Source organism: Heterocephalus glaber, unplaced genomic scaffold (assembly GCF_053883595.1).
Source record: "Heterocephalus glaber isolate CG9 unplaced genomic scaffold, H.glaber_assembly_v1.0 deba00001610, whole genome shotgun sequence".
NCBI lineage: Eukaryota > Metazoa > Chordata > Mammalia > Rodentia > Bathyergidae > Heterocephalus > Heterocephalus glaber.
This window is the reverse complement of record NW_028258381.1, coordinates 10,147,770-10,219,858: the sequence shown is the minus strand read 5'-3', so window position 1 is coordinate 10,219,858 and position 72,089 is coordinate 10,147,770. Positions and strand designations below refer to the sequence as shown.

Here is a 72,089-nt window from a genome sequence, read left to right as displayed (position 1 = left end):
CAATTTTTAAATTTATTAATATGTAAAATTGTTTATAATTTCTTCTCATGATGTTCTGTTTCTAAGCATCTTTAGTGATGCCCTATTTTGTATTGATAAGATTAGCAAATTTTTACTTACAACAGGCTATGAGAATCAATTTTTGTCTTTGTTTTACCTATTACATGGTCTTCTCCCTTATGATTTTAAGTTTATTGTTATTATTTCTTTCCTTTTTTATTTTGGGTTTAACTTGCTGCTGTTAAATTCTAATCTTTTGAAATTTTGACACTTGCTTTTGTGAAAGGGTTATTTTGGGAAATGATTTTTGATAGTAGAAAAGACGCATGCACACTTCAAAAATGCCGACGTTTTTAATATTGTCTTCTATTTATTACTTCAAGTGTATATTATTTTTTCTTGTTCTTTTCTGAAAGAATACAGTTTGTTTTAATGATATTTTAATTGTTCATATTTATAGGTTATTGTGGTAATTTGATACTTGCTCACAATATGTAATGATCCAAACGGCAATTTAAGAGTATTTTCTGAATTTCCTCATATAGGTTTTGTGGATATTTTGTTGGATCTATGCTTTCCTATTTCTTTCTTGTGTGTGCTAATGCATTGTAACATTAAATTCCACTTGCTATGCGCTTTAACCTTTTTTTAGGGTTTTGGTTTTAAATATTTTTATTAATACATGTTTTCAGTGCATATGTTTATCTCACCTGTTTAACCTTCATTCATAATACAATCACGCCTTGCCTCATGACTGTTGGTGGTGGAGGTGGCCCATACTCTGAGAATTTCTATATAGAAAACTTGGCCACTGGAAAACAGTCCATTTTTATTTATTCCTTCCCAAATTATACTTTTTACTTCAATTTTTTTCCGGGTTCTGTAGTTTAAGTTATCTTACATGATTCCATTTGAATATTCTGAGTGATCCATCATACTTCTTTTTAAAATGTGCTTAATGGTCTGTGTAGTTTTCCATGTGTGATTTCGACTAATCCAGGCCATATTTAAATAATGTCACACACTTCACAGTGATGGCAAGCTTCTACATTTCACGTTCCCTTTGTCCTTCAGAGCAGTGGGATCATTTGTGTAGCTTACCTGCAAATTGTAGTCATCAGCACTTCAGTCCTATTATTATTTTGAACACTTAACTATGGATCATTTAAGAATAAGAAAAATATTTCATTTTACCACCATCCCTTCCTTCCTCCTGATCTTCATTTCATTATGTAGACCTGAGTCTTCAAATTAAATAATTCCCTTCTTTTGGAAGAATTTTGTTTAATGCTGTTGTTGCTCTACCAGTAAAAAGAAAACTCTTTTTTATGTTGTTTGTTTCTTTGAAAAACTTTTCATTTCTCCTGAATTTTTGAAGGGTAATTTCACTGACTATAAAATTCTCAGTTGATTAATTTTTGTTTGGTTTTGTTTTTTATTTTCAACTCTTTAAAAATATTTTTTTCGGTCTGGGGATTTAGCTCAGTGGTTTTGCCGCCTGCTGCTCAAGCTCAAGGACCCAAGTTCTATCTCTGGTACCAAAAAAATAAAAAATAAATAAATAAAATAAAAGATTTTTTTCCCACTTTCTTCTGGATTATGGAATTTCTGAAGAGGAAGCCCAATGGAATTGGCTTTGCTCCTCCTCTACATACACTAAGGTGTTTTTTCTTTCTGGTTCATTTCAAATTTTCACCTTGTGCCTCATTTTCTGCAGTTGGAATATAATGTGTATAGGTGTTGGCTTTTTGGTGCTTATCTTATGTGGCTCTCTCAGACCCTTGGTAAGTGTGATTTGGTATCTGTCATTCATTTTTTAACATTGTCATCACATATTTATCATTTTTCTTTGTCTATTCTATATTATTTCTCATATATTAGACCTATGCTCGTTGTCATAAGTTCATGATTAATCTCTTAAAATTTTAAAAACCATTTCCATTTCCCTTTGCTTTTTTATTTTATGCTTGCTTATTAGTTCCTCAGTCATGGGAACCAGTGAGCACACTGAAGACTTTCTTGATTTATCTTACAGAAACGTTTAGTTCGGTGTTTTCCTTTGACTCTACCTTAGAGTTTCTATCTCTGTGTACATAACCCATGGCTTTCAATATGTTTTCATTTTTATATAAAACCCACAGCATATTCATCAGTGATTTTCTTTTATTGCTTCTAGTACTATAATTCCAAAGGCTCTCTCTTCCATGAGTCTGGATGTAATGGTTGCTTTGTGTTTCCCCAATTGGGTTGGGTGCTCCATTTTAGCAGCCTCATTCTTTGTGGAGAAAAGTCAAATGTGCAGTATTTGGTAAGTGAGCTGAGTCAGGTAGATCTTTAATGTGAGGAACAGGAAGTCAAAGGGAAGAAAATAGACTATCCTGTTATGTGAAGGGGTGACTTCAAATTTTGGAGGCACAAAGTTGCTACACTCAGGCATCTATACAGAGCAAGGCAGTCTTGTATTTCCCTTCTGTTTCCTGGAGCTGCACTGTGAACTGAATAATTTTTTGAGAGATGAGTTGGAAAAGTCATGGAATTATTGTGTGGCTATTAACAGTGTCTAGGTATCTGGGGAGGAGAAGAGAAGGGAAAGTAGAAAGGATCAAGATGTAGTATATTTATGTACCAACTCCCCATGATGTATGTGTTTATTATGTATCACAAACATACACTAATTACAAAGGATATTTAAAAATTGATTCAGAAAAAAAAAACAAGCATTAAAAATTATTAGAAGTTGGGCTCGGATTTAGCTCAGTAGTTCTGCCACCTACCTCGAAAGTGCTAGGTCCAGAGTTGGATCCCCAGTAACCGCCCCTGCCCCCCCCAAAATAAAATCAATAGAAGTCATTCATTGGGCTAGGCACCTTTGAAGACTTAGGGCTATTCTCAGGGCCTTGACCCAGGTCTGTGGAAGTGTGTGAGTCTTCCTGCACACCGTGATGTCACCTGTCACCCAGAGACTCAAGCAGCAGTAGAAAGCCAGCTGGTGAAGCTGTCCCCACACAGAAGTAGTTCATATTCATAAAATAAAGTCTACGATTTTGCCAGCAATTCCCTCTCATTGAAGATACCGTACATGTTCACCAGCTAACCCTTGCTTTTCACAGGAGAACTGACAGAACAATGTGAGATCACATCTGAGATAACCTCTTGTTTTGTTTGAATATAAGATGCTGTCCCACTGGATTGGGAACTTGAATTGGACCCTTCTTGGCACTCATTCCTTTGAGTACGAGGTCATCACACTCACCAGAGCCATAACGTATTTCTTCCTCAAATTAGGAAACCCTTTAGGAATTTGCACTCAACACATGTTAAATCTTCTTGCAGGATGGCTCTGAGAGTCCTGCAACACTGACAGCAAACCGAGGCCACACAGAATTTCGCATATCTCTGGCCCCAGACTGTGCTTACTGCACACGAAGAAACACTCCAAAAAGGGAAAACTTCACTGCTCTCCATGTGTTCCTGTTGTTGTGTTAGATACTTTGCACACCACTTCTACCAATTTATTAGGAAGTCTTTTATTTTGTTTCATTATTTTATTTGTATTACTTCCAAAATAAACAAGATACATTAGTATTAATAACTTGATTCTACCAGTGGCTGTCCTCTTGCATCACCTTCTATTGCTCAGCAGTATTTTCTGTAGCTTTGTTCTCTTCTGAGGCAGAAGTTGCAGGATATCAATATTGAGTTGCAGAAGTGATATTGAGCAATTGTATCCCTTTAAATATTTTTAAACTAGTTCTTTCTGAATTTAAATGTAATTCCTTTTCAATAAGATGATTTATTTCATCCTATTCTTTAGCACCTATTTACCTACCCTTCATCTTTTTCTGCAAATTTTAGCCAACTGTTTATGCTTCCACCTGACCTCCTCACAGAACTACTAGGATCCTTGGGACACGATCCACTGACTTGTCCTGCTAGCCATGCTTACAGCCCTGATATCATGGATGACACTGAAGTGAGCACCGTATGACACAACTAAGGACAGGATTCTGTACAAATGTAATCTAATGGTGTCTCGCCACTGTTCTTGGCAAGACAAATTGATGAACTGAAACTAGGAATTCTCTCTGAAGTCTTTCTGGAACTGCTAATGGGTCAAGTGTGATCTGCTAGCTAAGGCCACTGCCATTCCCTGTGCTTGTGTGTTGAAAAGCAATCTGCAGATAGTTTTATTGGGTTCTACAAGGAGCTCTCGGTGCTCAGAGGGCAGAGCACAGACCCTGACTGGACTGCTGGTCTACTGCCTATCTGTATGGACTGGAGTTGCAAAGCCAGGGAGCAATGCATGCCCAGGTGACTTACCACAGGTGACAGGAGCGAGCGGGGAATGGAGATGTCCACTCCCTTGGCCCAGGTGAAGACTCCCAGGGAGATCACTGAACTTCAGGATGGAATCCACTGAGGGCAGAGGCTCATGCAGCATCGGCAGGAGCATCAACTTTCCCATGGGTCTTGCAGCCCTCAGACTTGCGCATGTGGAAGGGGAGGGAGGTGAAATGGCAGCAGGAGTTGCTTTGGGTGTGGTTTAGACAGATCTTGATGAGCGCCTGGAGCACTGTGGATCACTGAGATTTTGATGCAGTCACTGTTAAATTCGAATAATGTCAACTATTTATAAAATACAAATATTTTTGGCTGGGTAAGAATAAAAAATGTATGTTATATATCAAGTTATCTTATGCTTATTTTCATTGTGCTGAGAGCTAAATTTATTTTTAAAAAATCAGTTTGTGGTTAAATATATTTTCCTGATATATTATTTAAGACTAAACTCTTATACGTAAAATAATTAGATGTTATTTGGAGAACATTTAGCACAAATATCTATTGTGGTGTGAATCCTTTTCTTTCTTGACTCGGTAGGGATCTTTTTAATCATATTGTGTTATGATTATTAATGTATATTCATTGTACATATGAGTGGGCTTTCTGTGACAGTTCCATTTCATCACACACTGTGCTCAGGGGAAACCCTTCCCAGCTACCCTCTAACCTCCCCTCTGGCCCCCTCCCATAATTTGGTTTTTATACTTCCTTGTGAAGCCTCAGTTACTTTCAGGCCCCCTGTTTGGCTTCTACATATGACAGCCAATGTGTGATATTTGTACTTTTGTATGAGATTTGTTTCCCCTAACACTATGGACTCCAGCTCCATATGTTTCCCTACCTGTGACTGAGGTCTTAATAAGTGGCACCCTGATGGAGACAGCTAGATGGGAACTCAGAACACACAAAAATTGTCAGTCATTTTTAATTTTCAAAACCTGCTTTTTTTTCAACAAGGATACTGATGATTTCATCTGTACATCTATCTTCAGTGAACTGTGTATTTCTTTAACTCCTGGATACCTGTGAGGCTACACCCAGATTTTTATTGACTTGGCACAATGAAGTCATGCCCCTGAGTCAGGGATATCCGGGACAATAGCCAGTTTGTACCAGTTAGGCACTGGGGGCCCAGACCCTCTGTGTCCCGAGCTTGGAGATAGAGATGGGAAGGATGGAGGGAAGCCACACTGCAGAAGAACTTTGCTGGTGTCACAGCTGCTTATATTGACCATCAGCCCAGTAGTTCTCCCTCAGTGAGACTTGAGGCAGGAAATCCAGCAACAGCTCTCTACCCTGGAGCAAGGGCACAAAGCCTGCTTCTCTGCTACACAAGTATCCTACGAGTCCACTTTTCCCAGAGTCCCACAGACTTCATGAAGCCATTCCAGGGACAACAATGCACAGGGCTGTAGTCAGCAGGGGTCACGTCAGACTTGTGGTGGGAGCCAGCAGGGCACCACTGAAATACCCCAGAATTCAGCAACATTTAGTCAGTTCATAGATATACAAACACAGCATATTCTGAGAATTTACCAGAATTTCTCAATTTACCAGAGTAAATTCTGAGACCATGCGCTTTCTACTTCAACCTAGCACGGACACATTATTTGCCCAGAATCATCTGTGTTAAATATATTGAAGTCCTGTAAGTATTACAGGGTCCCACACCTTTCTTCTAGTTCTGAACTGGTGCTGGCATTTCCAGGCATGTGCTGTTAGCTATGTTCTGCTCTATCTTCCCGACTAGCCACACCCTTCTTCTGCAGTTTCATTACCAAGTCTCTGTCTACTCCAATGGCCATATGAACTGTTGACAGTAATTTTGTGGGCTCAAATATGAGATCTTCCTGCCTCAGTCTCCAAGAGCGCTGGGATTATAGGTGTGTGTCACCGCACTTTTCTTTGAAAATACATTTCTGTCTGTAGTCAACACCAAATTGCCAAGTGCCAAACTAGGGGTCTTAGGGAATCCTTTCTTGAATATAAGTAAATGTTCTTTTTACATATAAATACATCCCAAACTGCTTCTATCTGGTGCAGCATTTTGAGCTCTTCCTAATTATTATTAAAATACCAATTATTTATAAAAATAATATTTGTAACACTAGTTTTAAGTCAGGCAACTTTATTTTCTTTGTTTGTGTTACTGGGGCCTTTGCACTGAGCTACAACCCTGGACCTTTTTCTTATTTGTAATTGTGAGGCAGGGTTTTGCTTAGCTGTCTGGGCGGTCCTCACTTCAGCTGTCCAGAGGGTTGGGATTCCAGGTAGGAGCCACCAAGCCCAACTTGGGGCACCTTCTAAGTTCTCTATGAATGTGCTCCAAAGGTCTTCCCAGTATCAGCACTTAGCTATGGTCAAGCGGGGTTTCAGGCTGCATTTTTAGGTAGAAACAGTGAATCTCCTTCCTGTACACAGAGCAACTCGCGCTTATTCTGGGCACGATGGCGTCAGGAACAGAACCTTTTCATGGACCCTATTGGCTGGCAGCTCCCAGGGAAGGCCCGAGCCTGCTTCTGAAGCATTGAGGAAGAGAGGAAGGGATAATGTCTTTAGGAGGAAAAACGGGGAGGCAGGCGGTAAGAACTCCCTGTCCCATTGGCCAGGCCGTGTCTAGCTTGGTCACCAGTTGGGAGATAAGATCGGGAAAGGAGCAGCGAAGGGCTCCTTGCTTCTTTCTGTTTCATCCCCCAGATGCCTGTCTCCTTCTCCCACCTGGCGTTGATCCAGGGCTGCCCTGAAGGCCTGACAGGCGAGGGAACACCGATCGGTGACTCCAGTCAGGGCGTCCAGGTGGCCCAGGGAGCAGGGTTAGCGACGCAGGGGAGGCCGGGAGACAGGGCCCCGGGGCACTGGCCCAGGTTCTGACCATCGGCCCCACAGGGAGGCGTGCAGAGGACAGTGGCCGCCAGGACTCGGATTCCGTGGACACAGTGGACGCACCAGGCAGCGGACTGCTCTCAGCTCCTCTGCCTGAGAGATCCCCAGACCCGCAGACAAGAAATCAGTCCTCCCTGGAGCCCCGCCCTGACCCTCGGTGCTTGGCGGTAACGGGACTTTGTGGTTTAGGGGCACATGTGGGATAATATTGCACAACAGCAACAAAACACAACGGCCACTGAATGGCCTGTACCTCTTCCCGCGTGGCAGATCGGGGAGGAGGAGCCAGAGCCATGCGGCTGCGGACAGGAGAGCTCCTTCCTCTCCTCTGTAAGTACAGGCTGGTTGCAGTCTTCCCATTGGCCGCCAGGAAACCCAAGCTTAGTTCTTCTCCTACTGCGAAGAATACTGTGAGGAGTATTCCTGTGCAATTACATTTATGTGAGAGTTTGTATAACGCACAATTTTTAGGGCATAAAGATTAACTGATAGTCATATTTTATACTGATGTCTGATGAAGTTTCTCTAGAAAATTCCTGCAAAATTTCAGTCTCACAAGCCACAAAAAGGAGAATATTTTTCTTTCCTATCTTGCCAATAAAGGAAATGATCAATTTTGTATATGTTGGAAATACACTTTTTCTGATACTTTAATATATTTTAATTTTATTTATAATTACATAGATTAAATGAAGGTCTTCTAAATTTGAATATTATCTACGGTTATTGGGTTTAGCATCTTTTAAAAATCTCTCTCTCTCTCTCTCTCTCTCTCTCTCTCTCTCTCTGTAACCTGTAGATCCATAATGTTTTCTCCTCTTGGTAAAACTTTTCAGGTACTTTGTGGGTTTTTTTTCCTTTTTTTCTCTTCAGTTGAGATTTTTGAGCAAAAAAAAACCCCTATTCTTCTGTTTCAGTACCATAAATACTTAAATTTGGTGCTAGTTTGTTTTATTTTTGTTAGCTTTAATGTTGGGTTGTATATATACTTCACCTCTTTCACATAATCTTTCCACAATGGCTCCTTACTTCCTTTTGTTTATGGCATCCTGTGTAGGCGGTCACATGGTGGGCATATACACTTTTGGTTGACATAGAAGTGATATGGGAATTGTTTTCTCCAGACTTTTCCTAGCTACTCAATAATATAAATTGTACATATTATGCAAATTGGATGGGGATGTGATGTACTGCAGAAAATTAGATGCTTTCTAAATTTTGTTCCACAACATCTCTGCACTTGAATTTTTGTTTTGCAATCCTGCTCTGATCCCTTTGCAGTATCACACTGCACACTGTGATTTACTTGTGTGGAGCAGTTTCCTGTTGACAAATCTTACCTGTGGATGTGTGTGAGAATTTAAGAACTCTGTGCTAATTCTGGACATATTTCTGCACTCCTCTCTAAGCTGGTGTTTCTCTCTCTCTCTGTCTCTCACACATTTTTGGGTTTTGAGAGCTAGGAAGATATTCACATATAATTTCTTTCTTGAAAATTTCATTTCATACTTTTGAGAACTACACTTGCAAATTGAATATTGTTTTCCTGGGAGAATATTTTGGGCTAGAGTTCCTCTTCTCCAGCTTGCTCTGTAACCCTGCTCTCTCTTTATCCTCCTCCCTTGCTCTTTCATTTCTGGGCAGGGGGGATGTTGTATATATCACATTGCTTTTGTTTGCAAAATCAATTTGTTTCATGCTCATCAGATTGTTTGTAAATTTTCTTTCCCTGCACATTTCTCTGGATCCTAAAGTATCTGATACAGCTTAAATTTGTTTTTCTTCTCTTAGCAGGTTTTTTTCCCTTTCCTGAAGGAAGCATGCAATTTCCTATTGAAAATGCCTTAGAATGACACTACTGTTGTTTGCCTACTTTCCCTTGAATTGTGCTGAAAATAATTTCCGAGGATGTGTGTGCTTTTTGGTAAAGAGCGCCCTCCTTCATATTATTCTGAGGTGAACTTTCCTGGTTCCTAGGGGTCATTCTCCCTTATTATTCATCCCCAACTAAGAAAAATGTACTTTTTCTTTCTGTTCTTCTTACAGAAAATGCTGGGCTGTCTCATACTTCCACTCTGACATTTTCAGCTATGGCCACAGTTCCTGCTCTGCCCGTCTTAGGTAGAGGGGGTGGGCATCAGCTCAAGTCAGAACGTGTGGCTGACAGGAGCCTGCATCATGGGCAGATGCTCCCCAAGAGCCCAGGGGAATGGCAGGTCCTGGTCCATTCCCGTGCTGTCTGCAGTTACTTGTTAGCTTGTGGGCTTATTCAAGAAAGTCACAGCACAGCCAGAGACAGAAAGCAGTCTGTCCCAGGGCCACTGGATTTTGTTCTCTCTCTCTTTCTCTCTCTCTCCATATTATATATATCTATATATCTATATATATATCTATCTATATATAGATAGATTATAGAGAGAGACATGTATATGTACATGTGTGAATACATATAAATATACATGTATTTGTATACATGAAACAGTACTAAGATCATATTGATATTTGAAATTTAATTTATTTGAAAATATTTTTGTGTCTCCCTTTCTACAATGCTATAATTTCAACAATTTTGCTGCCATTTTCACTAGCAACATCTTTTATATAACATACAACCTGTACTCATCTCAATCCACTGGTGTTGATCCTTCTATAACCAAAAAAAGCCTAATAAGTAAAATTTAAAATTAATTCATTCATTCCTTCATTCACTGACTTTTCACTCATGGCAGGCACCCCGCTCCGAATACATGGCGAGAACTCTGGTCTGGAGGTATCACCAGTGAACCCTTGGGACGCCTGCCCGTGACGTGATGACTAACTGGGCTCCCTCCTGCAGTAGATCTGTCAAGGTGCTCACTTGTGTCCCCTTTCCTGTGAGGTGATTACCCCACAGTCACTCCATAGTTGGGCACCCTGTGGAGCTTCTGTCCCTGTCTAGAGGCTCACTCTGCAGTGGGATTGCAGTAGAGAAGACCATGGGCTGGGGTAAAGAATCAGCGCTGCATCCTCAGGACTCAAGAGTCTGCAGCCTGAGGTCAGCACACTGGGCAGGTGGGGCCCCAGCAGGTCCTCACTTATAGAGTGCAGCCTTCCTGCTATGTCTTTAATTCCTTTCTTTCTCTCCATTTTCCCTCAAGGCCAACATCCTATCAAATGGAAACCTCACCTTTAAGATCTCATTTCACTCAATTTCTTCCTGTATGTGTAATTCCAAATACCATCCCACTGGGGGTCAGGGCTTTCCGTAGGAACTTAGTAAGGGTGGGCTAGCAGGAGGGAGAGTTGTAATCCAGTCCACGTCAGACAGTCCAGTCCACTACAGACAAAGTCCAGCCAGATGGATTTGTTTTCTAGGCCACCCTACATTCATTTTCCCATCACCTTATAAACTGCATGCCTAATGATGAAACTGTCACTATTGTTCTAGAAACACACACATACACACACACGCACACACACACATCTCACAAAGGTCTAAAAGGAAAATTAAAAAATATATCTGTATGTCAATATCTATGTCTATATCTATTGGAAAAGCCTTATAAAATGGATGGCCTATAGACACAAAATTTCATTACAGTAAAAGTCACAATGAGACCAGAACAAAGAAGGTATGTTATGTGAAATTCCATTTCTTAAAATGTATAACTTTATTATCAAACATACACATTTACAAAAATTTAAAGTATTCAAAGAAAAACAATGCAAGGGAAAAAAACCTATAATAATATTCAAATATAGTGGAACTCAACCTAAGCAAAAGTGAAAAGTACTTAAACATTTTTCCATATAATTTTTAAAAAACATCTCAAGCATTAACAAGACATCAGAGGATGTGATTTGTTTTAGAAAGATTTTCAAAACTAATATTGAACAAATAGTGGTCTGGAAAAAAATTCTAATTAGCTAGTAGATTCCACATAGGCCAAATTTTTTAAAATTTAAATTTCAATACAGTCATATGACACGTGATGGAAATATAATCTGAGAAATATGTTATTAGGCAATTTCTTCCGTGTGTATAGCAAAGTACCACACAGAGTGCCAACTTCTAAGTGCAAACTGAAAAGGTACATGTCAATCATCTGTGATGGCCCCTTGATTTTACCCAAATACACAATTAAACACGAGATACATGAGGGTACCACTGGCGTAGCAGCACACTGTTTTACAGTAAAACCTTTTATATAAGTAGGATTATGTTCTAAAGGATGAAAAGCACAGCATGTTATGATAAGTACCTAAAACAGTAACAGTCATTTATCACACTATCGAGTACTGGGTACCTTACATAGTTGTATGTGCTTCTTCTGGAAACATACCCTTCTCTCCTTTGATCTCAGTGACTCTTCCTTCCCAACCCACTGATGAGCTCCAGCCTAGTCTCTATCTACATCTCTTCCTATAGTTTTAAACACAATCTATGTATGGATTCTTTCTAGATTCCAGCACGTAACTCTGATCTCTCCTCTTCCCCTCCTTCCACCTCTACCCCTTTAAGCCTTTTCTTTGTATTTCAAATTATCAATTATTTGTTTTAATCATTTTAATCCCTAATTACACTTTCAGTTTCTCACAGTAGAGAAACTATTTGGACACACGTGTGTCCTATTTATTTCACTTGAGAGGATGGCCTCAATATGCATTCATTTAGCCATAAATGTCTCTAGTTTCTGGCTCTTTATGGCTGAGTAGTATTCCATTTTATAAAAAAAAAAAACATCTTCTTTATTCAGTCTCCATTTGATGGGTACTTGGGCTGTTTCCAAGCTTTAGCTATTACAAAATGTGCGGCTATAAACATGGATGCACATATATCACTGTGGTATGATTCTTTTAATTCTTTTGGGAAGATACCCAGCAGGGGAATAGCTGGGTCGAATGGGACCTTTAAGCCTAGTTCTTTGAGCTATCTCCACACTGATTTCCACAGTGGTTGGACCAGTCTGCACTCCCACCAACAATGGATAAGGGTTCCATTCTCCCCACACCCCCACCAGCATTTGTTATTGGATGAATTATTTATAACAGTCATTCTTTCTGGGATGAAAGGGAAGCCCATCAGAATCACAGCAGATTTTTCAACATAAGCTCTCAAATCAAGGAGAGCCTGGAGTGAAGTATGTCAAGCCCTAAAAGAAAATAACTTCCAACCTAGACTCTTGTATCCTGCAAAATTATCTTTCAAAGTCAATGGGGAAATTAGATACATCCACAACAAAGAACACCTGAGAAATTTCATGAACACCAAACCAGCACTCTACACAATTCTAAGCAATATCCTAGAAAAAGACAATGAAGGTCTCCATGAGGCCCAATAGAGGAAAGCCACCAGGCAAGGTAAGAAGCTAAAGGGAAAGGGAGAATAAAAAAAGAAATAAAAGAGCCAACAAGAGTAAAATATCATGACAAGTATAAGTCACTATCTAGCAATTATAACTATCAATGTTAATGGTCTCAATTCACCAATCAAAAGAAATACTGACAGAATGGATTAAGAAGCAAAATCCAACAATATGCTGTATACAAGAAACACACCTAACTCAAAAAGAAATATATAGACTGAAAGTAAAAGGATGGAAAACAGTTCTCCATGGCACAGGAACCCAGAAAAAAGCAGGGGTAGCAATTTTATTTACAGATAAAGTATATTTCAAACCAAAACTAATTAAGAGAGACAAAGATGGTCACTACATCCTTGTGAAGCGAACAGTCCAAGAGGAAGAGATGACAAGATGAAAGGGAAGCAAGGCTTCCAAATTCATTCCTGGGAGCAAGTATTTGATTCCAAAACCAGGGAAAGACACAACCCAAAAAGAGAACTACAGGCCAATCTCCCTAATGAATACTGAAGCAAAAATCCTCAACAAGATACTGGCAAACAGAATACAAAGGGTCATCAAGAAGATCATACATGTGACCATATTAGATTTATCCCAGGGATGCAAGGATGGTTCAACATTTGTAAATCAATAATCAATAATAATAAATGTAATACACTATATTAACAGAGTCAAGGACAAAAATCATATGATCATCTCAATAGATGCAGAAAAGGCATTCTACAAAATCCAACACCCATTCATGATAAAAACCCTACAGAAAATTGGAATAGAAGGTCTTCATCTCAACTTGATTAAGGCTATCTATGAAAAGCCAGCAGCCAACATCATACTAAATGGTCAAAAACTGAAAACTTTCATGCTAAAATCAGGAACAAGACAAGGATGTCCACTATCACCACTCCTGTTCAGTATTGTCCTGGAAACATTAGCCATGGCAATTAGAAAAGAGAAATAAAAGGAATAAAAATAGGAAAGGAAGAAGTTAAACTATCATTATTTGCTGATGATATGATACTTTACATAGAAGACCCAAAATACTCTGCCAAAAGACTCCTAGACTTAATTGACAGATTCAGTAGACTAGCTGGATATAAGGTCAACACTCAAAAAACAATAGCCTTTTTACATATAAATAATAGACTCACTGAGAGAGAAATAAGGGAAACGATTCCTTTTACAATAGCATCCAAAAAAATGAAATATCTAGGAATCAATCTAACAAAGGAAGAAAAAGACCTCTATACTGAAAACTATAGCACTCTGAAAAAGGAGATTGAGGAGGATATAAGAAAATGGAAAGACATCCCTTGTTCCTGGATAGGAAGAACCAATATAGTGAATATGGTCATACTTCCAAAACGACTATATAGGTTAAATGCAATGCAGATTGAAATTCCAACAATATATTTCACAGAACTAGAGGAAACAATCCAAAAATTCATTTGGAACCAGAAGAGACCTAGAATAGCAAAAGAAATTCTAGGCAACAGAGACATGGCTGGGGGTATTACAATCCCCAATGTGAAACTATACTACAAAGCTACTGTGATAAAAACAGCATAGTACTGGCAAAGAAACAGACCCAAGGACAAGTGGAATAGATTAGAAGATGCAGAAACAACTTCAGACATACTCAGCCACCTCATTTTTGACAAAGGAGCCAACCATCCTCATTGGAGGAGAGATAGCCTATTTAATAAATGGTGTTAAAAAAACCTGGATTACAACCTGCCAAAGATTAAAACTAGACCCATATCTACCACCATGCACTAAACTAAGATCAAATTAAATCTTTTAATCTGGATTAAAGATCTAAATATTAAAACAGAAACACTAAACTTGCTGGAAGATAAGCTAGGTAGAACTCTTGAAGACATTGGCATAGGAAAAGACTTTATGAACAAAACCTCAGTAGCACAGGACCTAGCACAAGGAATCAACAACTAGAATCTCATCTTATTAAAAATCTTTTGCACTGCAAGTGAAACCACCAATAGAGCTAAAAGACAACCCAAAATGTGGGAAAATATTTTCAGCAGCTGTACCTTAGACAAAGGACTACTATCTAGAATATATAAAGAACTTTAAAAAATTAGACCACCCAGATTCAAAGACCCAGTTCAAAAATGGGCATCTGAAATGAATGGACTTTTCTCAGACAAGGAAGTAAAAGCAGCAAATAAACATATGAAAAAATGTTCAACATCACCAGTCATTCTAGAATTGCAGATGAAAACAACACTGAGATAGCACCTCACCTTTGAAATTCCATTTTTAAAGGTGAGAAAAGAGATGAGGAGGTATTATCTTGCAAGAAAAAGCTTGAAGTTTAAAAAAATAATTCTAATGATTTTTCTGAGATTACAGGGAAAATTCATAATCACTAAGTTCTTAAAATTATATGAAGACATTCAAAAGCTCATCAGGAGTGGATCAGTTTTTAGACACTGAAAAAAGGAGCAGGGTTCTGAAAAATTTGGAAGTGATGAACTTATTGCTTTGATACCATTGTACCATCTTGAGATTATTTTTTAAACTTAGGAGCATACTAATGAAAACTTAAACATTCACTGGAAAATGTTAATAGCCCAGTGATTTTTTAAAATTAACAGACACACATGTAAATACCAAATAGTTTCTCTGTTGTAAGAAACTGAAAGTGTAAATATGGACTAAAAGGCATAGTAGATAATGTGAAATAGGAAGAAAAGGGGCAAAGGGGAAGAGAAAGTGGGGGAGGTAAGGGAAAGGAAAGAAGGGAAAGGATTAAATAGGAGAGAAAGAAAAATGCAAACAAAATCTTTGTAAATAGGGAGGAGTGGAGGGGTTGACAGGAGGGCAGAGGAAGGGGGAAAAATAAGAACCAAGACATATCAGGTAAAGGTACAAATTTCCAATGATGAATGCCATTGTATTGTATTTCTAAAATGTACCAATAAAATTAATTTAAAAATCTCCAAAGTCAAAGCTGTTCTAAACATTCTTACATTCTTCTAAGAATGCACTTTAAATACAAACATAGTTTAAACATATGGCAACTGGTTCCATATGCACAATATCTCTGTACTTTACAATGGGTGATGTGGTGATTCTCCACAAAATGATATGTATGTCACCTTCTCCTAACTTATCCACTGGGAACTAAATTCTCAAGGATTTCTGTTCAGCCTGGTCATCCACTGATTGTTCTAGAAACAATACACTATAATTATGAATTTATTTTCTTAAAAAATGGAAGGCTTGATCACAGTAACACAGATACTGTGATTTGATCACTACATAAAGGAGCATTCTTACACCAGAATATCTCAAATCATCTTTGGAGAAACAGGTCCTATATAATCAAGGAAAGTTTAAAACAGTGAACCTTGAATTCAAGTTGAATGAATGAATGCTCATTTTTTTTAAAGAAATGGACAGAATATCTGTCTTAGCTACTTTATCATTGCTGGCTGACAAAATACCTGCCAGCCACAAGTTGAAGGAAGAAAGGTTTATTTTAGCTCACAGTTTGTAGAGGTTTCAGTCCATAGTTGGCCCCTTGGCAGAGAAGAAACAGTCCGTGGCATGGCAGGCAGGCAGTGGCCAAGTATCAAGCCTTCCTTTCCCTTTTTATTCCATTCAGGCTACAAGCCTGTTGGGTGGTGTCATTCACACACCCAGAACAGCATTAAACCAATCAGTTGACTGATCCATTTCTCACACCCATAATCCAGTATCACAGTCCCGTGATTTAGTCACTTCCTCACCTATGAGGCTTTGGGGTGACATCAAGATACAAGATCCATGGAGAGATGGGAAGAGACTTGAGGCTTAGGATGGGGAGAAGTCCCATAGGAGAGGGTACAGAATTGGTTCAAGAAGAGCAGGACTCTCATTAAGTGAAGAAACTTTACATGAATTAAAATCAATCAGGTTGAATCTCATTTTATTTTTCCTCTGGGCACTTAGCTGAGAAGCAGTTTTGAAACATGACCAAGAGCATAAAATTTCAAACCAGAGCAGTGTAGCTTCCCACGCCCCTTCCCCAACTGAAAGCTTTCTGAATGTCACTTAGCCATCTCCAGCACACTGTCTACAAGTGGGGACAGTGATAGCAGATAGTTCACTGCATCACTGGGAGTTTAATTAATGCCTTTGAAGCTCTTATCTTTCACCTGCTTCACATAGAGCAAAGGACTAAGAAATGTCAGTTATGAGCATCATTATACCTTGTGACTATTGCCATTGCATCTATTTTTAGCTAACTGAAGTCAAGGTTGTGAATCAGAGCTAATAGGCATTGTGATTATTCACGAGTCAGTTCAGACACTATGCAGAATCTGTTTTCACAAAAGCATTTTATGTTATATGGTTTCCTTCTTTGGTGTATGAATATACAATCTATGTGCTCTTTGGAACAATAACCTGAATTCGGTTTGCTGACATTTAATGTCTGGAAAAAGCTTAGCCTGGGTTGGGTTCCCACTTCCTGCTGCAAGTCAAATCCTCCCAGAAGCATCTGCTCTGGAAGACAGGAAGAAAGGTCCTCATCAGAGCCCGGACACCTGTCCCAGGCACTGCCTCCTCCTCTTGCAACGTTTGTCTTATGTAGCCCACATCAAGGACATATACACAGTTGGCTTTGTTCATCTCTGTTGAAAAATTTCCCCCTTTTGTCTTATATCAGAAGGTGTGCTGTATAAACTTTGCCTCTGAGGAAGCTTCAAACGTCACATTTCCTTTATAGCAAAGCTCCTTTTTTCTGGTTATATTTTTCACAAGTATAACCTGCCTTTAATCACTGCATGACGGTGACAAGATTTAGTATCACAGGATCTTATCATTCACAGGGACCTGTGAGGATACCCAGGTGAGCCCAATCCAGAAAATTCCTTGCAGTGCTCCTGGTGGGTGGCAGTGCAGGCTTTGAGTGCATCTCTGCAGAGGCAGGGCACACGATAACTCAGGAAGTAGCAGATTCTGTTGTTGGCCAGCCCCGAGAGTGTCCTACACTCAGCCACTGTGTGCTTCCCTACAGCTTTAACCCTGGTGGTAACTATCTCAGGGCTGAGGCCCCAATGCACTATGCACAGCAAAATCACCCAACAAGCTTTGCCAGACAGATTGGAAATGGAGTGGGCTCCCCTCCTTTCATATTCCCTTGTACTTAGCTATGGGTCCTTTCTGCTTTGTCACCCTCACACTTGGAAGCGGCTCAAGTTGAACATTCTGCCCATCTCCAGATGTACAGGAGTCTGTAAGAGTTCCAAAGACATGACCGCTAAATATCAATTTCTGTTCTTTCAAGCTCCATTGGTATTTATTATTATCACTTATTTCACTTATTTTCCAATTGCTTTACACATTTGTGAGTCAATTGTTAACTAACTTAGAACAAGTCTGTAGTTTCCTCACTTTAAAAGTAGAATAACATATTTGATTCCAACTTTACATAGAAGAAGACATAATTTAAATACTCAAGTGCTTAATATATCCCTGTATTCATCAAGGGGTCATTCAGAATCATATTAATATGTGCCCTTGGCCATATTAAAGCATGCACATGAACAAATACAAGAGGTGCTATTTGCAAGCTTTGGCATTCTGACGACTGTGCATAGTTGAGTTATCACAGCTCTGCACTGAATAATCAACTGTACCTGCTGCCCCAGCTGTGGGTTGGTTGACCATGTTCCAGACTATTTTTGTTGATTACTTTTTCTGTGCAAATTTAGCATGCAGAGAACCTGAAAGCAAACAAGAAAAAACAGTGCTGACTAGAATCCAAGCTCAAAGTCTGTGTTCTAGAGCTCATTTTGATGCACATCCAATAAACAAATCTTTGCACATTTAGTTTCCTTTAACATCATGATTTTATTAGGAACCAACAAGCATGCTCTTCTACAGTCAAGGTTAAATTAGAGCTGAAAGCACACTCAGTCCTTTTTGGATACAACTTTGATAAATAGGTTAATTTCTCACTGACTTCTATCAGCACTTGAGAAATATGGCTGTACTGCTGATGTATCTCAGCTGGCTAGCTAGATTCCAGTGTAGAATATATGTTTCCCTACAACAAAATTTGTGTAAGCGGCAGTTATACAATGTTGAATTCGACCCATGTAACTTCAAGTGTGAGAAAACTGACTCCAAGCTAAGTGCATTTATTTTGCAACAATATTTGGGGGATAAGAGTTCCATTAAATATGTAAATTAATAAGTTGTACTTGTTGATTTTAAACCAGAATTGAAGGGCAGTTTTAATAAAGCAATGTTAGCTATGTGGAAGACTTAGTTAATGTATCTGTTGATAAGATAACAGGAGTAAAATTTAAAAACCACAAAATTTCCTAATTAATACAATGAAATGGGATTTAACCATTTTGAGTCAATAAGTATACTTATCTCACATTGTGGTCCATAAGTTGTGAAGATGGATTTGCTAGCATTCCTTTCCATTAAAAAGGAATTTGGGGCTGTGCAAACACAGTTGGCATCGCGTAGCCAGCAATCTGCAGCTCCGTCTTGCTAGGTAAACTCTTCTGAGATCAGGGGCATTCTAGTAAGGATAAAGGAAGGCAAGTCAGGTGAATTCATGCTATGTTGCTTGCCTGGTATTTCAGAAAATGCAAAATTAAAGTGATGTGTGGTATTCATAGCTAGTCTCTACATTTCCATCCTACTGAATTTTAGAAGTGAATGAAAAATGTAGGGACTTCATGGTGAAGCAGTTTGGTAGTGCCCAGCGCTCCCTGAGATTCTGCATATGCCTCAGTGTGGTAGCCTCTAGGTATGAATTTCTTTGGGGAGTCACAATTCCTGTCCCAGGCCGGCTACCTTCAAAGGCAATCCAATAGGTGGATACAGGTGAAGCTGGGCTTGAGTGGACACCTGTAATCCTACCACCCTGGGAGACTGAGGCAGAACAATCTCAAGTTTGAGTTGAGCATGTGTGGCTTAGTAATATAGTGAGACCCACTCTCAAACATCAAGTAAAAAGAGACTGGGCTGGTGTGCAGCTCCATGTCAAGGCTCTGGGTTCAATCTTCTGCATCACCAACAAAAAGGCAAAAGTCATGCTGGACAAGCCCCACTGCTGTCCCAGTGGTGGAATTCACCCTGTACGTCCTCCCAGTGGGCTCACACCCTCCATGAGTTCAGGTGTCCACCCAGTCTCGCCCCTAACAAGCATCCTGCATGCTCATTTCCCTCTCAGATTTTGTGACTGGGAGATGTAAATCATGACAGTTGGTGGCCAAAGTGATCCAGATGAATGAGGAACGGAAGTGAGGTTTTGGAGCAGGACCACCTGGCATCCGGCTGGTGAGGGAGGCCCTGCGGTGGCAGGTGGAGCACAGAGAGTCCCTATGCGACTGCAGAATCATTTCCTAGCTGTGAGCTGCAGGGTTGTAGCCCTGGCAAGGCCCACATTAACAGGCCCAAACTGGCACTGGAGAAACCTGTGACAAAAGGTAACCAGAAGGATGGAGGACTCAGCGGTGACTGCCACGCTGGCGAGCCTGATTGACAATTAAAAACTAAGTGTGGAAACCAGAAGGCCTCACTGATTGCATATAAAGAGACTCTCATCTTCCGAAGCTGGAGGGCAGAGAAGGCTGATGGCCAGATGGGGCCTTAATAGTGAGATTAGCTGAGCATCAGAAAAGAACCAAGGCAGTTCTGCATGCCAGGCAGAGCCTGACTGAGGACAAGCGATGCTGACAAGCTGAACAAAGCGCCTGGGCTGACGCCCTGGTATTTGTCCTTGCCAGGTTCCCCTGTACACTCAGGTCTGGAACAGCAACCTGTGCCTCCCATGAGAAGACCAGAGAGCGTCCTGGTGAAACTGAGCACTGCCCTTGCTGGCCGGAGAGACCCTGGTCCACAGGATGACGGTCACCTAGTCCCAACTCCCTCGCACTCAGGCTACTGAGGAGTTCACTTACACCAGGGCCCAGCTGTCTGTCACCTGCAGCGGCTGTCACGGCGTCATGATGACATGCTCTGTCCACAGTACGGGCTCCAGCTGATTGACATCCTTGACCACGATGAGGCACCTCCGTCAGAAAGGCTGTGAGTCCTTTGCGTCAATAGGTCTCTCCCCAGGAAAGCAGAACACGTGATCCCAAAGCAACAGGGCCACGCAGGCTCGGCTCCCAGCCTTCGAACCCAGGGAAACAAGAGAGGGGTCTGCTTCCTATTTCTGCCGCTCTGGGCTCTCTAGATTTAAAGTGCATGTTTAGCAAAGAGGTAACTCCTGCCCCAGGGACATCGGCAGAAGTCTCTGAATGATAAACTGCAGGTACAGGGTGGGCACAGGCTCCCCATGCCAGCTAGCCAAGGAGGAGAAAGTCATCATGGAGGCAGCCCTGGCCATTGGGAAGAGACAGGCACCAAAGGAGGAGGGAAGAGGACACGTGGACAGCTATCTGTAGCTCTTAGCTCCTGCTCATCCGCTTCTGTTGTGAATGTGGTGACCAAGGGCTCTGACATCTTGGAGCAAATGAGCCACTGAGGCCAAGAGAGGTGTTGGAGGAAGGAGGAAGGAACCCGGACTGAACAGCAGAGGGGAAGATCAGGATAGTCTCTCATCCTCTTGGCTGTGGCTTTGCCAAATGATCTTCTGATATGGGACAGGAAGGAAGGGAGGGAGGGAGGCAGGGAGGAAGGAAGGAAGGAAGAGCCAAGAAGACAGAAAGAAAAGGACAAAAGAAAGAAGAAAAGACAAGACAAGAAAAGAAAAAAAGGTGAAGTTACAGACATCTGCTCTTGCAGGAAGTCTGTGCTAGATCCTGCTTCACAACTTCCTCTTGAGGGTCTGGCCCTGCTGAGGGTTATCATCCTCAGCTTTCCCCTTCCAGGAGTGGCCTGTGGCAAAGACACCTGCCCCTTGGTGCTGCTCGGGACTCCAGGAGGGCTCAGCACTGCACTCCTCTGGCCTCAGCCTCAGCTCCAGGCCCAGCAATGCAGCTCCCCCCTGCCCTGAGCTCCCCTGTGACCCAGAGAGGTGGCTGGGCCCAGGGGCCTGTTCTGTGAGCAGTGTGGACCCCCTTCCCCTCCTGAGGCGGGAGCCCAGAGCCTCCTACAGGAAGCCGGCCTGCTTCTGCTCCTCGGAGAGGAGTCTCCTCACTCTACACCTGTACCTGCTGGGAATACAGAAATGGTCCCTCCACCCTTGTCTTCAGTCCAAAGGGAGCAGGGTCACTGTTTCCATAGACCCTGTCTCTGATGGGATTCCCTAGACCTTCACGAATGTCGCTGTAATTCACTCTATTTCTCTTACTTTTTGGCATACTTAGAATTATTGCTTTGTATTTGCCTATGAAGTTTGCCTAGAGTTTGCTTAATATTACATACATTTTTTGACCATGAATTACATTTTCTTTTTAATTGTGCTGTTTTAAAAATATTAGACATTTTGGGCAACCCAATTTGTGTAAAGAATGCAAACTCTGTTATCATTCTGAAATAAAATAAAATGTTCATTCCTTACTTTCTCTCTCTTTTTGTTTTTTTTGAGGCAGGATCCCACTGTGTAGTTCAGGCTGGCCTTAAACTCCCAGCAATCCTCCTGCGTTTGCCTCCCAAGTGCAGGGATCACAGGCATGGGCCACCACTCTTGGTTTCAAATCCTGACTCTTGTTTTAGTGTTCAGATTGATTATTGTTTCTGCACCTTAAACTTTATTAAAATTGGCTTTATGCTTGGCTTGTGAACACCTATAAAGTTTCAAGTGTTTGCTTGGCCTTTCTAACTTTAGGGGCTGAAATTCTAAATTCCATTTTCTCTGAAATTGTATTGATACTTGCTTGAAGATTTTCTGGGCTGGGGCTCGAGTGGATTTTCTGTAAGCGGCACCCTGCTGTTGTCCTGCCTTCACAGTTGCTGTTGGTGCAAATAAGCACGAGGCCTGGCCTTGCTCCAGGACTGGAGGACATTGTGTGTGCACTTGCACACATGTGCCTGTCTCCTCAGGAACCCGTGTGGGTCCACACTGGGCTTCTGAGGCCTTCTGCATTGGGGCTGTTGTGCAAATACTGTTATATTCTTAAATATATTGCTCTTCTTTCCCTAATTCTAATGTTTTTTGATGTCTCCATAATTAATTCTTCATCTTAAACCAGGCAGGGCATAGCAATAGCTATATTTTTTTTTGTACCAGGGATCAAACTCAGGACCTTGCACTTGCAAGGCAGGCACGATGTCACTGAGCTAAATCTCCACCCAGCAATATTTATTTTAACTAGGATTCTTGTAACTGATCAAAACTTCTATTACAGCTCATGTCAAAGAGATAGTTTTTCATTTTTGTTTTGGTTTTGTTTTATTGTTTTTCTTTGATACTGTGTAGCAAGTCCTACAACAGTGTGTTCAGTCTTTTGTTTTAAACTCTCACTTGAAATACAGATTCTATACTACCTGCAGGGTTGAAGTCTTGTTCCATACAGCTGGAAGCTGAAGGCTGTCAGGAGCATTAGCAGAAGAAGGTTATCAGTTCAGGATATTTTGACCTTCTCTGAAACCTGGGAGGAATGACTAGGCTCTGAAAATCATGTTGGTTTTGGAGAAGCACCAAATATACGAACAAATTGGTGCCTAATGTAATTTACAGAGATTTTTTTTACTGAGTGTTTGCAAACTGCCTTATCTTTTCCTTTTTACCAGTCATAAGAACACATTTGAAAATACAAAGATATATATCTGAGAAATACCCTGAATCAAGAAAGATGGAAGCTGAGACCTGAATTTTACAAAGTGAAATAATAGATTGAAGAAAACCTTCCCCTTCTTCTTACTTGATTAGTCTTTACATTGGGTCCAGACATGCAATGCCTTTAGACTTTTCTCTGTTTCTGTCTCAAAAAAAGAAATACAACACACATGTGTGTGCACACACACACACACACACATGTTTACTTTTATTTTTTTGGTACCAGGGATCGAACTTGGGAGGCAGGCAGAGGAACCACTGAGCTAAGTCCCTGGCCCACACGTTTACTTTTGATGTGTACTTCCTGCTTCCTCAGAATACCTTTTATCAGTTTTCCCTTTCTTCTGCTTGACAGTTTATCTGTACATGGAATGTGGAGAGATGATAGAGTGAGAGATAAGTGGAAATATGCAATGCAAACATGAAATCAACAATAAAAGCAAGAAAGTAATGACTGTTGTGCTTTTCTTCACTAACTAGTTCACAAGACCAATGAACAGTCTAGCTGTATACCTTTAAAAGATTAAGCATGGCGTCAACAAACACTGGCAGAAAATTGTAGGAGGGAACAATTAATACTGTGCAAAATGAAGAAAGGAGAAGCATTATGAATAGGCTGGTGTTAGAGTTGGATGTCGAAGAATGTGATCAGGGTAGCACAGTAGTTCACTTGGATTAGTTCTTTAATCTTTCTGAGTACCTACTTGAATTGCCTTAGACACAGAAGGCAATACAGATCATAAAGAAATGTTTTACCTGTATTGGTGGAACCTGCACAGTGAGTGCGAAATAAACACTGCTGATGTAAATATGCAAATCCAACAAGGAAGAATTTTAAGAGGCCTGCAATGGAACACAGAGGCTGTGGAATAACACGGTGGGGAAGCTGACCTAGACTGAAATTGCAGAGAGGCCTCCATTGAAAGGTGAGATTGAGGCAAGATCTGATTGATGAGCAGCACTGCAATAGTGAAAGCGAAGGCAGCCCTGGTTGCAACTGAAGACCTTAAGGTGCAGAAATGGGGAGCCAAGAGGGGCCGTGCCTCACTCGACACGAATGGACGATTAAGGCAGGGATAGCAAGGGAAGAATTTGAATAGAACCAAAAATGTTCAACTGAACTTGTCTCTTCTTTGAAAAGCTCACTCTGTTCTAAGGAGAAAGAATGACAGGAAAGGACAAATATCCATCCAGACTTCTCTGAAGAAGCACTTGGCACCCTAGAGTGAGAAAATATGATGGTCTGCCCTAGAGGGACAGCGGTGTGAACAGAAAGACATCATCAAGGTGTCCTGAGGGCGAGTGGACCTGACAGGGCTCAGCATCAGCCAGAAGAATAGGGCAGGTGACGGCGGAGGAGGGGGGGGTCATCAATGGCATTGCACTCTCAGCTCCTTCCGGTGGGATGGTTATTGTCTTCCCTGCCATGGGCAAACCATTTTGAGAGGTATTGATCAGGAGGAGAGACACGGCTGGTGAGTATCATGAACTTGGTTTCTTATGTGTTGCTCGAAGGAAACCGTGGAAACTACAAGGGTGCATATGAGTAGCCCTAGCTTCTTCATCTCTAAAGAAGTCATCAGAGGATCCCGGGTGGACAGTGTTGAGCACAGAGCCACTGGCTGGCACTGAAGAGCCCAGGCGAGGAGTCCAGAGTGGAGAGCTTGAGCATCGGCATGACAGGACAAAGGAGGCAAACTTCCTGCCAAAAAGACAGGACTGAGCAGAGAAGCACATGAGAAGCAGAGATGTGCTGCTGCAGAATGGAAGCCAAGGAATATTCCAAACAAGGTCAGGTCAGTCAATGAAGACAAAATCCAACACCGGGAGCCTGGCTTGTTCTCATAGAATGGAGAGCACAGCAGCCTCGCTGTAGGTTCTGCCCAAGTTTCCGCTCACTCTGGCAGGACCCTAACAGTAATTGAACCCCAGTTAGATATTGGTACATAGCAGGAATTTGTCACTGCTATTTATTTACTCCTCACAATAATCCTGTGACCTGAGATTACTGTTTTTAATTTTATCCATTCTAAATCAAACCTCTGGACCTAACATTGCTAACTACATGAGCCAGGCAGAATTTTGTAACCTGCCAAGAGAGATCTGTCTCCATGGAAGATAAGGATGCTCCTGCTTCTGTTTTTCTATAAATGTGCTTGCTTGATAATCAGAACTTCTCCTTAGCAGCTGGTAAGACTGGATGACTTCAGGGTTGGATTATAGTTCAGTAGCACTGTGCTTGCCTAGCACATGTGAGGCCATGATTTTTTCTAAAGGATTGCTTATAAATCAGAGGAAATATGCTCATGCTGGCCACTGGTGAAATACTATAGTAATGTCGTTCCTCTCTATTGCTTTCTCTCTCTTTAAAAATAAAAAAGAGGAACTATCCAAGCTTTGACACATGTGTGTTGTGCATTGCATCTGAAGGGTGCAGAAAGCCAATGCAAAGTCTGTGGAACAGTGAATAAATATGACCATGCCAGATATGTAAAATCCTCCAAACAAAGTTCTTAATGACTATTGAAAAGTAAAATAAGTGATGGGGTTCTCAATCACATCATTAACTGACACAGAATTCTACTGAGCAATTTAATTCTTTGCAAAAGCTATCACTAGGAATGTTCCTTACGGATGTCATACAAACTGTAACACAAGTTTCATGCTTCTCCACTTGATTTTTATTTTGGGATGACTCTTGCTGAAATGTAGCCTAAGTTCTCATTGAGAACTAGCTCGTACCAGTCTGTTACAGGCACGATTCTCTCAGATGCACAGGCACCTGGTGTTTTTGAGGATGAGGGTGGTTAGTGAGAGGGACTCAGATATTTCTCTGCATCAGCCAAATAGTTCTTTCCCCACCAGCCCTTTTGGTCACTGCCTCTGCCAACTCTTCTTTCTAGTAACAGGAGATCGAAGTCCCTGCAACGTTCTATTATGACGTTCTTAACAGATTTTCAAGGACAGAGATAATGGAGAACCCGACCTTACTCATTTGTGCACAGGAGGATTTTGCTCTTCCCTTTTCTTGTGATTTGTCTTCTCAGTGTGTAGATTCACTAAAAAGGTCATTGAAGGTAAACAGCAATTGAAAAACAGTGGTAATATAACATTTGCATTATGGATGAGGTATAAGTAACATTTCCTCTGCACATTCTATCGAATTCAGCCAGGCAGATATTAGTGGAAATCTGTGTGCGGAGCCACTGTTGTAGTACAAAGTGAGAAAGTCATCATTCCCACCCAGTAAGTCCAGCCTAAGTGACAGTGAAATCCAGAAACAAAGGAGGGCAATGGGTGGGAGCCTGCTATTTCGCTTGTTCCATTTCAAAGTCTTGACTAACAAGAACAAAGCAACTGAATCAAATATGCACACTTTTAAGGTGATGATATAGAAGCTAGGCTTGTGATGCAAATATTTATCCAAGGTTACTGAAGCCATAGTCAGGAGAGCTGTGATTTAAGTTCAATTCTCCAGTTCCACTGTAAGTTCTCTTCCTCAAATTACCATCTTTGTCAGATCTTATGGTTTAGATCTAAAACATCCCCCCAAACTCTCATGTGTGGAAGGTGATGGATCACAGGGCACTATGCTCATCAGTGATTCCTCCTGGATGAGTTCATGGCTGATTGCATTGTTAGGAGGTGGGGCCTAGTTGGAGGTGGTTACTAGGGGTGACCTGGAAGGGTGAGTTCCTGTCCCCAGCTCCTCCCTTCCTTCTCTGCTTCCTGGATACCATGGGATGAGCAGCTCTCCTCCACCAGGCCCATCCACCATGGCATTTCTGCCTTGGAGCAGCTGACCATGGACTGAACCTGCTGAAACTGTGAGCCAGCAGGGCTCTCTGATCCTGTCTCTGCCTTGGAGCTAGCCAAGCATGCACTGAACCTGTGAGCCAAAATCAAGCTTTTGTCCTTTATGTTGTGGGTGTTGGGTATTGTTTCTAGTGGTGGGAAAGTAATTTAAGACACTAAGATAAGTAAAAGGCTGTCATGGCGGGTGAAAAACGTTCTGTTTTCATTTTTTATGAATAATGTAATGGCAGCAATAATGAATTCTGTCCTGCAGGAAATCTAAACTTGGTATTAGGGATTATCTTTTTCCATATTTGCATGTTCCCATAATCATCTTCACCACAGCCTGCTGCATTTCTCACATCTCATTTGTTGCTGCTCAGGGAATTATTGTCATATGATTCCCATATGCAGAGTGCCCTCTCATGTCCAACACTGAGATGCTGTGGGTTTGAACAGTAATTTAAATGGTGAGACTAGACTTCATGTGACTGTCGCAAAAGTATGAATTATTATTTTCCTGTGGGCCTCAACCTGACCTTGGCAACCAGCACAATCCATCAGCAGCTAGCACTTAACCAAGAGTGAAAAATAAGCAATGGGCGTATCATTAGGTCTGGGGTTTCATGGAGAGCAGCAAATGGAGAAATCAAACTAGGCTCCTGTGTTAAGAAAGAGCATAGCAAATGCTTCTGAAAGTCAAAGTCTGACTGTAAATGTTAAAAGAAAAGAGTTATAATTTGAAATATTTTCCAACAATGTGAAGCGATCTATAATAAAGAGAAAAATGTACTCTATCATAAGAAATAACATGTTATTTAAGACAGAAATATCTCCTTTGTATATAATATTTTTCATTAAAATATAACAAACATTAAATGCATAACTTTGATTTTTAAAATCTGCTGGGAATTTGTTCTTGTGTCTAAGATTAAAAATTAAATTATAGAATTTAACTTTCATTTTATATACATCCAAAATGACATTTTCACTCCAAATTTATCTTTCTGTATGTAAGATTGAGTAACTTGTATGATTATACAGACAGAGAAAGTGTACAAAAGTAAGAGTATGTGGGATGGCTGAAAATAATTTTACTGAATTTTGAAATATTTCCAAAATGCAGAAACTGCAAATATCAACTTTGGAAAGCATATACTCATTACAGGGATATTATCAATTTTTGTTGAATATCTTTTCTTCATAGTTTTAAAGATATGAATAATTTTGCCACATTTTAATAATAAAATGTACACTACTTTGACAAATATTTTTAATATTCACAAATTTATAACATATGGAACTCATCGACATGTAACTTTTCTGAAAATGATCATTTGAAGCTTTATCACTTAAATTGCCAAGCAAGACTCAATCACAGGAACATAAGAGTCATTTATTCTAGTTTCCCATGTTTGGGGTGTAGGTGTGAGTTACAGAAAGTGTATCTTGCACTATGGGAAGGTTATGATAGCAACAGGACGGTGGTCCTGATGTGGTGGTTGGTGTCTTGGTTAAGGTCAGTTTTCCAAGTATCTGAGTGACAAACTTCCACTTTTCCCCTTTCTATACTCTCTTTTGGAAATAGCGGTAAGCTCAGCCCACATTCAAGGGTAGGGAAATGGAAATAAGCCCATCTCCCAGAAGTATTTTCATATGTTATTTGAAATTCTTTCCTAAGGAAGACCTGCCATTTCACACTCACCAACTTATTTTTTAATAATTTATGTCACTATATGCTCAGAATGATTTTTTGAGTTATAATTCCATGCAGTTGTAATTTATTTACTTTAGATTGGCTTAGCTATGCACATAGAGACTTTTGTCAATTTGATTCATATTCTCTTGATGTGCACCATCTTTTTCTTAACATGCACTTGAAAATTTTTATTTCTGGGATTATTAGACATTCTAAGCATCTTATCATTTCCCTGATCCAGTGCTAGAATCAGCCAATTCACCAAGACACAGGATTCCCTTTTATAGCAGAATGAAATTTAGGAAGCAGGTCTGGGTGCCCAGGGAGATTATTGCCACATTTTATGCTCTAGATTTTTGATTTTAAGCAATTAAGCACACAGTAAAGTTTTTAACATTAAACAACCAATATGGAAGCTTATTACTTTGAGCTGAGACTGACTCATTTCTTATTTGTGAAATGTTGACAATGACTGTATCTTTCTCATGGCCTTGTTGTAATAAGGAGATTATGTAATCCAAGCACGTGGGAGTCAGTATTCCTAAAACCTTGTAGGCAACCCTTGTGCACTTGCTATTATTATCACAGATTCTAACATGGAGATATTTCACACACATTGCAGAATTCAGTTCGGTTATTGTTTCTTTCATCTGTTGTTTTACCCCAGAATAATATAAAAATTCATTGTCATATCTGGGAATTTCTCAAACTGTCTTTATAATTGCTTCACTTTAAATCTGTATACCATGAGACTGTACTTTAGGTGATAAAGTTTGGTGGATTTCATACACGTTGATGAATTTGTGAATTATTAAGTAAATATGGTTAATAGAGTTATCCTGGCTTTTCTCTCAATTTCTATTTTCTCAGTTGCTTTCAGTCTACTTCCTCAGGCACTGTCTTGAGACAACATTTTTCTTTTGCATGCTATTTATTTTATGTATCATATTTTCCTAGCAATTTTAAACTTTTGTGTTCATTTTGTAGTGATTTTCTTTGAAAAAATACCTTCTGTACACTTTGTCTACTCTTACTGCTTCTGTTTTCAAGTAAATTATTTTCATCATTTGCAATTTTTACAATTAAGACTTATTTCTGTACATGTTGGGTTTTGTATTTGTTATTTTTTTGGTTGTCATAAAATTCTTTTTTTCAATTAACTCTATTGGTACATTTTAGGTATATAATACAATGACATTCATCATTGGGAATTTGAACCTTTACATCATCTATCTTGGTTCTTATTTTTTTTCTTATTTCTCCCCATTCCCCTGGCCTCCCTTCAACCCCTCCACCACTCCCTTTTTACAAAGACTTTGTTTCCAGTTTTTTCTTTTCTCCTATTAATTCCATTCCCTTCTTTTTTAAAATAAACTTTACCTCATGTCATGCTTCCTATCAGAATAACAAGTTTCTTTTATTTTGCTTTTAAAAATTCTAGTGGGCTTGTGAATAGACCTTCTGTTTTTATTAAGCAGGTGATCTCACTACTTTTGACATATATTACTCATTTAACTTAACACAGCCTGAAGTTAATCGATAGCTCTATTTTCTCCAAACAAAGTGAGCCTCTTTGTAAATTTTAATGGCGCTCACTCCTATCATCTCTTGTGCAGCTTTTGCTTCGGCGTGTCTGGTAAGCTTGTAACTTGTAACATCATTTATAACTCTTATTTCAGTAACAACTTATTTATTGACTGTTAATTTCTCTCTTTACTTACCTTCTTAACTTCCAGTGTTTTTACAGGATTACAAAATTTCTTATTATTTCTATACTCATTTAAAATAGCACTTCGGGTAATGCTTTAGCGACATCTGGAATTCTAGGTTGAGAAGTTGGGTTTTTTTTTATTGTTTTACTGGAAATGTTTTGCTTTTCCTTTCCGTTGACATGAGCATCTTGGTAGTGGACAAGTTTGTAATGTCTCTTGGTTGTCATTCATGTGTAGCACACTGAGCCAGTTTCTGGTAGCGTTTTTTATTTGGGCACTGGAAACTGAACCTGGGACCATTTCACTAAGCTATATCCCTCCCCCTCCCCCACTTTTGTTAAAATTTTGAGACAGAAGTTTGCTATGTTACTAAGTTGCCCAGGATGAACTTGAGCTTGGTATTTTCCCTGGCTCAGCCAATCTGCTGGTAGACTTTTTAAAAAAGAATCATTTAATCAAAATTCAAAACACAAGCATATAACCCAATGATTTTCACATAATGTGCATTTTAATCTTCAGCATCTGGATGAAGAAGCCAAAGACCTGCTCACAGCATCCCCCTCCTTCAGCTTTCCCTCATTTCCTGTGGGCTGCCACGCTCCTGTTGCCTACAGGCAGAGATTTATTATGCTCTGTGCTGGTGCAGCATGAAGTGAAGCACACGGGATGCACTTACGCGTTGCTGTTTTTTGTCTGGCTTCTTCCACTTGTGACCGTGTTCGTGAGCACCTACAGTGTGCAATGACCAGGCTCCTACCATATTTCATTGTACACTATTCAGTTTCTGCTTTCATGGAGAGTATAAGTGGATTGACTATGATTTCAAAATAATACTGCTCCAAGTTAGACAAAAGGTAAATACTGTACAAGACGGGCATTTTTTTATCAGAGAAAGAGTGGAGATGCGTTGATGTCAACCTATGATATCCTGTGCAATTTGCCTGTTGTAAGGCAGAGTGAAGTTGAATTGGTTAATCCTGTAGGTTACTTCCTGAAGAAGGCTCTGTACATGGATGGGACTGGAGATGTCGGAAGGGCATTGTAAATACGATACCCATGTCTCTTCTCTCTGCAACACACACCACTATAAAGTCCTCCTGAGAAATTGTAAAAGGACTGAGTTATTATATTTTGACATTGTCATACTTTCATATTATTTTGTCGTTACTGTGTGGATGACAGGGCACAGTTAAATACTTGGAGGTGAGTATTGTTATCATCCTTGTACTGATGGGCTTGACTTAAAAGATCCTGGTAGCTCCTTATGTTTGGACTTTACTGAAAAGATACATGGAATTCAGACTAAGTAGAGCAAGTAGGGACCAAAATTTCATAGGTTCCCAATTTAAATGTGATCATCTTTGTCTTCAGCTGCCAGGTGGATGTGCAGGAAAGAACCCACTGGAGCAGCCGAAGCTTGTTCCCTGAGATCCCTGGTGGCTACTCCCTGATCATACATGGAAATGCACTGCTTTGTGATGGCTGTGTTTGCAGACCTCAGACTCCATGGGAGAGAAGTGGTGATTCATCAGTTAACATGGAAAGTACCGCGAACTCCAAACTTAACTTACGAAAGATTACTGCTATCACCTGGGGTTTGGACACTTTATGAACTGTCCACATCGTAAGTCTTGCAACTGAGATGCTGTTTACTCTCATCGGCTATCCTGTAAGCAAGCAGGAGACAGTCGCTTCATAGCCCCACTGACATTTATCAAATGCATTTAATTACATGCCCATTGTCCACTCTAGCCATCAGAAATTCCAGGCTTATTCAACATTTCTTTTAGTCTCCAGAGCCCAAAGTAGCAAGCACCACAATCTTTGTAAGACTTGATTGCTTCCTGCCTCAGGAACGGAATGGGTAGGTTAATGAAGAGGCGGCTGACATGGTACCAGGTGATTTGTGAGTGTGCGGACCCTTCCCCTCCTCTGTCTCTGAAACCTGGCTTCTTTGGGAAGAGCTTCTCTTCCATAAAGTGATCATCTCTTGTTTTCATATTTTCTGAGGAAAGAAAAACATATGGGCCTAGGAGAGCCTATCGGTCAAATGAATTGATGTGTGGAATGAATCTGCAGGGGCATCTTCCTTCAACTAAGCGCAGCCTGATGGCCAAACATAATCGCCTCAGAAGTGATGCATGATTTTCTAGCAGGTCCTTGCTTTCTAACAACATGTTGGAAAACACTCAAGACCTGAGTTCAAGTATTCAGAGTGAACATACCTTTGGAGTGGAGAAAGACCTCTCCCAAGTTTCTTCCATTTTTCTTTGCCAAGTCCTCGAATACCATTATTTCAAAATAATCCTTTATCATTTCATCATGTAAAATTGGTAAAAAGGCAGGGAGCATCACACTTATCCTGCTCCATGGAATGATTTTCAATGGTGTTGATACTTGAGCTCATTTCTAAAGATACTCATGTTATTCCTAAATTACATATATCTGTATTTGCAGAGAGAAACATATTCATGTACATATATATGTGTGTGTGTATAGATATGCATAAAGATATCTATAGATAGATTGATCAGACAGCAGGAAGAATGCATTTCTTCCTTAAATTATATTGTGATTCTTTTCAAATTTTACATTTTAATTTTTCTGAATCAGTAACAAGCTCCAATGGAGCTGAATGCTACTCATGTACTTTGGAAGTTGTGTGGTATTTTCTTTTTTCTTTTTTTTTTTTTTGGTACCGGGGATCAAACTTGGGTCTTTGCACTTGTGCAGCAGGTGGCTGAACCACTGAGCAAAATCCCTGGCCCAGTTGTGTGGTATTTCAAAAATGTCGTAAAGAAGAAAGTACAGGGCATTAGACCTAAGGAGAAAAGAGCAACAATAAAACATGTACAGACTAAGTAAAACTTTTTAAGAAATGCAAAAATAAAACTTGCAAAGATGAGAGGGAGGTCAAGGATTTGCAAACTCAGAGTTAAGAGGTACCGAAGAGAGCTTTGAGACTCTTTTAGGGGAATAAATCCATTTACGGGACAGAGAATCATGGGTTATTCACACACTGCTGAGTGGCTTTGTTCTTTTTTTTTGATTTTGGTAAAATAATTCTTTTCTTTATATTAGAGGTAAAGTACAAGCTACACAAAAAAGCTTAAATAGAGAAATATATGCCAAATACTAATAAGAGGAATAAATATATCTTAATTAATGCAGAGAAAACACAACTTATAATTTAAAGAAAAAAGAAACATAATTTACATTTACAAAACTTTTGGTTCTTGAAGCTTACAATATAGTCAATATCTTTAATACTTTTTAGGTTAGTTTTTCAAATCACACAGAGAAAAAACTAGAAAAATTTGGCAAACTGATAAGCTATCCATGAGGAATTGCTTTAATATCTCTTCAACATAGGTAAGAATGAGTTAGAGATTTCTGGTAGGAGAGATGAAGATTTTACAATTGTTAATGCACATTGTGATTCGACATGATTCATATTTGGGGGTTGGAAGCAGAGTCCTTGCACAGAGCTACCTCCCCAGAGATTTTTCCTTTAATTGTATTATTTTGAGACAGGATCTTGTTAAGTTGCTGAGTTGAGCAGCCACTTCGGATTTCATTGCTTTTGTTTTTAATACTTACAAAAGTGCATATCAAGTTTTAAAGTAAATAATAGACAAATTAAAATTTGAGATTGTGAAGTTTGGCACAAAAAGAAAATAAAGCTGAAGTCATTTATTAAAAAACGTAGAAATGAGACGATATCAACAACCTTAGAGGCCATTTTCACAATTGCAATGAAATGTGCACCGGTTTGAGAACTTTGTGTATTGCTACAAAATTTCCCAAATTGGGTAAATTATAAAGGACGTAAATTACCGCCTTTCCCTCCCGGGCCCTGGGAAATCCAAGGTCACCGGGCACACCTGCGAGGGCTCCTCCTCCACACACAGCCTGCCAGTCTGCACACACTCCTCAGAGGCATGAACTTGTGAAAAAAACACAGCCCGCATTAAACCAAACCCTGGAAACGAAAGCTGAATCGCCTTGTATTTCTAAACCTCTGGCAGACAGACACACCCAGCAGCGCAGCTCTGCTCAGCTCTGCGCGCTGTGCAAGTCCTCAGAAAGGCGGCGGCCTACCCGGAACCCCTGCCTGTCCTGTCTCCCCACTCTGTCCCGCGATGTCTCCCTGCTCAGCTCCTCAGGAAACAAAGTGGCTGCCGGCCATGGCGGGGCGTGTGGGAGTCTGCAGAGCTCCGGCGCTGAGATTTAAGAAACGCCACAGGCCTCTGTTTTTCCAAAATGAAGCCGAGTGTGGCCGTAGGTGAGAAGCCTAACCCTCCTCCTCTGCCTGTGGGTGCTGCCTGTGGGTGCCCACGGGGTCCTCTCCGACCGAGACTTCCGCAGAAGCGAGGCTGTCCACAGATGCACCTCAGGGCCCTTTCCGGGCCTTCAGCGGCCCTGCCAATTCCAGCTTTGTCTCCCTGGGGAAAGGAGGCGGTGGTGGAGGCGAGGGCCTCTTGTTTTCCCTTAGGGGTGGGGGTTGTGTTGGGGAGACCTGGGGTGGCAATATAACCCTTAGCCCCAGGCAGCTGCCCGGCTGTGCCCCATCTGAGGGCCTGGGGTGGCAGGGCCTCCTGGCTGGGGTCTCCTCAGTCAAGAGTGCCATCCCCAGGGCTTCCCTCTCTGCCCTGCCTTTCCTGCCTCTGTCTCTCAGGTTAGTGCCTTCGGGCCACGCTCTCCTCAGATGCAAGGAGCCCCCCAGTCCTCAGACTCAGGAAGAGGGCGTCCTTCCAGAATGCACTAGCTCATTTCTGTCCTCACGAAGGAGAATAATGTACTTTTTTCCAAAAGAAGAAAAGCTATCTGTTTTGATTAGTCATACTTGCCACATTAAACTTTCAATAGCTCCTCTTAAAAGACATTCTCCAAAGGGAAAGTGAGAATCTTGAGAGTTAGAAGAGAAATATTCCCAAATGTGTTATTTTTCTTTGCCTGGTTGAAATAGCTGATGAATGGTTATTTTTAAAAAGCAACTGGTGCAAATATACACCATGAATTTCATGGAAGTCTAGAGTTGATACATTCAATAGAAATAGCAAGGGTATAATGTGTTGAATAATGCAATACCCTTGAATTACTTTCATTTTCTGAATGATACATCCCATTTAATTAAGTCTGATTTTGAATTTTGTGGACTTCAAATGAGTTTTCAAAAATATCTTACTGCTTTACTGGTCCTTATTTGCAGTGCTATATTTTGTATCCTTTGTTCTTAAAGAATATATCAAATTTATTACCAAAAGCATGTGAAGAAAGGAAGAAACCTTTTTTCACTAAATCACTGTTAGTAGAGATCATTTTTAAAGCTAATGAATGCAGTGTTTTCCAAATAATGCTTATAGAAACAGCAAAGGAAAGAACAGTAAATATACTTCCAAGTGTAGGCATTGTTGAATGTAAATGCCATTCACTAGATAATCATAAAGATACCAGCTCTATATGTTTTTACACCAACAAGAATGATTCAGGGACTTGTCCCATGGGATGGATTGTAATTGCAAGAAAAGCCAGACAGATACTAGTAGGTTGTGTTGTTGAGAATGATATGTTTTCCAAAACGCTTGCAGTTAAAACAAAGAGTAGATTATACAGAGAGTCATTGCATGACCTTAAAATCTCACAGCTTCTTCTGGAATCACTTCTGATAGACCATGATGAAATCACTGCTCACCAAGACAGCATCCTCTGTTGAAACTTGGGGCTATGGTCATTAACAATGTTAATGAAAACACTGGCAGAAATTTGGGTCATCCTCTTAGTGGGATAATTCAAGTTGAATGATGCATCACAAGGTTGATTAATTATGGTGGGACTTAAAACATATATAACTTTCAAAGCACTACTTAATATTGCCTCTAAATTTAAGTGTTTGAAATACAAAAATGTTTCATTTTATAAAGGACTTCATGAGCATAGCACAATGCAATTTGGTATTGTAGCCCAAAGACCAGAGACCAAAGAGCAAAGAACGGTCTTTCCCTGTTGTTTACTAGGGTAATAGACTTGACTTGACCTGGATATTAATGAGATCCCCATCTATTTAGTAATGGATGCACCACACCCAGTGTTACTGTAACAGGGCAGCACTTTATAGACATACCTTACTAAGTGCTGTGAACAATGTCACATTATATATTATGGAGAAAAAAGGCAAGTTGAGGGAGAGTCAAGATTTAGCCTCAAATCATCCAGTCTTAGAAGGGTAACACGTCATTTCTCAGGTCTTACGTGAGCCTCATTCATCATGGGTAAAATTAAAATGAAAGTACTTTTATTAAAACATTAGCACCTTTATTAATAAGCATCTTTATTGAAATTTGCAACAAGAATAAATGAGATCACCTATAGAGTGGTAACTTAGGATGTATGTATCATGATACAAATTCTAACTTTTACTTTTTTTTTCTTTGTTTTTGGTATCCTGGATTGAACTTGGGTCCTTGCGCTTGCGGGACAGGTGGTGGAACCACTGAGCTAAATCCCCGGCCTAACTTTTACTTTTATACACTTTATATTCTAACTTTTAAAACATAATGTTCAAAATTAAGGCTGAAAACAATAAAGATTAATTACTTTGTTAATGGAACAATTTATTGCAAAGGGCCCCAGTACAATAAACCATGCTGATATTTGGACTCAACTATAATGGGATTTTTCACATCTGCTCTCTTCGGTTGCTTCTCAACCGAAGCAGATATTCAGTATGTAAACAACATGGAGCCAGCAAGAATTTAGAAATAAGCTTGATCTTTAAAATATAAAAGACAAAATGTGAGCTATATGTATTAAAGCAGAAAGGCATTCATAATTAACTTGAAGGGGCTGACTAGCTCTCAGCTCAGTGACATGGGAATGAAATCAACAGACTGCATGAATAGATATGGAAAGAAACACATTCTTTAGAAGGGACTTGGCCAACCCTGAAGGCACAGCGATGGGAGAGTCACAGGGGCTAGGTAGTCTAGAGACTCATGCTCTGCCCTACACAATGCAGTGTTGGGTGGTAGATGTCAAACCTAGGGCTGCAATCAGTCTGATGCACAGTGCCCCCATATGAGGGGTGGAATCAGATGTCAAAAGCCAAGTGGCGATGAACACCCAGGACCCTGGAGGCTGATGCTGTGAGTGGTACCCAGAGCACATCCCCACCAGCTGCCAGGCCCTCCTCAGACACTGCACACATCTGTTCTTCAATTGCAAAAGGAGATTGCAGTAGTGCCCGCATGAAGCTGTTTTTAGTATTCAAGGAAAGGACTTATTTAAGGTTTTCTTAACTCCACAGCAGACAGAAAATGAGTTCACAGTACAGGTGGTGTTCTCTCTCTCTCTGTCTCTCTCTATCTCTCTCTCTCATGTATCGAGCAACTTTTCAAAGTGTAACTAGCGTTCTTGTGTGGATCTGCCTTTAGAAAGACAATGTGATGACAAATGGATATTTATATTCTTTAATGAAAATTAGCAAACTGCAAGAAAATACAAATATTTTGATTTAACAAATCTGGTTAAAGTTACTTATTGTAGTAGTCACTTTCTTGTGGCTGGGACAAAATACCCAACCACAATTTAGAGAAGAGGTTTGTTTTGCCTTACAGTTTCAATGTATTCAGTCCATGGGCAGCTGGGTCCAGGGTAGAAATAGGGTTACAGAAAGGCCTGGGAGAAGAAAGCTATTAAATGCATAAATAAATACATGGCAGCTAGGAAGAAGAGGGAAGGGAGGACCTGGAGACAAGAATACTCTCCAGGTCACACCCCTGGTGACCTGCCCACTTTGAGCAGGTCCCTCCTCCACATGCGACTCTTGGATAACACTGTGGCTCTAAACCACAGCAATTATGGTGAAGTATTTAACCCGAGCACATAGATAGCTGCCTTGCAAATGCTGTCAATGATGCTTCATCTCAGTGTGTAGGAGACAATGAATGTATGTGCACATAAAACTAAAGTGTTCCATGAATGTCTTATTGAATAGATGGCTCTGATAGCTATAGTTATAAGTACAACAAAATGAGCGTGTACAACAGACCCCCAACTGCTACCTGGATTGTTTTCCTGATTCTGTGTAGGAATTGCCTTGCATGCAATGCTCCATGCAGAACTGTCTCTCTGTAGCCGACTTATCTGGGTCAGCAGCACACAAGTGAGATCATTCTGTGCATCCCTACGGCCCCCAGCAGCTCATACAATTCCTGTTCATACCAGGCTGTCCCCTTCCGAGTGCAAATAATCCTCACAAAGGCAGTGCATTGTTGGAGAATCGAGAGGCTGTCCCTATTTTGCAATCCAGAAAGAACTGCTCTCTAATGGCCTTCTAAAGTATGAGCCAGAGGGCTCTGACCACCCCCATTCTTGACATAGGTAACAAGATTAATACTACAGTTTAGGACTGGGGAGCTGTAGAAGAAATGATCATCTATTTTACACAGCTGAAACACCTTTATTTTTCTAGGAAATTTCTCCACATGGCACCAGTTCTGGAATGTGTTTGAAAGAAAAGGGAGTTTCGTGATTCCATTGTGATTCCAAAGAGCATTTTCATCTTCACTTGGCCACCATATTGGGAAATAGACCACTCATCAACTATATTTAAACATTTCTGGGTTCATTTATTCATTTGTAAAATGAGAGATTAAAAGATAAAAATTAAATTCCTTTTTATTAAAGAATCCAAGTGTTCTCTGACTGACCACGGAGAGGTGAAGATTTCTGCACACACCAACAGCACTGCCAGGCCTGTGGTTTCAGGCCCAGAAGGGTTCCCTCCGGCTGTGAACATTTTCCCTCCTCTGTGGCTCACTGAGGCGCAATGATTACAACTCGCAGGAGTTCAGACTTTTTACCTCATTCTATGAGTCACGGCAAGATAAACCTGTATCATGCAACAGTGGTCCATAAATAAGAGATATTGTTTAGCACAAATGTTCCAATTAGAGCTTAACTTTCCATTCTCTTATGCTATAACTTGAGTCCTAGTAGCTTGGGACATTTTCCTTGGGTAAGGTATTGTATTAAACCTTTTCTTAAAAGCAATCTCTTAGATCTAATGATAAATTTTTACTTTCTGAGGAGAATTGAATTAATTAATTAATATCAATGCTGAAGATTATTTGAAGAAAACAAGTGAATAGTTATGCAAGCTAATTTTGGCCTCAATATTACTTTTTTCTGAATACTGAACTTTTCTCAAAGTAACTGTTGGTGATTGGTTAATGGAATTGAAATGCAAGAGAAATAGTTTGCAATGGTTTAATATTCTAAAACTGAATTATCTTTTACTTGATAGGACTAGGATTTAAATTAAGGGGAAATTTTGTTCTCTCTTAGGAAGCTAATTTAAAGATCATGAGAAAAGTGGAAATAAAATAAATTAAGATGTGTTATGTACCTGTCTGTGTAAACTCCCCAAGATTAATGTAATCATTATGTATGGGAAAAAAGGACTAATAAGTATTTTACAAATTAAGAACAAAAAGCAAAAGAAAAAACAAAACAAAATAATAATCTTTTAAAATAAATAAACAGAAAAATATAGATATGTATATTCACATAACTGTACACATATATATCTAGATATATATTTATATATCTAAATACACATTTTATACACATATTTATACAGTATATTAGCAGAAAAATTCTTTATGAATTAGTATTTTTTCCACTGGTTTATTTAATTTCATCCAGTGACTATATCATAATTTTCATATTCAATCTATAATGGATGGATGTTTAGTTGGTTTGCAGTTTGGTGATACCTTTTTGATATCCTACTAAAACTCCCAGTTTCTCTAATTTTTGAAAGTACTTTTAATGCTTCCTTTTGGAGCTTGGGAGCTTGGAATCCGCAATTTATGTCAATTATTTTTCATGCATAAAGATGAGATTATAGCTGTTCTTCTTCTCTATGGATAGTAAATTCACCTAGAACCATTTATGAAAATACTTTCATTAAACTACCATGAAGTCTTTCTCTTAATCTAAGAAATCAAATATTTGTGAATTTATTTCTGTATCCATTTTATTCTATTCCTTTCATTCATCTTTCACTTTGTCTACTTTTTGCACCAATATCAAAGTACTTTGGTTTATTAAACCAACTAATTAAACTTAGGTATAATAAGTGTTGAGAAGTGGGGTTTCTGTATAGGCTTTTTACTTCCTCTATATTCCATTTCATACTGTAGGTCATTTGCATTTTCATATCTGATAAAAAGTTCATCAATTTACATACTCACTTGGATTGATTAGAAACTGCATTGGATCAATAGATCCATTTAAGGAGATGTTGCAATTCAATGCTGTTTTAATTTCATGAGTGTAAGTACCATTCCTTTATCCATTTTGGTCTTTAATTTTTCCAAGTGCTGTTTTGCAGTGTTAAGTGGAGGGGTTGTGAAAATTGTAAATTAGATTTATTCGTAAGTAGTTGCATTTTTTATGCTATTATACATATTGTTTTTAAGGATGCCATTTTACAGTTGTTTCCTGTTAACATAAATAAACTTTGTTTTTGTAAATTGACTCTTTTCCTAGTACACTTGTAAAATTACTCAGTATGTTTAAAAGTTTTACATTTGCATATTATTTTTGGTTTTCCAAACAGACAATAGTCTTATCTGTGAAAATATCTACCTTATTTTCCATTTCTTTCCTCTGTGTTTGTAACGGTGAGAATAATTTTTTCATTACTGATCCAACTTCTTTAAACTCTTTTTATTGATTACAAGTCAATGAGAAAATTAAGATTTTCAAGGAATTTGTCCATTTTGTCTAAATTTAAAATAAAGTTATTCATAATGTCATCTTCATCTTTTAACCACGTTTAATATTTGTAATGACTAAAAATCTTTTCTGATACTGATTACTAGTATTTTCTGTCTCATTACCTTCGGTATTACTGGAATTGGCTGAAGTTGACTTGTCTTAAAGAACCAAAGTAATTTATTGTTAGATTATTTTCCATTACATATCTTTTTCTTATTTCTTCCATTTTACTTGTTCTTTTTACATGTTTCTATGATCTTGGAGCTTCATTTGTTTTTCTTTTATTAGCTTTTAATATTTAATCTAAATTATTGATTTTTTAGGGCTTTTTCTGTTCTACTACTAACCCTTAAATAATATTCCTCCTGCAAAACATGACTGTAAGCAGATCTCAGAAATTTTAACTTTCCATTTTCATCTCTATTCAGCTAAACTACAACCTGTCATTGTGACACCCTGATTGGTTCAAGGGTTTTCGAGGGGCTTGTGGTTTATATTCCATACAGTGAGAAAATTTGGTTTCTCTTTGACATTGATCTCTATGTTAATTCCATAAAATCAAAAATATATGCTGTATGATTTTAATGCTTTTAGTGTAGCTGAGGTTTGCTTTCCTTCCCAGAATGTGATATATTTTCTCAAATTTTGCCAGCACACTAGAAAAAGAATATGTATTCTGCTTCTTTGTACCTATGATTCTCTAGTTAGGTAGAAAGTCAAGCTGCTGACACCTCTGTGACTGTTGGAATCCTGGTACCTTAACAATGTTTCTCTTTTTATCGTCAGTTACTATTATAGCAAAGGTTTCTATTTCTCCTTTAATTATATAACCTTTTCTTCTGTGTTTTTAGTTGTAGCATTAGGTGCATCCACGTTTAAAATAATCATATTATTCTATTGTTAAATTGATAATTTATTCATAATGAAATGTCCCACTTCATCATTAGTGATGAGTGCCTTAAAATATTCTTTTGTTTGATGTGTCCATGGTATATTTTCCTCTTTTTATTTTCAGCAGATCTAGTTAGTGTGGATTTTTGTGTAATAGAAAATTGTTGTTTTTTAAAATCCAATTTTACAACCATTGTCTTAAATTAGTCTTAATTTTCTGTATATTTAATGCAATTATAGTGTATATATCTATCATTTTCTTTTTATCTCATACTGTAACAATGTAACAATCTTATTTTCTAATATTTTCACATATCCTATTACTTGAAACTATATATATATATTTATTTATATATATATATATATAACAAAATACCATACTGTATATACCAAGGTATTTTCTACACTTTCAAATTATATCTAAGAATTCATGTTAACTGCTTTGCATGTCCAATTGAGAGCTGAAAGTATCACCATTAATTATTGCTGTCATTTTCTCATGAAATACTTTAAAAACCACATACACTCTTTAGCTTATTGAAAGAACTGCAACATATGCTGTAGAAATGAGCACTTTCTTTTCAAGTTCCATCTAAAATGCTTTGCTCTATTTGGCAATGAATGCTGCATCTGTCTCTTACTTCCAAAGAATTCCCTTTATTTGTCCCAGTGATTTGGCTTCTCTGAAATAGGGTCAGGTCCTTCAGGTGCTTCTAACTGCATTTGGCAGAATACGAAACATAGGAGCCAGGTGGATGGTACATACATAAAGGTTCACAAACCCAGAGGTAAAAGTTAATGGGAAAAAATGACACACTTGCTTTACAGAGTTTTGAATTTTAAGGTATATTCAAAGGATGAATCACTCCAAAATATAACAAAGAACAGTGCAGTACTGAACACATTTTTCATGAACTAAAGGCAAACCAAAGAATGACTTAGCTTCTACAAAAGATTATTCCTAGTGTTTAAAGTATGGAAAGTCAAATAAGGCACAGGCTCTATATAAGTTCACTGATTTTTTTTAACAATAGAATAAAGAAAAATGAATTTCTAAATTATTTTCCATCTTTTGTCATTGTTGCATTTTTTCCTCTAATGTTTACAACAATTGTATCAGGAAAATAATTAGAACTAACAAGAATAAAACTTTGGCTGTTAAAGGCTTTCTCAAAATTTACATAATTATATACAAAGCCATAAATGGAGAATGTTAGAATACTTGGTTACATGTGGGAAAATGTTTAAATTTTATTACCAAGTGATAAATATTGTTAATGAAATATGTATTCATAGTGGCTACACAAATACACATGCATACATATGGAAATGCACATGCATAAATACACATATGGAGATATAAGAGCAAGACTAGCTAATAATTGTTAAGCAAATAACGAGTAAGGAATTATACAGTTTTTGCAGTAATCTCATTTATCCTTCTCCTATGAAGAGCTACGTTTAGCTCTGACAGAAAAGAAAACTGACAATGAGAAGTTGAATAAGTTGTTCAAGTTGTGCAGGGGTTAAATACATAAATGGAATTTGAACAAAAGAAGAAACTTTAAAAACAATGCACTGGTTTTCTCCCTGTCTCGTGTCTGCCTCTTTCTCTCCATACCTTTAATTGGAATTTCTGTTCCATTTCTTACTTTATCTAGTGAAAACTGATGTGCATTTATGTTAGGATGTGTTCAAGACTATCCTATTATTCTTGGTAATTACCTATTATATCTGTTGTCATTATGTTTACCCTAGGTTTGGTTTTACTTTCACTGTGTTTATGTTCTTTGAGTGTATGGATTGGAGCCAGGTGTGGTGGTACAATCCTGTAACTCCAGCAGTCTGGGAAGTAGAGGAAGGAGGACTACAATTTCAAGTCCTACCTAGCAATTTAGAGAGCTCCTGCCTCAAAATTAAATTTATGTATGTACGTATGTATATATGTATGTACATATGTGCTGGAGAAGGCCCAGTATCCAATCTAGAGTATTGCAAACAAACAAAGAACTAATCAGTATAGAGCTGATTTTACCTAATCTTAGTTTGATCCATTGACATTTGTCTGACATGGTGCAAGTAGTAAGGATTTGTCATCTGTAAAGTTATTTTATTCAGTTTTTCTTTCATGGTTTTTCAATGTGTTGATGTGTTCATGTTTATATTAGTGATGTACAAGATGTTATCGGCTGGGGTGCAGTCTCCTTTTAAGAAACATAATTCAGATGCCCACCAGGAGCCAGTTTAGCTATGTGGGCACCTGCAACTACAGCCCCCCACCCCCACCTCTGGCCTCTTGGCTGTGCAGCTACCTGGTTCCACACTACAGAGGCACAGGGGGACATAAAGGCCATCGTCCTGAACTGCAGAAGTGAACAACAGAGAGAGGGCCTCTCTCAGGCTCCCTGATGAAAACTGAAGCCCACTGGAAAAGTGAAGAGAATCTCTGCAATAAAGGCTCACCAGACCACCATACTTGGTAAGCTGGAGAGATCATCACCTCCCATTGGAACCTGGACTATCTTCAGGAGGAAGGTAGCTGGAACCTGCAATAGAACCTGGCAGAGTTCAACCTTGCAGGAGAACAGGGAGCTCAACCTGGGACTCGCAGCCAGAAATCTGCCTGAATTGCATGGGTCTGCGACTGGCTTACTGAGACTCACTGACTTATAACTGCACACTGCTGCCCACGTTGTCTATTGTGACAGCAGAGACATACCCTGAAGGAGGTCCTTCATTTTTAACTTTTATTTGTTATTTTCAAAATTACCACTTTTTTTTGCTCTTAGTTTTGATTTTTTTCTTCCTTTTCTACTCTTTTAAAATTTTTATTTTTCTCTTTTTTCTTTCTGTTCTCTTTTCTTTCTCTCTTTCTCTCTCCCTCATTCCCTTGCTGTCCCACATTGTTCTTCATCTCCCTTTGTGTTCTTCTGGCCCTAATTTGTATTTCTTGTTTATTTTTCTTTTATTCTCTTTCTCCTTCTCTTGCCTATGCCCCCTGGCCTCAATGCTAACCTTCCCCTATCCTTCTACTTGCCTATTCCTCCCTCCCTAACTCCTTCTAACTCCCCATCCTGAAGGGTAAAGTTGCTATATTGAAGAGTTTATTCAGTATAAACATATATTGATTGGTCCTTGACCTTGATTTAATGCACACAGTTAAAGGTGATAGGTTAATCACCACAACAAATTATCATTTTCTAAAAGGTACTTGATGCTGTTGTGTTGGTAATTGTATCATTTGGGCTAAGGTGTTGTTATTGATCTAATCTGTTGTCCTTCCTGGTATAATGAAAATGAGATAGCCTCAGAACCATTAGAGACCCAAAACCTAGAGACCAGCTATATCTGGAAGACACTTCTTAGAAGCAATCATTCCATAAGGGTTTTAAATACATCAACAAAGATACTTACAATAAGCAGCTTCAAAGCATCAAACCAGGAAATAATCCAAGGACAGTACCAAAAACAAAAATGAGAAGACATTTAAGCAAGTCACAAACTCATACTTCCACCCCACAAAAGGCAAATTCTGGGGAAAACAGGATGGAAAGTCTGATAATGAACCACCAGGACAGCCTGAACTGACAGCACAGGAAGTAACAAAAGAGATGGATGAGGCTCTAGAAAAATTCAAAGCAGAAATAATCTCTCAGATAACTACAGAGATAGTGAGCAGAGTGAAAGACATGATTAGAGGCTCTAGAACAGAAACAGATAAAAACATAGATGAGCTCAGAGACATGCTGGAATTCATGAATGCCCAGCATAAGAAAGAAATGGAAACCATGATCACCCAACATAAGAAAGAAATGGAATCCATGAAACAGATTCAAACAGATATTCAGGAGATTAAAAACTCCATTGAAAGCATGCATTGCAGATTAAGGGAATCTGAAGATAGAATATCAGATATAGAAGACAGGATTGTGGTTAAGAATCATGAAAACAGAGATTCTTAAAAATAGTAAGGGGTCACAAGAAATCAACCCAGCAGCTGCTAGATGATGCAAGGAAGAATAACATAAGACTGATAAGAGTCCAAGAAAAAAACAGAGAAAGTACAATTGACATAAAAAAAAACTGTTCACAGAAGTAATAGTAGAAAACTTCCCAGACAGAGGTGGAGAATTGGGCATACAGACAAGTGAGGCATATAGATCTCCAACTAGCCATGATCAAAAAAAATCTACGCCTAGACAGATAATAGTCAAGATCCCAGAAACTCAACAGAAGAATAAAATCCTATAGGCAGTTAGAGAAAAGAAACAAATCACCTACAAAGGAAAGCCTATCAGAATCATGGCAGATTTTTCAACACAAACCCTCAAAGCAAGAAGAGCCTGGACTGAAGTATTTCAAACCCTGAAAGAAAATAACTTCCAACCTACACTGCTGTATCCTGTAAAATTATCTTTCAAAATCAATGAGGAAATTAGATACTTTCATGACAAAGAAATTTCATGAACACCAAACCAGCATTCCACACAATTCTAAGCAATATCCTAGAAAAAGAAAATGAAGGTTACAACTCCATGAGGTCCAACAGAGGGAAGTCACCAGGCAAGGTAAGAAACTAAAGGGAAAGGGAGAAAAAAATAAGAAATAAAAGATCCAACAATAGCTAAACCTCATGACAAGTATAAGTCAATATCTATCAATTATAACTATCAATTTTAATGGTCTCAATTCACCTATCAAAAGAAATAGACTGACAGAATGTATTAAGAAGCAAAATCCAACAATATTCTGTATACGAGAAACAGAACTAACTCAAAAAGAAATATATAGGCTGAAAGTAAAAGGATGGAAAACAATTCTCCATGACACAGGAACCCAGAAAAAAGCAGGGGTAGCAATTTTATTTGCAGACAAAGTAGGTTTCAAACCAATTAAGAGATAAAGATGGTCACTACATCCTTGTGAAGGGAACAGTCCAAGAGAAAGAGTTGACAGTCATAAATATATATGCACCAAATACGAACGCCCCCAGCTATACAAAAGAAATATTAATGGACATGAAAAACCAAATAAGAAAAATAATTCACTCATTTTGGCCAAATGTCTCTGTGAGGAATAGGTCTTTCATGCTACAATATGTGTGGACTGGTGGATGACATTACCTTCATGAGGAAGTAACTGTTAGTCATGAATTGATTACACAATAATTATTGTCTGTCTCTCTACCCATGCACCTCTATATCTGTCTGCCATCTCTGGTTGTCCACATAGCTCAGCACCTTGGCCGTTGCCATGTGTCCTAACACCTCTGGTTTTTGCACTGCCATGTCACAATACCTAGGTAGGACAAGATGTGTGAGATTTTCTGAAGTCACTTTAGTCTACTGAATTTTCCATGCTTTGAATTATAAGCAAAATAAGCTCTACTTCATATTAGCTGGAGAATAGGTGAAAAAGCTGAGAAAGCTGTCTTACAGAGGTCCTGGTTATCAAGGAGACATGGGAAATTGTTTACAACAAAAAAATGCTTGGAGCTTCTGCAGGTGAGTGAGATTATAAAATGAACATCTGAGAGTGGGAGAGTGCATTATAATATTAAATAAGAAGCATTTCACTTTTACTTGACACAATAGAGTCCCCAGGAGTTTTCTTCCCCAGGGGAGAAGAGGATCCCCCGCGGCTGGTGGCTGATTGAGCCCCGACTCAGGAACATGATGTGCTTTCTCCAGGGACTGACAGCTGGGGCTTTCTCCAATCCAATTGCCAGGTGCTGATAGCATTTAGATAAATTTCTCCCTAGACCCATCTTGGTTCAGCCTCTTATTTCATTTTTGACAAAACAGATGATGGAATTTGAAATCAGATGAACAAATTGATGTCCCAATTGATGCTTAACCTTTCCAAATATCAGGTCCTTCATTGTCAGTGGATTGCAGATTATGATTGTTACCATGATTTAAAAAGTGTAATTCATCGCATCATGAAAACCACACTGTTATTCATTGGATTGCTCTGATATTTTTTCTGTTTTTGTTTTTTTTTTATATGAAATTCCTTGTGTTTTACCAAACCCCTCCCACCTTGCCGTCTGCATTCCCTCATTTCTCCAGGAGTTTAAGCCATCTGGTTCTGAACGAAGGTCCTCCCGATCCCCTCCCTGTGAGGGCTTGTACTAATAAACAGTCACTGAAAAGACGTTTTAAAAGCTGCTGTTTGGCTACATGGATGCTTCTCTAAGTGAATTTCTGTTCTTTACACTAAGTTCTGCAAGTACCTGGCTTGTTGAAACATGCCACTGGGAAAAACAATCTGCTTTGCTAATGCTTTCAGCTCTTTGGAGGGTAACTTCTACGCTTTATCTGCATGGTTTACTTTGTATCTTATCGTCAGGAAGCAGAGAGAAATTCTGTCTCTATGTGCTGTGGCAATGCAGGCCTAGGGGAACTGGCAGAAGACTTATCCCACTAATGTAAACAAAAAGCTGTAATAGAGCATATCCGGATGGATACTACCATGAATGCCAAGGGATATGTGGTTAAAATCTGAATATGATCCTTTAAATACGGAAGTCATATTTTCTTCTCTCTCTCTCTCTCTCTGAATTTCTAATTTCCTATTTTTTTCAGTGAAAACATGAGAGAACCATGTTTGAAATGGACAATTGCATGTGACCATACAGGGAAAGGGCACCATTTTTGTTCATCTATGTTGAAAATTTCCACAGTAAATGTCTATGAAAAGCCCTCTGTCCTTATCTGGTAAATGAGTTTCTGTTTTTGTTGATAATTCACAAAGTTGCTTTCAGTATCACTAGCTTTTAAGCATCGATGAATGGGAAAATACCAGGCAACATGGAATTTTCCATTCCTTTCTTATTCCAAAGATTCCAGGGCTGAATCAAAGCTATGCACCTGTAATAAAGTACAGGAGCAAAAGACCTGGGCACAAGAAGGGAGCTCAGAGGTGAAATGCCTTCTGTTCCTCTGAACACAGAGCTCCTGGCTTTGCCGTGCACGTGGTGAGTGCTCTGCATGGACTGCAGAGGTCCTGGGGCCCAAACACCATGCTGGACTTTTGCTGATGCCAGGAGCTGGCTTCTGTTCCATCCCCCTGCATACTTATGACGGTCCAGAGCACTGCTGAGCACCATGAACTCCCCCGTGAGGAGACTAAAACAGAGACCCAGGCTAGGGTACTCACCCTCACCCTGCACCCTTAATAAGGGGTGAACTGAGGACAGGAGCACTTGCCTGGAGTTTCTCGCCTCCCCTGGCATAGGGGCATGGACCAACGAAGTCCTGAGTATGTGCATTTCCCAGGTGCCATTACTGTGGGCTAATTAGACAAAATGGTCCTCAAACAACCACTTTTGTGCATAATTTTAGCAGCGATTGAGGGCTGAGCTGGACACCTCCTGCTGCAGTCCCCTAAGGGCCCCACTGGGCCGGGCCAACCTAGACGGTCACCAGACAGTCTGCTGGCTCCAGCTGGACCCCTAGCGCAGGGAGGAGGTGAGTTGCTACCTAAGCTCTTCAAGATTTTAATTGGAAGAATTAAGCATGGCAGGTTGATTCTGCAACATCATAGGCACAGAATACTGTACTGGATACATTAGCATCAGCATCTATAACTTGTGAAATTATCAATAGATATTTATTAAAGGTCTATTTTATCTAAAAGAAAATTGAAGTTATACCAATTATAGCTTTTGTTCTTCAATTGATATAAAAATTTAGTTTATTTTTCAAGATTATCCACATGCTTAGGTAGGTAAGAATTGCTTGACATATTTGTATCCACGTCAGCTACATATACATGCTTAAATGTGTACATGTACGTATATCACACATCAATGTCAACTGATGACAACTCTGATAGAAGTCTTCATTTCACATTTACTATTATTGATGACTGATTATTAATTGGTGGTACTGGAAATGGAACCCAGGGCCTTTGCGCTGAGCTACATCACCACCAACAGTTTTGTTTTGTTTGAGTTTTATTTTTTTAAAATTTTTTTCCTTAAATTCTTTTATTGGTACATTTTAGGTATACAAAACGTTTACATTTATCATTGGGTGCTTGTACCTGTACATGATGTATCTTGGTTTTTATTTTTTCCCCATTACCTGTGTGCCTTTCACCCCCTCCACCCTTCCTTATTTACATGGACTTCATTTCCATTTTTTTCTTTGCTCATAATTTTTCCTTTCCCTTCTTTCCTTTCCCCTTCCCCTCCCACCACCCCTACCCCTTTGCACCTACTATCTAGACTACATAAAGAACTGAAAAAAATCAGACTCCCCCCCAAATTCAAAGACCCATTCAAAAATGGGCATCTGAAATGAAAAGACATTTCTCAGACAAAGAAGTAAAAGCAGCAAATAAATGTATGAAAAAATGTTCAACATCACTGCTCCTTTGAGAGATATAGATGAAAACAACACTGAGATTCCACCTCACCCCAGAAAGAATGGCTGCTATCAAGAAATCAACCAATAACAAATGCTGGCGGGGGTGTGGGGAGAAAGGAACCCTTCTCCGTTGCTGGTAGGAGTGCAGACTGGGGCAACCACTGTGGAAATCAGTATGGAGATACCTCAAAGAACTAGGACTAGAGGTCCCATTTGACCCCACTATTCCCCTGCTGGGTATCTTCCCAAAAGAATTAAAAGAATCATACCACAGTGATATATGTGCACCCATATTTATAGTGGCACAGTTTGCAATAACTAAAGCTTGGAAACAGCCCAAGTGCCCATCAACTGGAGACTGGATAAAGAAGATGTGTTTTTTTTTTTTTTCTTTTTATAGAATGGAGCACTACTCAGCCATAAAGAATGAGAAACTAGAGTCATTTATAGCTAAATGGATGCATATTGAGGCCATACTCTTAAGTGAAATAAATAGGACACACATGTGTAAATATTGAATAGCTTCTCTAGTGTGAGAAACTGAAAGTGTAAAAAAGGATTAAAAGGATTAATAATGAATAATTGATAATTTGAAATGTTTGGGTTTTATTTTGACACAGGTCTCAGGTCACGTTCACTCTGATGTGCCACATAGGATTATGTACCCTTTCCTTTGGAGTACTTTATGTCGTGGTTCTGCAACAATACCTTTTATTTTTCCTATTACATGAAGCAGAAACATCTTTCAAAAGGATCTTGATGTTGATGGAGTTGGCCAGGTTTTGATAACTTATATTAACCTTCACTATTAGTTTGACCAAAATGGGGAAATAAAAGAGTCCAGCACAACCAAATACACCAACACCTACAGCTTGTCAGTAGCATGTTGTGTGCCCAGTTTTGGAAAATACATGGTACCCTTTTCAGGCTAAAACTGGTAGGAAGTATGCTACCAAGAGGCTCGAATGCTTTCTTAACTGACTTCATGATTCAAACTATAGCCGGGAGACCAGTATTGAGAAGTGCCAATCAATACTTTAAATTTATTTGAAAATAGATATTTATGCTTAGTGAAATTAATATCTGCCTATGGTTAATCATGTGTAGAGAAGTGGCTCATTTCTACCACAGCCTGTCACATGAGGAGGCCAATCCTTTTATCCTGTTGTTCATTATTCCTGAATATTTTCCTCCACAGCTCTTTCCTGGAGTCAAACATCTGCACCTGGATTAATGTTTCTATTTCTCTGCTTGTTGAGATCTTCCTTGAACACAGTGCATACTGTCCTCCCTTTTTCGTCCACTATTGCTTGGTGGTGTGTGTTTGAATTCTTTGGCAAAACATCCTTATCTCATCTTCTCTCTCCACGTTAACTTCCTTGTGGCCCTGCTGAACTCAGCCTCTTCCTTGACACTAGAGGCGAGTCCCCAGCACCTTTACATGTTAGTGAATATTGACCAGGCTCAGTTCCAAATCAAGCTGAGTGCTAGGATTATTTTCTGTCTCGCAGTCCAAGCTATGAACCATGGGCCATCCAAAGGGGACTGATCCTGTTATAGAAGATAAATATAATATTTTTCTTCATTCTAGAAACCATTAATACTGATCTATGGATCATCTTGTGCCACAATTAGCTTTTTAATATTCTGAGTTAGCTTCTTGTCAGTACTATAACCATTTTCCATCACGGGGCTTACAACAATACACATTAACTCTTGAACAGTTCTGGATGTCGGAAGTCCAGTGTGGGTCTCACTAGGTCAAGATGTACATGTATCAACTCCACACAAGGAATGTAAACGCTATGTACCACAAACATGGACTAATAAAAATAAAATAAAACACAAAAATTGAGAAACATCAAGGTGTCACAGTGGTGTATTTCCCCCTGGAGACAACTGCGCAATTGTTTTCTTTGCCCTTAACAGCTACTAAAGATGAATTTCCAATTTCTTTTATTTTTCTTTGTTGTTAAAATTTATCCTCAATTCGGGTCTTCCAAACCCTAATTCATTTAGCCAGTTAAATCTTTTTTTCTCTCTAGAACCATCTTTCCTTTGCCTCTAAGATCTCAGAATATTATTGTTACAATAATCAGATATGCTCCATGGTGTAAGGTATGAACTCAGGGACTGAAGATTTTAAAAAGAAGTAAGCTTTGATTGAGCTGTATGAAATGATTACGAGTCCTATCAGAATCTTGTGATTCTCACAAAAGTTACATACTGAAATATGAATCTCTATGAGCAGGAAAGGATCTACTGAACAAACAGACTGCTCTTTGGAGAGCTTCCGGAGGGTCATCTAATTTGAAATTCTGCAGGGACCAAAATGTATTCTAGTGTCTAGTTTCAAGGAAGTCTTTGTTAGGTTGATCAGAGGGCACTGGATTAGTTTTTAACCTGTGCATTCATGAGTTTTCAAGAAACACTAAACTTGACAGCATTTAATCAAAGCTATCCTTGCCATATTCTTGGGAAAAGAATTAAAATTGGGATGGCATAGCTTTTGAGAACAGCATTTGATCAGCTCATTAATCTTATTAGTTGACTTGCCGCCTTTTCAGATCTGTGAGTTCTACCACACTACACAATAATTTAATTGAAAAATTGAAAACTCTTTATAAATTGCCAACTGCCCTTATGACATCTCCCAAAGAAATGGCTATTTTAAAGCTGAGTCCCAAACCCAGTGCAGATGCCTTCAGCCGCCTCCCTCTGAAATGGAAAAGCAAAGTCATTCCCCAGCCTCGGAAAAAAACATTCTGCTGTATAGGGTTACCTAAGTCCTTCTCCTGTCGGACAGAAATTGTAAATTCAATTTTGATAAGAGTTTCTGAGAGCTTTCTAAAGCATTCCTACACGGACTAGGGATTCCATTGAGATTTTTATAAAAATACACGAGAGAAAAGTAAAATGGATTTCTAAATTGTGAAAAAGGAATGAGTAGAAATGAGAGCCATCGTGCCTGCCTATAAATCTCTTTCAGTACTTTAAAGGCTGAGGTTTAACCTTATCTCTTCAGCTTGCTTGAAGCCAGGAATTGTACATTCCATTCACTGTTTGGAAGTGCTCTTAGAAAAAATCATGCAATGCTTCTCTCCTAAAACGCTGGCCTGCTGCTACAGAATATCCCCCCATGGCACATCACCTTTTTGTGACTAAGCAGTAGTGTACACCCACAGACATTTATAAGTTTACACCACAGCTCCAGTCTTCAGATATGAGGGAAAGACACAATTAGGATGTGAATTCTGTGTCGCCTTTTGTGTGCTTCTCCAGTCTGCGACTTTGCTGGTTTAGGAGCTAAATTCAGTTAAATACACTTTCCCGCCCCAACACGGGCTCACATTTATTTTCTCCCAGAAGCCTACTGCAAAGTCAGCTATGGTAAAGATGGAATTATCTTGTCAGAAATTGTAACATTAAATTACTCTAGGGAAGCATGCAGGTGCAAAATATGTTTTTTTTTTCATGCAAATTCTGGGTTTCTAATCCAAACACAACCCAATTGCACATCCACTGTGAAGACTAAAAATATCATTGATGCAGTCAGGATTCTGTGTGTGTGTGTGTGTGTGTGTATGTGTGTGTGTGTCCCTGGGTGAATATTTAAATTCAACTCTGCAAAGTGCATTGCTTTTGAATCAGAATAGAAATATCTAACTTTTCTAAATGTCCTAGATTTTGATAATTTACATGTTTGTTAACCATTTCAATAGTACATTTATTGTTGGTAAGACTACGTTTTCTGAAGTCAGAATAGGAAAGCCAAGCAATCATGTTTAGAAATAAAAACTGACAAATATTACCATGAGAATAATTACACAGAGAGCAGGTTATATTTTTCAGACATCACTGATTTATTTTTCAGCCCTTCTCTGTAATATGAGAACAATATTCTCAGTTCTTGTGAAATAGTAAAAAAACCACAAAATATAACTCACGGTAATATTATAAATGTCATTCACCATCAAACATCTCACCAGGAATATCAGGTTTCTTCCCATTCTATAGGATGCAAGAATATTCACTACTAACTGCATGAAAATTGCCTTCAGAAGCTCAAGATTTAGTGAAAAATGAGCATTTTGTCTGGGAGCATTGTCCACTCTGAGAGCAAGGGGCTGCTGGTGCAGGGAGTAAGTGTGTAAGCCTAGCGGGACCTGGGACGCATGACTGAGAACAGGGCAGCAGTTAGAGGAAGACACCGAAGCACTGACAGCTTCTGCCTCAAGGGACACCTCAAGCTCTCCTTCCAGGCAAAAGGAAGTTACAGAAGCAAGCAGCTATGTGTTTAAATGAGGTGTGTGTGTGTGCAACCAAAGGGTAAGGAAATATTACATTGAAACTTCTCCCAAACTCCCGTGATAGGAGGGTTTCATCAGAAAGACAAATCAATTCATAAACATGATACAAAAATCATTTGCAACAAAATGAAGGTGAGCATATTTCACTATATCAAAATTAAAAATTTTGATCATTGAAGTAACATTAAAGAAAGAGCAAAACAAATGAATTCAGAGAGAAGAGAAAACAGGGGCAGGGTGAGGCTGGGTGAAGCTGGAGAAAAGGCCTCAGGGCGACTCCCGGTTTGTGTGTGAGTGCCTTTGTGTGTGTTGAAGGCCAACCAAGTTAGAGGCACTGTGCCTAGATTAGAATGAAAGTGTCCAACCTTTTTAAATGCCCTAAGTTTCAAAGACTTACATACTAAGCATTCCTAAGAGCACATTTAAGGGAAATAAACTGGGGTTTTTGTCATGGTCTTTGCTTTTTTAGATTTTAGGTTCACATGAGCTTTATACATTTAAATAAATTAAAGGAAAATCAAATAAGTGGAAACAAGCATTACACATGGCAGGGTGAGAGGCTAGCATGAGAAAGGAACTGTGATTATTCCTACTTCCTGCCCCTGAAATACACAAACTGATACCGAAACATGTTGAGCCCACAGGAGTAAGTCATGATTCTGTTAATGCCAATGAGAGAGTAAACAGAACAATATATAAAAAAATTATTTAGAATAGCAGGACGAAATAAAGGGTTGAAAATTAAGAGAAATGGGAAAGAGAAAGAAGAGTTCTAGCGCATGTTTTATATATATTTAATAAGAAGTCAGGAAGGATAGGGATAAAGTGGGAGACAGAATTTAAAGGAAGAGTATTGGTAAATTTTTCAAAACTTGATAAAATGCATAATGATTAGATTGAGGAAACATGCCATGTCCTATGGAAGGTTAAATAACATAAATCCTCTGAGACAACCTGCAGAACATCAAAGACAAAGAGAAAATATACTGCAAGCGATGAAGAGGAAATATGAACAACCTTCAAAAGTTAAAGAAGCTAGGAAAACAAGAATAAAACAAGTTGAGAAACCATGTATGTCAGAGGAATGTTACCAAAACATCAAGATAAAAACTGATGATTAAGAACACTCAAACTTCTGCTCATAAATTTCCCTTTATTTGTTAAAATAAGTTAAAGATATCATTTCAGTGAACAGTTGTTTAGCCAGTTTTTCTCCAGCACACACTTGCTAAAGAACTGTGAATACAGGATCAGTTTTACAGAAAGCAAGCAAGAGGGGCTGTGAGAACCACTGACCAGCATTTGTCATGAGAACATTACAAATTTTATCAGTCTTGACTAGTTCTGCATCACGAATATATTAATATCATCGTCACACAATACGGAAAGTATTGGAAATAGAAACAAAAATTGTAAATTATGTTATATAGTTGGAAATAAAAAATTAAAAGAAAATACTAAATAATTCACTCTTTAAAGAAGAAATGTTAATGTTATATTTAAAATGGAGCAGCATTATGCAAAGTACTTAAAACTCATAAGATTAAAAAAAAAGACATTGTGTTGAGAGGATTTATGGTAAATCCTAGCACTCTGGGAGGGTATGGCAGAATGATCACAAGTTTGAGTCCAGGCCGGGCACCTTAGCAATTTAACAGGACCATCTCTCAAATTAAAAAATAAAATAGGCTCGGGATATAGCTCAATGTGAAGACCCTGGTTTCAATCCCCAGTACCATGAAGAAACAAACAATAATTATGACAAGGAATACGAAATAATAAAGAAGTATAAGCAAGTCATTCTACACACAAGTCATAAAGCAAAACAGCAATCTGGGTGACAGTATAAAGAAAAGTACATGTGCTTATCAGAGTAGAGTATGTGATTATACAAAGACATATAAATAAAAATAAGGGCACTTGGTTGGTTCAACAAAACTTCAAGCTCTTTTTTCGAAAAATTAATAGAAATAATAGAATAGCATTCACTGATGAAAAAACAAAAGAAAAATTTTAGAGATAGAAAAACATACCAGTAGATATTTAATTTTGGAAATTACATACAAGCAATCTAAATGAAAACTTACCACATACATTCATTTTCAAAATTTACTCAAAGACAACAGAAAAACATAAGCTAATAACTTGTTAATTTAGTAACCATTTACAAAATGTAAAAATAGATAAAACACCTGGTACAAATATGTGAAGTTTTCTTTTTACATTTTCAATAAATAGATAAAAAGTACTGTATTATTTCTTCTAGAAAACAGAAAAAGGAGAAAAATATTTTCCTAATAAATTTTATGGAAATGTTATTAGTATGAAACCAAAACTGTATGTGAAACAAGAAAAAGAAAGAAATTATTATCGACAGGATTTGTGACTTTCACTTTTGAGAAAAATGTAGTAAAGTCCACAAACAATAATTTAAATTTAAATAAGAGAAATTGTTGACTTTTTTTTCCTGAAAATAATAAATGTGCTCAACCACAGTAATTAATTAAACCACTTCTACAAATTAATTCCATGGTGACAGCAATAAAATCCCTAAATGACCACAGAGAAAAATCTTACAAAGTATGTCATCATATGAAGAAAGTTATAAAACACATAAAAATACATAATAGAATTTTTGAAAAGCATCAAATGGAGAACATTATTTATGGATAGATAGCCATGTGAGTAAAATTGTGTTTTTAAAAGATAATCTATAAATTCAATCTGGCTCTCATAAAAAACCCACAGATTTGTTTTTAAACTTGCCTAGCTGAGTTAAGGGGTCTCTTTTCAAAAATAACTTCAAAAAATAAAGAGGTATAGAAGTATTTCTCAATATCAAAGTTTTCTATAATGCTATAATAGAAATAATTTTTAATGAAAGTTAGAGAAAAATCAACAAAACAAGGAACACAATAATAAACTAACAAATGATGTTAGAATAATTTGTTAACCTTATATAAAAAACTTTATTATCTGAAATATTTATATAAACAATAACAAAATATGCACATACAAACAGTACTTAGACCCTAAGAATAAAATGGAAAATTAGAAAGCTTCAAGATAACACATGCTGTAAAAAGAAGATAATTTTATGAAAGTTACAAAACATGAAAATTCATAAAAACAGAACACTGTATTTAAATATAATAGTGAAAGCTCTTTTGTTCCCTTAAATATACTGTATATAAAATTTGTTTCAAAAATACATTTAAGGTATTTCAAAATAATTCATTTGCTGACAGAGGAGCAGAACTAAGTATCTTGTTATTTTCATATTATACATCATATCTTATTGTTTACTGTTATTTTCAGACTCTGACATGTTTTTGTATACACACATACACATACACTCCAATGTGCATCAGTGGAATATGTGTGAAAATGTGAAGAATTCAGAAATTAGAAAAAAAATGAGCAGACTTGCAATGGAGACTAAGAAAACAATACAAAGAATCAATGAATTGAAGAGTTGGTTCTTTGAAAGATTAAATAAAATTGACAAACCCTTAGCCAATCTTGTCAAAAAAAGGAAAAAAACACTAAAATGTATGGAATTTGGAAAGAAAAAGATGAAATCACAACATATCCTGTAGAAATCTAGTAAGGAATTCTGCTTATTGCATTTATTGGATGTGCTTTTCTTTTTCTAGAAGTCTGAAGTTTAAAGTCAGACTGTTTATTTGAGCCCACTCTGCTTTTCTGATATGAGAATTAACCTACATAAATTTCCTTCATAGAACTGCTTTCATTGCGTCCCATAAGTTGCGGTGTGTTGAATTGACATTATCATTTAATTGTGGAGACAGTCTGATTTCTTCTTTAATTTCAGCTGTGACCCATTGGCTGTTCAGGAGGGTGTTATTTAATTTCCATGTGTTTATGAAGTTCTTGTGGTTTCCCTTTGGCACTAACTTCCAATTTCATTGCCCTATGGTTATTAATATCCATGAGGCAGTGTTTTAAGCAACAGGTATATATGAAAAAAATTGACAAACACAAATGCATATATTTCTCATGATGGCATGTGATGAGCAGAACTTGAACAGTAGCCAAACACAGAAATAAGAATGAATGCTTAAGTTTCAAGTTTATATGCTGAGTCTCACCAATGCTTATGAAGTTGATACCTTGTATTTACAATTTTGATAAGAGAATGTATTACGTGAAGATAAAAATTAACTCTCATATCCTGTCAAAGACCATATACTTTTTCTCCTTTTTTAAGAAATCTTCATGACTCAGGTTATTATTTTGTGTTCCATTTTTTCTAAAATATAAGTTTTTGCTACTCAAACTTCTTCTACTTCAAACATTATGAGAACTTTGTTTTTCTCCTCTGCTTCTTTCTTCCTCTCCTCCTCCTCCTTCCTCTCTCTCCCCCCCCCCATGATAGAAGGGAGATAGAGATGTAGACACAGACACAGATATAAATATAAATGGACAGAGATACCTAAAAGGAATCACTTCCTTTGTTACTAGAGGCCCATTTCCCAACACATTTATCTGAGTTTGCATCAACTTTCTTCATATTACCTTTCAGGTCCTAAAATAGACCAAAACTTCTAAAAAGGGTCAAAAATAACAACAAATGATAGGAAAAACTGAACAGCAAAATAGAAAACCTGAAACCATTTAATCACTAGTCAAGAATAACAAATCATACGAGCAGAGCAGCTGTGAGTCGTAATTACAATTTTCAAGCCATAACTGTCACAAATATTGAAACTTTACACATATTCTTTATATAATGGAAGGAAAAAAGTAAGAACACAGTTTATATGTGTCAGAAATCAGTTTAATGTTCTGCTTTCCCTTTGTATGCTACAGTACTACTTGGAGGACCTGAATGTGGTGATTTGAAAACTTGGTGAAAGCGTTTCTTTTTCCTCTCTGTGTGAACAACAGTATGGTACCAAATGTACTCCGGGATTTTTCTGCTCCTATCTTTGAATTTGGTCACTGGAGCAGCATCTCTCCTGACGCTTTCCAAATGTTTTCCTCTCCTGAGACCATCGGTTAAGTGTTCACCTTCCCGAGTTCTCACTGAGTTTAGCAGTTTTTCCAGATTTTTTACTGAGGGTGTTAGGCAGGGTTATCCGTGACATGCAGTCTTTCTCTGCCAATTCCTATGACTGTTGCTTGGCTTCTGACTAGTAAGGAAGCACTTGCCAGGAGACAGACAGGATCCAGCACAGCTGGTTGGGGAGGAGGCAAGCGTGGTTCCAGGGTTGGCGGGGGACGTATCTGATGAGGCTGTACTGAGGCAGTGTTTGGAACGTGAGCCAGCTGTGACGCGGCTGATCAAGGCTGCTGGGCTGCACACAGCTACCGAGAATATGGAAATTACAGTTGAGAGGTGTACGATTATATGATACGGAGGCAGACAGTCCTGATACAATATATACCAAGAGAACCCTGGGATTTCTTACTGAGGGTGTTTTAGCATTTATTCTCTCTCATCAGTCTGAATTTTGAGAATTTTAAAATTAAAATATTCGTCAGATTTTTATTTGAAAATCTCTCCTCTTTTTCTTTATCTTTTTTCATTCTCTTTCTCCAAATACTGTTGAAATACTTGTGATGATACAACAAAGTTATTCGTTGTTGTGTAAAACAATAATGAAGAGATACACCCACTAGCACTACGGTAGTGGACTTGGGAGGAATTATGAGTTCCACAGGATCAGGAGGAACGGAAGGCACCGCTGCATAAGCATGAGGCACCTCCCAGCGCCGAGAGCCCTCTTCCTCTGTGTACCTTCCTGCGTGGAAAGAGCCGGCTGAGGCCTCCAGGCTCTCTTTCATAAGGGCTCCCTCTTTTATGAGGGAGACACAGAACTTCTGATGGTGAAGCATTCATTTTTGCATTCTTTTGATCTACTTGTCTTTTTTAATTGGTTGTCATGAAGAGTAACTGTTTCCTCGAAGAGTATCACATCCTTGCTTGACTGTCTCTTAGAGTTGATGGGTACTGCTTGTAGAAAAGGATGAAAGAGGAAGCAGAGCCCCGGGAGCACATGCACACTGAAATCAGAGGAGCAAGTCCTCTCCGTGGCAGTGGCAGGGTGACTGGAGGGCAGATGCCTTCCGGCCACTTCCAGGCCCACTGCACAATCGCCACAGGAGCAAAGCGAGGAGCCCTAGGGCCCCACAGGACTTTCCACCGCCTTGCAGAGCCGTCCTCCAGTGCTTTCTTCTCATGAATGAATCGCATGTCCTAGTGGGCAAAATGCAGTGATGGTCAGTGAGTCATTCAGCCTGTCATCCTGATGATTTGGGAGGCTGAGCCAGGACCACAAATGTGAGCCCAGCCTGGGCAACTTAGTGACACAGCAAGACCCTGTCCCAAAATTTAAAAACGGGGGTGGGGAGCTGAGATGAACCTCACCGAGAAGGTCCTGGCTTCAATCCCCAGTACTGCAGGAAAAAAAGGAGTATTTCAAACTACTTACATGTATGTTTGACGATGATGATAGACATTTATTTTTACTAAGCAGACATGTGCATTTTCTTATTTACTAATTAAATTAAGGTTTGCTGTGTTACTTCATAAAATAATCTAATGAATTTAAATAAAGTAATTCCAGCAATTCCGTTATAGAAGTGCAAGAATGCATTAGATCATTTTTTGCTCATGATACAGTTATATTACATATAATGTAGTATATAACATGTATACAAATGAATGGTTGCCACTTACTAATCTTTGGAATGTACACAGTCGCCGTCTGACATTCAGTGCTGAGAAACCCTTGATCACGTCTCCTTACTTGTTCTTCAAATCCCACCTTCCCGAGAGCTGTCTCGCTGGCCTCCTTGGCTCCTGTTTTGGTCCCCGCGTTCAGTGGTGTGGACATCAGTGAGCTACTTTCCAGGAGAGCGTGATTAGAGAAAGCAACAATTTCCAACGATGAGCTCCTTGGGAGTCCACAAGGCCACAGTCATTGTCACTGGGGCCCTGGTCACATAAAGGAAGGTCAGATATCTTACTTGTTTCATGCTACGTAGCACTCTTCTTTAAGCTGTTGCGACAAAGTACACACAAGGAAAGTCATGTTCTGTATATACATTAACTGTCCATATATTGTGTGTATGGCCCAAGAGAGTCCATAGTCCCTCCGGGTGACCCGCTCAGCACAGCCCGTGGCTGAGTTCCCCTGGGCAGCTGTGCCACAGTGCAGGGATGGGGGCTGCTGGGGAACAGCAGTGACTTCGCCCTTGCACGTCTGGAGCTGGGGTGCAGCATGGCAGCACTCGGGCGAAGGCTCGCTGCTGGCACGGATGACTTGTTCCTGCCCTAGGGGCACTCATGAGCTCCAGCGTCTGTGTCTGAGAGCATGGATTCCCGAGGCGGGCAGGGCGCTCGGGACCCATCCACCCACAAGGGCTCATCTCCTCAAGCAGCTACTTAGGGTATTAGGACTTTGACATATGAAGTTGCGGCCAAGTAGTGTTCCATTATATATAATGCCCCATTTTCTTTATCCACTTGTCTGTTGATGGCTATGCAGGCTGCTTCCAGGATTTAGCTGCTAGGATTGTGCTGTTATAAACATTTTTCACTGTACTATGAAAGCTCAAGGTCTTTGGGGAAGACACCTAGCAGAGGGATAGCTGGGTCATGACGACTATAAACTGTATGAACTACAAACACATATTAATAAAATAAAAATAATAAAATTAAAATAGAAGCTGCACATACTAATAGGGAAAATTTGAAGTTTTAGGGGACATGACATCACAACTTGTCATTGAAGACTCAGTAACAGTGGCCTATTGCAAAGTGCACTTGTCCCCAGGAAACTTGCAGCCTGAGGATTGTCCTGGCTGCCTCTGAGAAAGTTCACCTACATGAGTCAAAAATCCTCCAAATACTTAGATTTATTAAACTAATGTTCCACTTATCCAAACTCATCCTAGGGAAAGATGCTTGTCAACAATGTATTGAAGACATGCATCACCATTTATAACAGTGCATTTCAGAACTACATAAATATGGAGCAATATAAGCCAGGTACCTACAACAAACAAAGCAAAACAGACAGACACACCCGTACACTGGCAAATTAAACACCACTCACCACAGTGGCTGCAGCACTGTTTCTCAGATAATTTTGAAGGTATGGATTCATATCTCGTGCCAGGCTATCAAATGGCAATGCATGAACCAGGTCTATTTATATTTCAGGTTCAAAATTATATAAAGGCCTGAGTAGGGAAAGAAAGTGGGGCGAAGAAAAGAAAATATTCTAAAGTGGTAGTGGTAGGGGCGGGGATTTAGCTCAGTGGTTCTGCCACCTGCCTTGCAAGCACAAGGACTGAGTTCGATTCCCAGTACCAAAAAAAAATAAAATAAATTAAAAAACCCCATGCTATTAAGTTTTTTTAGTATTAAATATTTTACCAGTGACATTTAGAAGAAAGAAAAATAATGAAATAGCAGCAATGGGAAACATGGCTGTAGAGGAAATTAAAATATATATTCATAAAGGAAGAAAGAGAATCAATATTTACAATGTAAAACTTTGAATAATAATAGGCATTCTGAAAGAAAAGGAACTTTAATCAAATATATATTTGAAGAGAACATTCTTGAATCAAATAGAAGGAATGGATTTGAAACAGAAATATTTTAGGCAACTTTAATAAAGTGTTCCTATATTTTTAATTAATTTTCAGGATAAAGAAAGGCTACATTTTTAGACAAATTTGTATCTACCTTGCTATGAATTTCTCTCTTTTCTAGTATCAGTAAAACATGGAACAACATTTACAAAATGACTATGGAGACATATACCTTATAAGTTTTCAAAGAATTTGGATTTTGTTTATATGTGCAAGTGAATTATAAATGCTTATTTATCCCAGGTCTTACCTTGCTGAAATGTGTCCTATCTGTCCCAATATTCTCATTTTAACTGAAACCCTGAACCTGATGATGAAAAGCAGCCTGGTAGACAACTCTCTGCATGTGAAATGTCTCTTTCCCTTTGGTCACTTTTTCTTTTGGTCTAAATATATTCACTCAGCCTCTTCTATGAGTTGGGAACTATTTTAAGTAGTACAAATACAATAGCGTATAAGATAAACAAGGCCCAGGAACTGTGAAGTATTTCATTCTTATCAGGAGGCTCATAGATTAAAATAAATGACATAAATATGTAAATAACAAATGTTTAAGGCTTGTAAAACACATCTATGTTGTTTTACATCAAGATAACTTCAGATCACCCTTATCATGTGTAAATAGCCTATGGGTTACGAATTGTGGCTGGACACTGGGATTCCTGGTGTATTCCAGCTGGCTTCAGTAGCAAGAGCCAAGTGGTTTGCCATCTTCATGTTTCACTGACAAAAGCAAATATCTCACAGGGTTGTTCCAAACTTCACCCAGATAATTTATGAGGTATTTATCTGCTACCATTATACCATGATAGATGATTATAGAATTGATTTTTAAGTGGGTATGGATATTCCTTGAGGTGCCTTCTGGAGTTCTATATACACATAATTGTATTCTTTTGCACTACCATGGGCAGTTCCTTCACAAAAGAAGTCTTCTCACCTATGTGTACCTGTTCATATTCATATATAAAGGTATCGTTTATAATTTTTCAGGGATACCATACTTTTAGGTATCTGAAATAAAGCAAGAAGAGAAATAGCTTCATAATAATATCATAAATGTTATCATGCCATTATAGTTCCTAATCTGCACAGGAGGAAGAAGTTTTTGTTGACTATACCTGCTCCAGTCAGCAGCTGTCACCTGTCCCTAGAAAGGCCACTTCATGTGTGGGACCCATTTTCAGTGGCCATGAGCATTTTCAGCATTCAGCAGGGCTCAGAACATGAAAGGGAATTGAATAAGCACATGAATGAGCAGATGTGGTAGGTACCTGCTCTTGGAAAGTTTTCTGAACTCTAAAATTAGAGGGATGTTTCAATTTTCACCAGCAAATTTCCCTTTTCATTTTTTGAATCTAGATTTGATACATTTTTGGATAGTCTTTCCCAATACAAAGCCTGCAGTTTGACTGCTATTCATGTATTAATTTACTCATAACTATTCCTTGAGTGTCCACTAGTGTAAGACACTCTGTTATAATGATTTTTGTAGCACTGGAGATGGATCCCAGGGCCTTGTACATATGAGGCAAGTCCCCTTGTACTTACCTATGGCCCCAGCAATGAAGTGCTTACAATTTGCTGTTGGGAGGGACATCTGGGATGCCTTGTCTTTGTTGACAGCAAATTCCAGCAGAGGAAAGGGAATCATCTCATTAATATGTAGATTTGTTGAACCATCACATTATTCCCTATAAACATGTGCAATTATGTGCCAATTAAAAGTAAAAATAAATTTTAGAAAATGGATGAGTTTATATTTGGGATGAGTTCTATAGACAAGTGCATAAAGATAGACATGAAGGAAACTGATATAAGGTAATATACAGAAGATGAAATGGGGTATGAGATATCTTGAGCATGGCATAGTTTAGAAGCCGGGTCAAGTCCAAAGTGGCTTCAACACAGAGGATAAGGTTGAGATGGAGATTAGGTGTGGAACACAGTTGGGTTTGATTGTGCAGAGCCTTTCTGGTCAGCCTTCAGCATAATCCTGCATTTTTATAACACCATGATAGCTATGGGAATATGTTCGATTAAGCAATATCAAATCACTCATTAAAATTTTTCAACTTAAGAAAACACATCTTCATGCATCCAAAGCACCAGATATAAGAAGGGTTTAAGTAGAGGAATTGGGAAGCAACTGCAATTGTTGAGACAAAAGAATTTAGCCAAAAACGGAAATAGAGGGAAGAGTTCAGAGTGAAGTTCAGAGCTAATGTTGAAAGACTCTGGCCAAGATAGAGTGGATGGATCAGTTCTCAGATTCCTTGGTCCTAAAAATGGATAGAGTATCAGTTTCAAGGCTAAAGCTTTACTGAGAGGCTCCTTGCTAGACCTAATGGATTGTGATACTTAAAAAAAATTCAGGATCTGGTAGAAGACACATGGATTTTTGAGCTAGGGTCTCAAGATAGGTCTGGGATGGTGATTTCACTTGTTAGTCATGGTGCTCAATGGAAGCTGCTCAGGCCACGTACATTCTCTAAGGAGAATCACCAGAGTGAAGCAGATTGAGCTGAGCCCCAGGAGCTCCCAGGCTGGGGGCGTGTGACCAAGCTGGAGAAGCAGGTCCAGTTTGAAGATCCAACTCATTGTAACCATAACCCTGGCTTGGACTTTGATGAATCTGATTCAAACAGCCAGTCTCCAAGAGGGGAATCAATTCATCCAAGGCACACCTGCAACATTCACTGCTTAAAAACATGTATTTTGAATTTCTGGTCTCCTAATGGTGAACTTGTAACAAAAACAAGAACCAACCCTTTAAATAATTTAAGGGCATTTTCCTCTACATGTAAGTAATTCTAAAGTAGTGCATTGTGCTCATACTCAGTGTCTCCTGCAGTAGCTTCAGCACCTCTGCCTCTTTCTATCGCTGCACTGTTTTCTTGTTTGATTTCCTTAACAATTAAAGATGTGAATTCCTCTTGAACCATGTTCTTCAAGGTAATTTTTTGTGATGCCTTGTTGAAATCAGAGGACCTGAAAAACCACATGTTGGAGTTGTTTTATTACTCTAGTAATATTTGAAACAAGCTACTAAACTGAGTTTATAATAGATTTTGCATCCTCTACTTTTATCAAATCTGATTAGTCTCAATACAATATGAAAAGTCTGTAAAGCCTAGTTGAGACCTTCTCTTTTAAAATTAATTTTATTGGTAAAATTCTGATATATGTAATGATCAAATTCATTATAGGGGACTTTCTCAGCCTTGACATTATTGAAATTATGCACTACATGTGAATGCAGTGCCCACCAGAGAGTAGGGGCACCTCCCTCCCCCTAATTGGGATAATTCAAGATGTCTCCAGATGTTTCTCAATGCCCAATTGGGTGGCAACGTTGTGCTCAGAGGCTAGCTCCTAGAGAAACTCCACTGTCTTCACCTCAAATCTGAGAGGTTTCGCTCCTACCTCACTTCCAGCTCTCACTAAGAAGAAATTAGCTTCCTGAGTTCTAGGTCAAAATTTCTTCAGTTTTATGTACAATTCTTTTGTTGTGGTTTTTCTGTACATTTGTTCATTTTGAAACACCATTTTCTGCTCAGATATGTTTTATAATTAAGTCATAATAGTATACGCTCTAGGTAGCATAAAGCCAAGCATTCTGGGTATGGTTTGTGTCCGGACACCCCCTGAGGCTCCTGTGTGAAAGGTATGGCCCCAGTGAAGCGGGTTCAGAGGGGGCCTGCGGGCCTTTGAGTGCCTGGCTCCTGACTCTGAGTCATGAGTGGATTTTCAGGGAGGGACTCAGATTGGGGAATTCTTGGGAAGTGATGGAAAAGGAGAAGTGGGGACTCAAAGTGTGGCCTTGGGGAATATAACCTGTTCTCAGGCTGGCTGCTTCCTTTTAACTTTCTTCCTTCTCCCTCTCCCTCTCCCTCTATGTCTCTGTCTTTCTGGCTGCTGGTAGCCTAGCCATGCCATGCACATCTTTGCTTCACCATGATGTTTCCACCTTGGGCTCAGCCAACTGTTAGACCCAGTGAGAGAGAGCCAACCAGAGACCGATATTAAATCCACAGAGGAGTTTATTACTGGCTGGTACCCGAGCCCCGACTGGGGGGAGACAAACATGTTTTATACAACTTCGAGGCCAACAGTTTCTATGCCCCCTATGGGATAGAACTAGCAAAGCAAGCAAAAGGTACAGAAGTGGAATGTCCTGCTGTTAGAACACTTGTAAAACAATAGTTGATTAATTGTTGTTTCTAAAGAGACTTTCTAAAGGGAGGAGGTTTCTAAGCTTCCTCCTTCTAAGTTCATCTAAAGGGCAGGCAGGTGGGTGGTCCAGCAGCAATATGGAGTCTGTCTTGCTAACTAGGGTCCTTCACCAACCATAAACTGAACTCTGAAACTGTGAACCAAAATAAACCTCTCCTCCTCTCCCACTGTTTCTTGTTGTGGTTTTGTCAAAGTGACAGAAAGCTGACTCACCTATTCTGAGACTTACTGTACTTTCCTCAGAGCCAGTTATCTTCCTGAAATTAGTAACATGATGAGTGTAGCTGGACTTAATTTTTTTGTAGTTTTGAGCTTTATGAATATGACTTCTTTTCTTAATTCTACAAAAAGATTTGTTCCTAGATTTGGGGCATTGTAAGTAACGTTGCTGCTAGGAGCAATTGTGCCCTCATGTTTTGGTAAATATTTTGAGTTTTTTCTAGAACTCAATTCTAGAAATGTGCCGATGGTTTATCTGGTTCTGAAATGTGCCAAGTTTATCTGGTCCTTGGCAATGTGTGCAGGAATTTCAGGCTGTCCCATCTGGAGAGTGTTACTCATGTCTAGTGAGTAGAGATGAGTGATACTGCTAAATATTCTGCAGGGCGCGTGCGCACGCACACACACACACACACAGAGGCGCGCACGCGTGCACACATGCACACACACTTTCCGCTGCCCTGACAACTCTCTAGGAAACAAATGCCAGCAGTGCCACGTGGAGAAAAATGCTCTAAGTCATGCATCTAAGGATGGATATTCTGTGTTGTAGGACACGTGCCTCTGAGCTTTGCCGAAATGCCTGATGCTTTTCCAAGTGGTTCTTAGTTACCTTTGTGCTAGCAGTGCATAGGATTCAGACAGCCCATCATATGATGATGTTATGGTTTTATTCTTTCATTAATCTTATAGTATGAACTAGGACTTCAGTGTACTTTAATTCATATTTTGCTAAAGACTCTAAAGCCACCTGGGTTTCATTTTCCATAAAGACCCTGATCACTTGTTTCTGCTGGGTGTTTCGGTTCTTAATGGTTTTCAATGCTATTTACATATTTTGGATACTACTTCTTTCTGTCTTGCATTGATAATTTTCTAGTTTGTATTTTAACAATTCATTTCCACTATGTTGTTTTTGATGAGCAATGTTACTTAATTTTATGGAGTTGAATTCATTAATCATGTATTCTCAAAGTGTCGCTTACCAGTGTCATTCATTCATCCACATCTTTAAGCCCCTACTGTACAGTGGATTTATTTTGTATAGTGCACATGATGAAATTCTTTTTTATTCATTTTCTACATCGAGGGCCAATTTCTCCAGCATCACTTTTGATCTTATTTTCTTCCAACTTACAGCACCAGCTTTGCGATAAAAGAGTTTTTGGTTTGCATTGCCCCTTTGGGCCTCACCTTTTTGTTCTGGTAGCTTCAGGTGGATCCTTCAGGTTCATCATGCAGAACCACCGACTTTTTGAGGTCTTTTGATGATCAGTGTGTGATGGAAAATCCACCCACCCACCTCTCCTTCAGGACTAAATTGTCTGCTTTAACTTTTAGCCCTAAATCTAGAAGAAGTTCGACAATTTTCAGTCTCTCAAAGTCTTCAGTTTTGATAGGAATTGCATTTAGTACATTAATCAATTATGGAAAACTTTACATTCATATACAACTCTCCCCAGGCACTTGTACTTAAAGCTCTTACTGATTTACAGGAGTTTTACTCTGTATTTTCCATAAAAGCTCTAACTTGAGTATCTTTAAATTTCTGCTCAGGCAGTTTTTAGATATTATTGTGAATTCAATGCTATAAAATCTTATTTCATGCCTGTTTTCCCTGTATGAAAATCCAATCGCCTAATGTATTCTGGTTTCAAACATCAGCCAAGTTCGCTACAGTCTTGCTTATTTTACTAGTTAATCTCAAGTTATACTTAACTCAGGTGTTTCTTTCGCAGACAAATCTGATATACAAGAAATTCTGTTGACTCTACTTTCAAAATCGATCTCCAGTGCTATATTTTTACCTCATCCGCAGCAACCATGGTGTCTGACTCAATTACGAGCATGTTTCTGTCTTACAGTGCCCACATTCAGGTTGCGCTTCTGCCTGGGATGTTGGGATGTGTCATTTGGATTTTCTAGTATCTTTACTAAATAACATAATGCTAGAAATTGAAGAATTTATTCTAAATTTTCAAATCTACTACTGAGCATTATTAATACCATTCTTTCTTTACCTTAACATTTATATTATTTGAAGTTATAGCCCTCCCTGATTTCTGTGTGTGTGGTGTTGGGGACTGAACCCAGGACCTTCACACTGAGCTGTATCCCAAGCACTTTTAAAATTTTATATCTTGAGACAAGGTCTCACTAAGTCACTACGCTGCTCAGGCTTAGCTAGAACTTCCCATTCTCCTGCCTCAGCCTCCCAAAGTGCTGGGATTGTAGACATATTATCCTTTCAAATTACATATTATCTATTACTGTTTCCTTAGTTTCTCTTTTTTACTTTTACTTCTCTTTTTCATAAGTTTCCCACAATCTTGTTAGTTAATTGTATTTGCAAAAAAACAAGATCACTTACATACTTCCTTGATCTCTGGTGGATATTTTTCTTTATTTTTAAAATTAATTTTCATTGATACATTTACATTCCTTCGCTTTTTGAATGAATTTACTTTTAAATTTCACAACTAGATGATCACATCATTAATATTTAGCTTTTCATTTTTATTAATGTGAGTAAGATGTAAGGGAAACACATTCAAAGAAAATGACTCAGAAGTTTGCGTCCACTTTCTGTATCAGAAACTTCCCCAAGTCTGACCCTGGGAGGTTGGGGTGTGAGGTCAGTGATCCCTGGACTCACAGTCCCCAGGTGCAGATAGAGCAGAGAGCGGGTTGGCGGGGTCCAGGCCACCTGCCCGTCCTGGAGGTGAGGGTGTTTGCCCAGTAATTTCCCAGTGTAGCCTGATTCAAAACCTCAGACCCTTCTCCTTGGAAAAGGATTTTGCCCATTATAGAAGAGAAAATTGGAAGATTCTTATCCAACTTATATTACTTGTTACATCCTCAAATTGGTATTTATTAAAACTGTCCTTGATGCTTTTCATATCACACTGAAAATGCTATCGAATTCAACAATTTTTAATGGAATCCATGTAGCATTGATTGACAGGATGTGATTTTCATTGGAAATACAATAACTAAAGTTCATATGAATATTAAAATTCATTTCTGCATCCACTTTCTCCTTAAATCCTTGTATTTAGTTGTTATTTGTAAATGAAATTGACTATTAATACTTTTAGCACAAAGTTATTAAGTAGAGAGCCCTCTGTTAAATCTCCTATTCAGGAAGGGGAAATGACTTAGAATATTGATACTGGGTGAATTAAAGACATGGCTCATTTTCCAATTTGTCTGTCATGCACTGACAAAAAATAGAATATTCTACACTTGGTAATAAAAGCAAAAGCAAAAATATTATAGTTTTTACGTTGTCTGCAGCAGGAAATTCATAGTCTTGAATCATCTTTAATTGTTTTTTTTTTGGATTAAATTCTTTCATTGGTACATTGTAGGTATATAACACAATTACAGTTTTCATTGGGAATTGTACCTTTATATAATGCATCTTGGTTCTTATTTTTTCCCCATTCCTAGCCCTTCCTTCACGCCCTCCACCCTTCCCTATTTACAAAGACTTTATTTCCATTTTTTCCATTTCTCATCATTTTTCGTTTCCCTTCTTTCCTTTCCCCTGCCCCTCCCACTACCCCTACCCCTTTGGACCTTTTCTTCCTATTTTACATTATTGATTATTCATTCTAATCATTGGTACATTTTAGGTATACAATATGATGACATTCATCATTGGAAATTTACAACTTTACATAGACTCTCTTGGTTCTTATTTTTCACCCTTGCCCAGCCCTCCCTTCAACCCCTCCATTCCTCCTTATTTACAAACATTTTGTTCCTATTTTTACATTTTCTCATATTAATCCCATTCCCTTCTATCCTTTCCCCTAGTCCTCCCAGTTCCTTCCCCTTTGCCCGTTTTCTTCCTATTTCACATTACCCATTATATATTTTAGTCCTTATTTACACTTTCAGTTTCTCACACCAGAGAAACTATTTGGTATTTACACATGTGTGTCCTATTTATTTCACTTAAGAGTATCATCTCAATGTGCATCCACTTAGCTATAATTGTCTCTAATTTCTCATTTTTTTATGGCTGAGTAGTACTCCATTTTATTATAAAACCACATTTTCTTTATCCAGTCTCCAGTTGATGGGCATTTGGGCTGTTTCCAAGTTTTAGCTATTACAAACTGCACTGCTATGAACATGGGTGCACATATATCACTGTGGT

The 72,089-nt window shown here is 38.7% G+C and overlaps 1 long non-coding RNA gene across 1 annotated transcript; it reads left to right on the top strand.

The window, feature by feature from the left end:
• Positions 1–34,408: 34,408 nt before the first annotated feature.
• Positions 34,409–41,016, top strand: LOC110348189 (uncharacterized). The gene is made up of 2 exons (XR_002393180.2): positions 34,409–34,756; positions 38,945–41,016. It is a non-coding gene; the product is annotated as an uncharacterized LOC110348189 (long non-coding RNA).
• Positions 41,017–72,089: the final 31,073 nt, after the last annotated feature.